Source organism: Tympanuchus pallidicinctus, unplaced genomic scaffold (assembly GCF_026119805.1).
Source record: "Tympanuchus pallidicinctus isolate F22 unplaced genomic scaffold, pur_lepc_1.0 scaffold11, whole genome shotgun sequence".
NCBI lineage: Eukaryota > Metazoa > Chordata > Aves > Galliformes > Phasianidae > Tympanuchus > Tympanuchus pallidicinctus.
The window spans coordinates 23111055-23183143 of record NW_026294627.1 but is presented as its reverse complement, the minus strand read 5'-3'; positions in this window follow the sequence as shown (position 1 = coordinate 23183143).

The window sequence follows — 72089 nt, the reverse complement described above, 5'->3', positions numbered from 1 at the left end:
TCACGAGAGCAAACAGCATACGAGCGAGGGCCATAATGCTTGGACTGGCCATCATCCAGGTGTCCACCCTCTTATCACACCATGCACTATTGTCACACATGGCCCCGGCATTTGTGACCAAAGCACTAAGCAAGTGTTTGTACAGTGAGCAGAGCGGGAGGCTGCTGTTGAGAGGGGAGAGGAGTGGAAAGCCGGCTTATGAGCACGTGGCACATTGCCTGGCCAGCACAGCGTGCAGCAGGGGAGGAAAGGCATGAAACAAAAGCTTTCCTGCAGGAGCAAAGAGAAAAGACCCGCTGCTGACAGAAATGAAACAACACAGTTCGCTGCGCAGGCCAGAGCTCCTGGGGCAGGCAAGGCCAATAGTTGTAAAAACAAAGTTTTGAAGTAGGAAATGTAACATGACTACAAATCACTTTGCTTCCCCCCTTCTGCCCCCCTCTGCATGTAATGGGGCGCTGGACCGTGACATGGCATGGTGGTGGCAATGGGATGGCATGCTCTGCCCTGTGTCCTACCCACCCAGTGTGGGCACTCACCAGGGGCTTGCTACCCTGGCCGAGGGCTGTCCTCTCACCCCTCCTCCCAAAACAGTGGGCTGCCCCAAATAGAAATATGCCCAGCATCAGCCTTTGAGGCCCAGCAGAACGCAGTGGGGAAGCCAGCTTTCTTTGGAGGCCCACTGCCAACAATAACAATCATACGGTGCCATTAATTCCCACTGGGCCTGACTCACAATAGCAGAACTGGGCAGATAATTTGCAACTGATATATCTGTTGTGGAGACAGGACACAGGCATTTTTACCAACAGGTCATCTACACCCCAGAGCACAGTCAAAACACATGGTGAAAAATACACTTTCCTCCTGCTTCCATCCTGGCCTCACCACAGCTTTGGGCTCAACATCAGGACAAAGGAGGGCTAAGAGCTGCCTGGGATTTTTGCAGGCACAGCTCTGCTGTTGCTTCATCTTCTTCTGTTTCAGCGCGTCTTTTTTACCAAAATATTTGCTATGAATGGGAATAAAAAAAACGACAACTGGAAAGGATTTGGGAGCACTGTTTATACCCTTTGCACTTTCTTCAGAGCCACAAGCTAGAGATGGAAAAGTCATATTAAGTCGCAGAGGGTGAACTTTTCCAGGGCTTTTAAATCACTTACCACTCTGACAAATGACCTCCAGAGAAACTCTGTGTGGCAATTTCAGTTACTGCAGCCCACCAATGTCTTTTCCATTCCTTGGCTGGAAGTTGCCAACCCCATAGCACTGTCAGCAAAGGAGGATGTGTAACTGCCTCAACAGCTCAAGTTAAGAAGTTATGCAATGTACTGTGACTGCTGAAGTGAAGTCACGGGCTCCTGCCATTGATTGCTCTGGGGAGAAATAAGTGCTGAGCGAGAAGCATGGAGGGAAACTGGGAGCAACCAAGATGGACCTTCTCCTTCCACTGCAGCTCTTTGTACCCTTATGCCTGCCAGAGTTTGCTGGGGTTTCAATTCTCAGTTAAAAAGTGACTCACAATGAGGCAGGATCCTCAGAGGTTGGTCCTAGAGTGAAATCATTCAAGACGAGATCTCAAAAGGAAATAGGTGGAATAGGAATAGGAAATAAGTGGGTAGGAATCAAGGAAGACTTATACAAATGCCTAGCAGGCTAGATACTGAGCTGTCCTTGAAATGCAGAGGAGGCAGACACCAAAAGAGCAAAAGTAATGCAGCTTGTATTTTCTATAGTAGAAGAATTTAGAAGCTGGTAAGTAGCTTTTTCTAATTTTCTCCTACTTCTTAAATATGTCCTTTTTCTTCATTTCATTATTTCCTTGAATTTCTCCTCCCCCAAAAACCATTGATGCTTTTTTTTCCACAGCATATTTTGTGATTCAGCATGGAAGTTCACTGCTCATTAAAATAAAACAAAGACACTGCAGGGATATTATTGACCTAATCCCATCATTTCAGAAAGAAAACTGGTGCCACATGACTGACTAGATTACTCCTTATTTGATGAACCTCTGAGCTGTTTAGATGCCATCTCTTACTAGGAAATTCTCTGTCCCATACTTATCTTGGGGAAGGATGCCCTGATAAGAGACTTTCAGCTGAAGTGTGGGTTGTTTGAATGGCATGGAATCTGCTTCACATACTTGGCCCTCAGTGAGACATCGAAATTGGGTTGGTTGCTCTGTTTCAGTAGAGTTACTTGCAGGGAGCAATTGGTATCACATATATTACACTTTGAAAATTATAAACCTGCTTCAGAGGAAACATCCCTTACAGTTCTTCTTCCATTCAACAGTTCTTAAATCTCAAAAGGCATGTGAAGAACAAATATATCTAAAGAAGCTGAAATACTTGGTTATTACGGCAGAAAGGCTGTAAAATTAATTCCAAACTATGCCAGTATGAAAAATGATCTTTTCTACCTAGTGACTATACTGGTAAATCATCTGTGGCACAGAGATATCTTGTAGTGTTCTGTCCCAGTAAGAGCTTGGAAGGAGCAAGTCAGAGAACTGAGGATGGCGTGCAACCACTGGAACAGGAGAACAGATCTATAGGATCCAGCGGTGCCTATGCAGAGACTTCAGAAGTAAGCAAGTGACAGTGTAACAACAATTCAGTTCCCCATTTCTCAAGAAGACAATATTAACCTTGAGGAAATACGGCATCCTCATTTCTCATCCCCCTTTTGTTCCATGGGGTGAAGGCCTGGCCTCACAGAGCTCAGTGGCACTGTTGTCACTGACCAGCAGACCCAATTTCCCTCTGCTCCCAGTTCAGTTGTGCTGCCCATTGCTTGAGCAATGTGAGAGGCAAAAAGCCATTAAGCTTGCTAAGCCTTGAACTCCTTTTGTGCAGTCAGCCTTTTGGCCTGAACCCCTACATAGAGGGTCCTGAGGGAAAGCACTTTTTCAGTCTCTTTGTTCATTCTTTTTGGTTTAGCATGCTGGAGAAATTACTTTGGTGGGATGGAGAGTGAAAAAGGAAGAGTGGAAGAAAAAAGGTGAGTGGGTGCAAATTATTTCATTATGAACTTTCCATGAAATAGCAATGCTAGAATTAGGGCTGAGAGAAAATTAATTTATGGCGGAACATTGTTGTCGCAACCATTCTTCAACCAGCCGTGCTATAGGAAGATAAATAAAGCTCAAGCCAGATCTTCCCCTGGGCTTCCCTGTTAGATGGAAGATTTATGTGCAACTGGTACATAGTCTGATAATTCCACTGTGTGACAGAACAAAGGTCTTCATTTGCAGTGTAGGATGTTGTTAAAGGCACCAATATTCGGAACTGGAGCACAGCAGGAAGCTGCCTGATGAGGCTGTTACTAGATTTCAGTGGCCAAAAGCAACTTGTTGATCTCTGTGAATGTGTTGCTCACAGCACAGGGTACAGGGCTATCTCATAGTACAGCAAACACCAGGCTTTTTTTCAGTGAGCATGCAGAAAAGCCAAGCTCTGTTTGTTCGTCTGAAAAATGCTTACACTAGCTTATTTTTTCCCTTGAAACTCAGCTTTCCTAATTCTGTGTGGGAAGACTTTTTTTTTTTTTCTTTTCTTTTTTTTTTTTTTTCCAGGCTTTTTAAAGTAATATCAGTATTATAGTTAATGAGGCAGTGGAAAGCAAGCTGGTCCATTCGGTGTAGCTAATGACTCCATTCCCGCGAGCCTAATCAAAGATTTGTACATTTAATTGCTGTCAAGTCAGCTCTAACCACCTGCCATTTCTGCCACACCTGAGCTCCCTTCTCAGTGGCCATCTCTTCTAAGGGAAGGAAAACAGAGCTGCCAAGCAACCCTGAAATGGTGCTTTACCCTTAGAGCAAAGATCAAACAGTCTGTGTTGTCACTGAGCAATATGTATCTTAACTGTCTGTGACACAGATTTTTTTAGAAATTTGTTAAGCTTGTATTGGAGACTGGGGAAGTGAAAAATACACTGTTGACTGGACATGTCCTGGACTTACAACAGGTTTCTGTCAGAGGCAAAAGTAATTTTATTTGGCTTACCAATGAACAAAGTTGAACTACATTTATTTTCAGTTTTCTCTGATGGAAAATACCACTGTAGCCATTATTCCACTCCCACAGTGGGCTGATGGTGTATTTTGACCAATCTTTGTCCTCAGCATCATGATTCCTAAACATCCTGCCTTGTCCATAGAGAATTGATGCAGGAAATGTTGTGGGGCCACGTTCATTTGAATGTAAGAGATAACTCCTGTTCATTGTTCTAGATTAAAAAAAAAAAAAAAAAAAAAAGGAAAAAAAAATGGAAAAAAAAAAACAGTTCCTGCTAAAATACTGTGAAAATAAATATTTTTTTGTGATCCCAGGTGGATTAGCTTACCTGTATCCACGCAAGTGGGACTCCTGCTTGTAAGAGTTACATAGATATGTAATGTCATGTAAATCTTCAACCTTACTTTTAGAAAAGCTTTTAAAGAGGTTAGGAAAGAAGCAGTCCATTAAGTCACACTAAACAGTACTGGCTTCAAGATAACTGATCAGTTTTTGTTGTTGTTGTTGTTTTTAATGGTTTCCTAATGATGTGAGAATTATGTGATTACGTACAGTTGGTCTGTCTGATCATGTCTCACCAGTTGCTTTCCTGTTCTTGGCCACATTGGGCCCCATATAACAAAGGAATACAAGTGTGAGAGATATTGCAATATACCCAAGTGGAGATTCAAAGCTCCACAAGCACCTCTGATGTATGGCCCAAGTAAAAGCCTGGCAAGCATTGTTATCAGAGGAACAGAAACCAAACGGGTGCCCCAAACATAATAATGGTCTTAGTTGGAGATTACCATAAACCACACATACAGATCTGAGGAATGAGAGATATCACAGATTTTCATTCTCACAGAACTACTTGATTTCCTTTTTAAACAGATCACAGAAAGCAAAGACACTATTAAGATATACAGGATCTTGGACAGAATATGATGATTTTGAAGTGACTTGGTCCAAATATAAACTGAAGTTCTTTTAGCAGTATTGGAAAATTTTCCAACAGCTTTTAATACAATTTACTTCAATTTTAGGATCTCTTCCTCTGCCAGAAGAGTTTAATTGGCCATGAAGTCCTTAGAGTTTTATATTATGAGTTGACAGATGCATAGCTTAATTTAGCAGGAAAACCAAAGAATAAATTTAAGGATCCGAAAACAACTGAAGTGCCTATAGTTATCTGTATCAGTCTGAGACCTTAGAGCTAAATTCTGCTGCTCAATTTAATATATGACTAACTAGAGTTGTACTGTACTGCAATACAAACATGAAAAGAACTTCCCTTTTTGTCCATTTTTGTGGTAATACTTAAAATTTCTGCTACAAATATACTATAATATCTTCAGAAAAATTAGTTACAGAGTGGGGAAGCAACTCTTTCCTCTGAGCTGCCAGATAACAGAGATTTGCATGCACACAATTGACCAAGATGCAAAAATCAAGTGGGGTGCTGCCATGATAAAGTCTGTAGTTCCTGTAGTATCAAGGAGTCAGGTCCCAAAGATTTAAACCCTGAGGTTTCTACAGTTTTCTTTACTACTGAAACTTGCCAGGCAATGAAGAGGACAGAAACTTCTTCCATTGATATCAGAACCATCCTACTAGACATGGGAAAGCTAAGTTCAAGTCCATGAACTACACAAAAAGATTTCAAATGATTTTTCATTTCCCAGGGAAAATATTAAGGACTGACTGAAGATTCTGCATCCCTGCCTCAATCATACATTCCTTCACATACAGCATGTTTAAAGCTATTCTTTATATTGATGGCTTAACACTTTCTTTGACAATGTGGAATAAAGGCTTCAAATTACTTTTGCTTGACCCCATTCTGGGTAAGATTTTTAGTTGGTTAATTAAAGCTTATATGAAAGGTACAAATGTTCAGTAATACTCCATAGTAAAGCAGCAGCTTCCATTGAATCTTGCACAGGCTATAAGTGTATAGGGAAAATGTCCAGGATGCCCCAGGTCATCTTCACAGGGGAAACAGCAGAAAAATTTCTTTCTCTGGGCTACCACTTGCATTTTGTCTGAGCAAGCTGTTGAGATATTCCATCAGAATCTCTTCTTTCACCTGTACCCATCTGATATTTGCCTCCAGGCATCTCCAAGAAGGAGGTAGGATCCCTACTGCTGGTTTGGTGGTTCCCAGCAATGCTACCAAAGATGAAGCTGAGCCATAAAATGGAAGACTGAAGATTTTCCTAGTGTGCATGAGGCCATAATGTTTGCAATGCTACTACAATGTAATAACGACAGTGTTTATGAGAAGATATATTTTCAAATGCTAAAGGGGTCTTTGACCTTCACTGAGCTACACTGTAAAATTTCTGACCACAATATATCCCAAAAGCCAGGATGTAGGATTAATAGAAGGATTAGACAAGCATTTTGTGTGTATTTTTGTGGATCTATTCCTGAGTTAGAGATGAGTGTGATAGTGTTCATAGGAGGAGCTTGGCAGAACTGAATAGAGACTCAACTCAAGCTATTAGTTCATGTACTGAAGTCAGAGCAGAGATACATCCCAGCCTATTCCAGGTAGCTGGTGAAGGAGTCAGTCACATTATCATCACTTGTGGCATAGGTAAGTATCTGTAACACTCTTCAGATTTTCCTCCAGCAGATCTGTCCTCAAGAGTCTCATTCTTGACTTCCCTTATCTTCATAGGTGGGAATATGGGATATATAAATACCCTAGGCAAGCAGTAGGGAAAGCCTTCAGGAAAACAATCATAGAACCATGGAATTGCTTGACTTGAAATGGACGTTCAAAGGTAATCTTGTTCATTTCCCTGCAATGAACAATTAAGGGACACCAACAACTAGATGAGGTTCCTCAGAGCCCCATCTAGCCTGGCTTTGAATGGTTCTGGGGATGGGGCATCCACCACATCTCTAATTCATTGCTTCACAACCCTTATTGTAAACCATTTTTTTCTTACATTCAATCTAAATCTTCTTAGTTTGTTTTAGTTACAAACAATTTCTCCTTGTCTTATTACAACTTAACCAGCTAAAGAGTCTGACCTTTTCTTTCTTATAGCCTCCCTTTAGATACAGAAGGTTCACTTTTTGGTCTCCTTGGAACCTTTTCTTCTCCAGGCTGAACAGCTCCAGCTCTCTCAGCCTATTGTTGTAGGGAGGTGTTCCATCTCTTAGACCATTTTTGTGGCCCTCCTCTGGACAGATTCCAACAGGTATACATCTCTCTCGTGCTGCGGACTCCACATCTGGATGCAGCACTCCAGGTGAAGTCTCACCAGACAGGATAGAGGGGCAGGATCATCTCCATCAACCTGCTTGTCACACTTCTTTTGATGTAGCCTACACTTCTCTTGATGAGAGGGCCTAAACTAACCTGTCTTGCTGATTTTGGGAAATAGTTGTCTCTGCAAGCAGATTCTTCCAAAGAGAGGTAGATTCTCAGATCAGAGAAGCACAGTCTGGATTGAGAGTAGCCATAAATGTACTCCCAGGCATACTCAGCCTGATACTCATGAAGAGGGAGACTTTTCAGAAGCTGGTTAGAATGCTTAGGAGAAATGCCAGTCGCCTTACTCAGTTGGATGTTTTCTCCCTGCTCATCCAAAGCAATGAAAGATCAGCTGCTGATGGAAGTTACACAGTTCCAGAGGGGCCTCTCAGCCAGAGGCATCTCAGCAGTGAGTTGGGTAGATCAGGAAAAAGAGGAGCTCATCCCACCTATGATGGGATGAACTATGCCTCGTCCCCTCTTGAGCTGCGATATGCATGCGATTTGCTGAGTTGAAAGTCTTCATGCTGAACAATTAACAGCCCTTTTAAAAACTATGTATACTGGCTCAGTTCTTTATAAGTGGTTTTGTTATTTCTTTTCCTACTTTAGCTGTGTTTATCTTGACACCACTTGACACCACTGCTAGTGTTGAAGACAAATACACGTTTGTTTCAATTTCCTTCTTAGTGTACACAGAATGGGAAAGCCTGGAAAGTCTGCAGGATAACCTCCATAGATAGCAAAATCCATTCTAAATAGCAATGAAAACACAGAATCCTAATCAGGAGGGAGAGAGTATTTTCAAATGCAGTCCAAAAATGCTTTCTTGGACGGTAATGGAGTATCATGGTTTTTGTTCAGCTCTTCGCCAAGGGTTCACATTTCTCCCTGGGGTCCAGAAGCTGGAAATCACAAGCTGCTTGGCATAACTCCACCAAGACCTCAAAGCCCAACTGCATCCTCAGCACTGCATCCTCACAGTCAGCTGTTTCTACAGCACCACCTGAGGCACCACAGGAAATTGATGAGGGATCAGCAGGGCAACCTGTTCTTGCACTGTGAAAACAAGAATCTTCAGGGTAGAGATCATTGGAGTCACAGCTTTCTCTAATTGGAGTTGAAAAGATTGCAGATTATCAAGGGAGAGAGGATCCTTGGAGCATAAAAGCAATATTATTAGCTCTCCTACAATGGCATTCAAATGGTAATTTAACCTTTGTCTGAGAGAATAGATTAAAGCAACAACTGGAGCAGTCTTTATTTTCTTCAGTGTCCCGGTTCATGTACCTGTTTTTCTGCCTGCCTGCCTGCATAAGAAGAGCTATGGAAAGTGAAGCCTCCAGGAGGCTAATACTTCTCCTTCTCCCCTGTAATTTAGTCACCTTCCTGCTGTCCTGTGAGAAGAGTTACAACCTGTGGGTCTGGGCAGGCAAATGCTGCCACAGGTGAGAACGTAACATGGAAGTATTGATACTGAGTGACATGGTTAGTGGGCAATATTAGAGTATTCGCAGGGAGTGGACGGTTGAACTAGGTGATCTTAAAGGTCTTTTCCAACCTTAATGATTCTATGAATCTATGATTTTAGGAAGGCTAAGCAATGGTAGCTGGAAGGAGCAGGACATGAGACAGTCCAGGATTCTTCACTCAGCCTTTCAGCCTACCACCAGCATTGCAAACCACTGCATTGGTTTTACTTTTTCTTACTGGGAAAATTTCTGCCAAAATTGCAGTTTCTATAAAATCTAAACTTTCCATGGTTCTTTTCTTTTTCAGTACATTTTCTTCAGGAAAATCAACCTGTTCTTCTCTTTTAAAACCATTTTTCCACTAAACCACTTGTGCATCCTGAGAACAGTAACTGGTGTGTAGGGAGCCCTTGCAGACACATTATCAGAGGTATTATTGGTCTAGGAAGTTCAGCCCACAGGGGAAAAAGATCAACAAAAGGCACTGGAGTGCCAATACCTTGCTGAAGTATTAAGTGCAGCTTAAATTGAATTTACCACCAGTGAAATGCATTGACATACAGATTGAACAGTTCACATTTGAAAATAGCTGAACATTTTCTTTTAGTTGATAATGCTGAAACATGTTTATATTGCATTTATGTAACAGTTTGGAGGAGACTTGAGATTCCTCACATAACATTAACCCGTTGACTTTCATCCAACTAGAGAAAGGAAAAAAAAAAAAAGTGGATTTCCATGTGGAAAATATTCTGAATTTCACTTCATTCTGTGAGTCATTTATTTTTCACTTGCATAAGAACACTTAACACCCACAAAAAAATTGTCACAAACCCATGGTCTCCAAGCATCCACAGCTGTCAGGAAGCTGCACGCAGAGAATGCCTTACTGGCTGCAAGGGAGACTCCCCACATTCAGCCCATGTTTCCATTACTGCCACTAAAAGACAATCTACCAGTGGTGGGTAGTAGAGTAGAATTTATGACGTGCGCTATCTTTTCCACAGCAATCAATGGAGTACATTCACTCAGAGCAATTTCATTCTAAATCTAACAGGAGAAAAATAGAGTATTTCCTTCTAGTTTTTTGTTTGGTTGGTTTTTGTAGCCTGGAGGCAGGTAACCCCAATGGACTCCATAACTAACTTAGAGTGGATTAGTTTGTCTAAGTGTACCAAATGAGCTGATGCCCAGTGAATCCCTTGTGATAAGTATCCATTGCTCAAATATTGCTAGAGGTGCTCCATTTGGGGGCAATCTACCAAGGAAGTTAAGAGCTGGACATCCATACGTATATGCCAAAAGGGCTTCTGAGGAAACAGCATTGAACAGCCTCTCTCTTTCCTTTCCTGGCTCCGATACGAATCACAAGCTGATTCACTCTCTAAATGAGGGTTCAGTCAGTTTGAGGCAGAATCTTGGTGTTCAGAAGTCCAGTTCTAAAGCTGAAATGAATTTATGAACAAACAGTCTTAATGAGATACAGTGGGCAACTTTACTAATTATTGTTTTTCCTCTGGGCTTTCCAGCACCTTTTACACATGCAAGAATGCAAATACATTGTAAAGTTGGTGTTGCCAGGATAGTACAAAGATGTAAATGAGAGATTTACAGAATCTTTTAATAATTAAAAAACAAACAAACAGCGGAATGTGAGAAATGGGCAACCTTTATGTATGCATTCCCTTCTTAACCTCATTGATAACCTTCATGATGAAATGGAAATGTTGCATATCTGAATTGATTTCAAAACTGCTTGACTGTAAGTTTTATTCTGGAAACAAATTACTGCTATGTCATAGTTAATACATTTATTTTCCTTCCCAGAAGAATGTTGTTAATGTTATTATTAGCATTACTATTGTTACCTTGAGATGAGTGTAAAGTGTGTACCAACACCTCATAATATGATTTTGTACAGTCAGATTCAGTCAGCTGAGTCCCAGTTTTACTCTGCAAAGCAACATAGGTAAAGCTAGCAGTATCCTTCTAGCAGTAGGAGGTTTGTTGCAGCAAACCCAGGAAAGCTCCACAAACACTTGCTGAGCCATGTCCTACTCAGAAGAGCACACCATATTCCTTCTCCCCTCCACCATGCCTGGTACCTCAGTTACTTCTGCAGTAGTGACAAGCATGGATTAGATAAAGCCATTGAGATGTGGACACTGCAGTTGCAATTTCATGGAATCAAGTTTCCTATTTACATCCCGTAGCTCAGAAATCTTGAAAACCTGATACAATCACGAGCACACAAATAAAGCTGTCAGTGGGATTCAGGGCTGAAAGTAATGAATATTGTAAACAATTGTTTAACTCCAGACTTACCACTGAAAGTCAACCTGTCAATGTTCCTCCTATTTATCTTGCTTAGCCTTGCTTAGTTACTCCCACATCTGACATAGCTAATACTGGTAAGTACCTGTGCATTTTTGTGTCAAAAGGAAAAGAAATCTCATTTGAAAATGAATTATAGCAGTTCTCTACTAAGCACAAAGCCTGTTCAGTCCTTGAATAATCACCATTCAAGTAACTTTTTGATTCAATGATTCCTTGGGATTAAACGCTAATCTAAGTGTGGAAAGGGTATGTAAAAGCATTGGTGAACTGATAGGATAAAAAAATCATAGAAATGCCAGGAGAATTTAGAGGAGCAATTAACAGATACAAACTTGGTGTGACAGAGTGATGTAGAATTACAAGGCAAGTTGGTTGCCCTGTAATTATAGTATTATACACTGACCTGTTTTGAATGAGCTCTGCTGTTAAGAAGTGAAGCCTTTGTTATGCAAAGGTGTAGAGCAAAAAAGAACTGACCTAGCTTTGCAACCAAACTGATATCCTCTTTTTAAATGAGTAGTACTGTCCCATTTACATACCATGAATATGCCTATTAATCTGTTTCAGGGTGGTAGTGCCTGGTTATACAAATGTTATAGTCAGATTTTGTTTCACTAGTTCAGTAATAGTACCTTGTCCTTGTTTCAGGCACAGTGATTGTCCCTGCATCTCAGAGAACCAGCAAAGAACAGAATTTACCTAGAAACACATAGGGAACACAGCCAGTCAATATCCCTCCAAAAGAGGTTTCTGCTATCAGGGGGGATATGCTTTAAGGTTTGTGGCTGGAGCCACAAGAATATTTAGGTGCTGCACACAAAACAATGACTCTCAAATGACCAGCTCTGCTGCCACTGAACCCTGCCATCCCGGGGGGCCTGCGTGCTCAACAGCAGATTTCCTCAGGTACCTTCAGATCTGCTTCAGTACACAGGAGAACTTCAGTCTTTCAGGATCACCTTGTTCAGAGAGAGCAGAAGAGGTTTTAGGGAAGGTACAGGAGGGAAAGGACATGAAGTGGAGCTGCAGAACATGGTGCAGATCCATTGATGCCTGAATCTGGGATGGTGCAGAACAGAAGCTAAAATGAAGATTAGAGATACAGTCAATGGGAAAAGAGCAACAGGCAGAAGGAGGACACTGAAGAAGATTGAAACAGGCAGTTTGGGTTTTATCTCTTCTGGTTTCAAATGTTATTTAACCAAATGGAATCAAACAATCTCCAGCACAGCTCTTTTTCTGTGCATGCTGAAACTCTTGACTGCAGACGTTGCCTCAGGATCTACCTTGCTTGTCCTCTTCCTCCAGTCATGAGTTCTCTGACATCCAGAAATGTTTGGAAGTGAATTTGAAGGGTTTACTGAAATGCTGTAGGCTTGGCACGAGGAGTGATCATAGCAGGGTGTTGAGTTCCAGCTCTTCTCTCCTGGTCAGTCTCACAGCAGGTAATTCTGGCTTGCAGGGATAAGGGGCTTGGTATCCCCCACTGTCTGGGGAAAGAAGAAAACTATGCTCTAAATATTGAGCTATTGGTCAGGAGGATGATGCAGTTTTCTTTATCATATGTTATTTGGAAGAAGTCTTAAAGGACCAACTCCAAGAGAAGATTTAGAGCTGTGGGTTTTAAATGGAAGGAATGATTCCTTTTCAGACAGAAATTAAGCACTTGAGGTCTTGACAGAGACAGGATGTAAGACCCAACTTTCTTTGAGGCCATTTGTGAGATAAGATGGTTTTTCATGCAACTTTCAAGCAAGTGTTCTTTTCCCCCATTCACTTCAAAGGAATCCTCAGCATCTATCTGATATCCAGGAACTGAGCTACACTGACCCAAAAACCATTTCAAGGCAATCCTTTCCACTACTTTCTGTACCAATGATCAGGCTCTTGAAGACCTGTTATTTCTGGTATGTGGACTTTTCTTTGTGATATACACATTAAAAACCAAGTAAAGTAAAGCACCTCCTAAATTCTTATCTTGGTTATTGGAACAGGGGGCCTTGCATCTGGCCAGGCTCAACACAAATCAAAGAGCACAGGGGAAGGTGCAGAGTTAGATACACAGCTCTTCATAATGCAGTGCCAAGGCTTAATGGAGTGAGATGCTCCACTAACAAGCACAAGTACATCACTTTCACATACCAGAGAGGGGCAGATATGTTTCACTCTGCTCCCTCATTTACCACAGGTGTGCATGGCCTATATGTTACTTCTGTGACCGTGTTGCTTCCATGTTATTTGCTTGCTTTTCTCCAAAATAACAAAACCTTTGTGCTTATCCTTCTGCCTATGGCTTTGCATCTTCTGGTCTTCTGCAATTATCCTAACAAGTGGCATGCGTTTTTCAGGAAGCCTGCACATCCTTGGAGTTCTAAATCCTCCTCCTGCTAGAGCTCTGTATTTATTAATTATGAGTAATCACTGTTAATTACAAGGAAATGCATACAATGGCTCCCAACTCTGCATGTCTGTGCAAAATACTTCACTAAGTGTATAACCTTTGGCACCAAAGACTTGCTCTTGGGAGAATTAGGTATCAGAATGTATTTGTTTAAGCCTTGACTCACCAGGATGTCCACTGAGATAAAAGTCACTTTTCAAGGTCATCTCAGACCTTGTGACCTTTAGGCTCACTCTAGAATTTCGAAGACTTCCTGGTTAAATAAAGTTTATCAATGTTTGAAAGAATTTGGCCTCTGGCAAGTAAAGGTGAAAAGTCATCTATATCTGAATGTTTTCAGTGCACAAGCTTGACTGCAACCCTGAGTTTAAGTTTGCCCACCATATTTATAGCCTGAACAAAGCTGTGGAAGGCGTAGTGGGACTCAGCAGCACAATTAGAAGGGCATCAAGAGTGCTGTTAATTAAAAACCAGAGGACTGAATCCGAGTTTTCTGCAAGGGCCAGCTGGATGTCTCTTTGCTGAAGGCAGTGAAGATGCTCTGTTTCAGCTTTGTGAAGATGAAGGTTGGAGATCCCAGTGAGGGAAGCATGCTGTGATGCAGTCTCACCCCTGCTGGCACAGCTATGTAAGTGAAGTTGCTATTGGAGGCAAATCCTGCTCACTTCTATCACCTTGTGTTGTCAAAAGCACACTCTGTCCGTGGGTAAACCCAGTGAGGACTGCAGTGGCAAGAGGTCAGATGCTGCTGCTCATAGTCACTGGCACAACACCTGGAGGTGAGTGGGGCACATTTTGATCACGGTTGCACAACTGTCCCACTAAAATAGCATTACAGCCTTCGGAGGTGTGACCCCAGCTTTACAGTGGTGTGACTGAAGTCACCATCTGACATGAGAGTTTCACTGACTCATCCAAGGCTGTGCTGATTCTTCAGATTCACGTTAGTACCATTTCAAATCAAAATTCACTGGAGCAGGCTTAAATTAACTCAACCCTACCCATGAGATGACTACACCTACTTAAGGTAAGGGACAACTCAGCTCAATAGCTGACTTTTCTCTTTTATTTCCCTGTTTAGATCAGCAGTGTCAGTGACCCCAATGTTACCTCCTACACAGTTAGCAGGTGAGTAGAAAGATATTCAGACATTTCCAAATCTCTCTGTGATACAAACACAGGTGTGATGAGCATAAAGTAGATCTGTGTCACTGAGAAAGAGGTGGCACAGGTCGCCCCTCCTTGTAAGAGCTGAAGGGCTCATCAACATGAACTGAGTCTCCTGGGAGTGAACTGCTTTGAAACCAGTAATCCACTATTCATACCCTTTCAAGACAGCATTTTTTACCAACACCACGTTCGGTGTGCTTCCAAAGGGCACCGAAGCCATGGGAACACTGGAATGGGATAGTGCCTTTCCACCCTACCTCCTGCTGCTCCTCAGCCCATAAAAGAGTCCTTCTAGCTGTGACGTGGCTGGCAGCATGCAAGAGACTTTGCCAAGTGCAAAGCAGCACCAGGGAGATGGCGGCACGCCATGTGGTGCATCTGAGGATGGCCGAGTTCAGCTGTGGGGACAGTCTGCAGCCAGTAGATCTGTGCTGGGAGAACAAATACTGAAAATGTATATTCTCTGGATTTCAAATTCATTTGAAGAAAGAAAAAAGATTTTACCATGGGATTGCTGTATGCCTTGCATAGCGTTCTGATTTTTCTTTTTTCTTTTTCTTTTTCTTTTTTTTTTTTTTTTTTTTTTTTTTTTTTTTTTGAGGGAGCCCTTTGTTGAAATCTTGGCAGCCCATCTCTGCCAGGAAGACAGAACTGCTCTGTGCTGAGCTTGGCACATCTTCTTTGCGGCATGTGGGGTGTGCAAGGTAGTGGGGAAGGCTGCCATCTCATGGTGAGCCTTGCATGCTCAGCTAGCCTACCTTGCAGCTGTCTTCCAGGCCAGGTTGCCCCTCAGCAAATGTTTTCTCAATAAATTATGTGTACAGTCCCAGAAGAAGCCAGGATATTTTACCCTGAGCTTTGTGCTTTAGCATTTAGACTAACCCTGCCAAAGCACAGTGTTCTCTGGTTTCTTGCCTTTTCCATGTTTTGCATGAGAGCAAAATGGTAGTTATGAAAAGCCATGGGGGCAAGGCCCATCCGAGGAGAGGTCAATCATCACAGATGGTTTTAGCGGCTACTTGAGACCAAAATGCTGTTGTCTTTGACTAGCTTTGCTGAGTCACAGCCCCAAATGGAAACTCCCCTGGAACCGCTTGTGGGTTGCAACTTTCAATTTTGGGATGCTTTGGTATTCATCACTAACCTTCAGCTGTGGCTCACACATCCTACACTCATGCTTGCTGTCTGTCCTCCACTTCCTGAAGACATACTGGCGCTCGCCCAAGATGGGCTGGAGGCTATCAGCTGTGGGCTCCCTCTGCACACCATGGGACATGGCAGCTCTGTAGCTGGCATTGTGGTGTCTTCAAAAGTCTCCAGAGAAAGAAATCTGCCACCAAAATGTGCTTTGGCCAGTAAGACCCTCTGCACAGAATGGAAACACTGTCCAAGTTATCAGCATTAACAGCTCCCCAAATTATCTCCTGAACATGCACTCTATGAACATGTACATGTGTATGCAGTCTCAAAAGTGAATGCACTCCTGAGTCCTGCATCTGAGAACTTCTGAAATATATTGTGGTTGATGGAAGAAGATGTAATTTTTCAAACTTAAGCTCTGTCTCTAGAAGACTTCTGTAGTAAATCTTACATTTCCCCCCCCCCCGAAATATAGTTTAATATATAAAAATAATGAAATAAGGAAATGAAATAATACAGGTACTATTTTTACAAGCTGTTTCTTGGAGCAGTGGAAGCCCAGGGTAGTGCTTAGTGTAAGTGTGGGATCAATTTCAGCTAAAGGGGTGTAGGCTGCTCTATCTCATATGTTTTGCCTATGGGTATTTTGGATGGATTGGGAAAAATAGAGGGTAGAAACTAATTTGCACTTTTTGAAATATAGTAACATTTTACAGGGAATATATACTCAATTCATAGTCTTCACAGCTTTTATTTGAGTCAGCAAAGGGTATAAAGATGTCAAAAGAAGCTTCAGTAATGGAAAAAAAACAAACTGTTGTGCTTTACATCAGGATTTTCCTCATTTCCTTGGTGTTTCTGCACAAATATAGAAGGCAAGGCCTCTCCAGGTGTCCCTCCTTGTTATTAGCTCGGCAGCAGTGCTAGTTTCTCTACCTTAATCAATGTGTTTCAGTCCTGCCTTGCAGTCCTGTCTCCCTGATCCTTTCCCCTCAGCACCAATTTTGGTGCTTCTCAGCTCTGTGTATTTGGTTGTAATGACCCAAATCCTTTTCTTTCCTTCCAGAAAGGAGAGCAAACAAATAAAGAAACAAAAAACCCAACCAACCCATCCAACACAAAAAAGCACCCGTCTGTTTTTAGATGGCAGCCGTCTGTTTTTAGATGGCAGATACGTAGCTAAATCTCCACACTGGGAGGCAGCAGCATTAGTCAGGGGTGAGAAGGCTCAGGAAGCTCTCAGTCAAGTTTGTTGTGAAAAGTCAAAATGTGTAACTCTGTGGTGAGGAACAGGATGGTAAATGCTCCCAGGAGAAGGGGTAATGGTGTTGTTACTTGGTATATCAGCCTCTGAGGTTAATCCAGCTTGAAATGTTCTTGCGTTCTTGTGTCCCACCAGCCTCACCACTCTCATAGCACCTCCTTGGCTGTGCCAGGACAGCCACAGGCAGCAAACTATCTCAGGAGAAGGTTGAGGCTGAAAAATTAATCTGCTTACAAAGACACAAGTAGATGGATGAATAAATGGGATAATAGATTCTTCTTAGAATTTATAAGATTCTGTAAGATATAGAATTCTTCTTAGATATAGATAGAAGATATAGAATTATATCTTATAATATAGAATAGAATATACATAGAAGATATAGATAGAAGATATAGAATTCTTCTTAGAATTTATAAGATTCATAAGGAAAGGACCAAACATGCCTGGCCTTTGCCACATGAAATTTGACAAGATTTCCTCCAGTGCTCCCACGTGGACAGGACACAAGGAGAGGTTCCTTCCGGTATTCATTGCATATGATGGCTCTCTCTCACCATTTGCTGTGTATTGGCTCAAGCTGAGCTTGCAGGATGCTGGAGGGGATGCAGGCGGCCCTGCCAGCCCCACTGCACTGTGCAGATTCCTCGGAGCAGTGCAAGTATTGCAACACAGTTCTGCTGCAGGTGGGAGAACAAGACCTGCAGCACTACAAGCTTTTAAATTGGCACCAAAGGGCAAAAAGTTGATGTTTTTCCTGTAGGATTGCTATTCACACACCACAGTTTAACTTCTTCAGCATGAAGATGAATTCTCCCTGCACATACACTATACAAATCTAGTACACTATGAGCATATTATGCACTAGTTTTCTATTAAAATCTTGTTTATGAGAGAGGGATAGGGAAAAGCAAGAGTGATTAGCTAAAAAGAACCTTTTCCTGTGGAAAATCTACTTTCCTTCATACTGGTAAGAGAAGTAATTATTCCACATACGCACCCACACATCCTGCTCTCAGTTTGGGATGTATGTCATAGAATCACAGAATCAGTAAGGTTGGAAAAGACCTCTAAGATTATCTGGTCCAACTATCCACCTACCACCAATATTTCACACTAAACCACCTCCCTTGCAGTGTCCTTCACACGTCTCTCTGGCCACCCCTCAGCCTAGAACAAGGCATGTATTGGTGCTGACCCACAGCCTGCAGGTATGTGGGCAGGAACCATCTCCCTCCACAGCAATGGTCTTGGCTTGACAGGCCCTGGAGCCACCTCCCTGTCATTCCATGGACTGCTGAGAAGCTGATGGGGCTGTTTATTTTTCGGATATTTGAGGGATCAGGTGGATGCCAGAGCTGGTGGCAGGAGTGGGATGGGAGCACTGTTCTGGGTGAGGGTGAGATGAGAGTGAGGGAAGGGAAAAGAACTGTGCAGCTGGGAGCGAGGACCTGTAGCACTCACTTGGTAATCTCTCAAACTCTTGCCTCATGCACAAATGCCTGGTTTGGGTGGGCTGTGGGTAGTTCATGCCACTTTCTGCACCCCCTCATCGACTGTTTTAAAATAATCTGCACGGTACAAGTGAACAAGGGGTTTTTTGATACTGCTGGAGAACAGGTAGGAAGACAGCATTCTGAAAATGGAAAAAGTTGGAGGAATTTGTCTTGGGCTGGCATGGAACAAGAAGGGGCAAAGAAAAAGGGATGCATGCTGAAGTGTGTGCATAGAGGAATTAGGTGCTTTTTTCCCCCTTCTTTCGGCAAAGTCAAGGGTGTGGAAATGAAACTGCAAATGAGGAACAGGCTCTCATGTCTGAGCTAGCAGGGCATTTCCAGTATGCTTTGATGGCTCTTGCAGGAACTGATTAAGAGCTGAAGCAGGTTAAGAAAAACCCCAAGTTACCACTATAAAAATTTTCTGTCCTTGCAGGTAAAATGGGAGCTATGCAAAGGCAGTACCTTGAAGTTAGCACCAGCTGGGTACCCTTATGTGTATGTATTTTAACACTGTGGAACATGAGACAGACTTGCTGAGCTCCTGGGGTGCCAGTCACACACAGACATGCTTGAACTGGCCTTTGGCACGGGGCGTGTGGGGGAGCACGAGGTTTTGGAGATCCTCTTGGACCTACCAGCCCTGGAGCTGTTTCTCAGCAGCTGGAGGGCTGCCCGTTTGAAGGTCTCTTAACGAGCAATGTAGTGTCTGGCAAGTAACTTGTCTTCAAGTGAGTGTGACTAATCATTAATCTTTTCAATAATGCTGACAATCCAGTCTCTCCTTTCTCACTCTGCCTGAGCCCACTGAAATAGGAGTAAATTGGCCTTATTCTGGCAAAGGCAGGAAATGATAAAGAGCCCCTAAAAGGTTTCCAGTGCACCATGCCTAGGTTTTGCAGCGAGTGCAATTATCAGAGTTGTTGTGTGTGTGTTTTGAGAGAGCTAAATAGCTTCGAAGCTATGAAAGATTGCACTCTGCCACCATCCCCTGAACCATTTGCCTGAACCCCTAATTTCCCTGCTTCACTGCTACACCGTGCCCCTGCAAAGGCAATAAGCCAAAGCCTATTAGAGTTCTCAGCTCTGTGTTAATGGTTTGTCTGATTGGGTATATCCTACTGCCCGAATAGTAGAGCTGGAATGCAGCACTTAGTTACTGGACTTTGGTAAAGTTGACCTACTTTATTTGATTGAAATCTTTGACTGAGATCTTTGTTTCATTCTTTGGTGAGTTCCCTTGGATGGCTAAGGAAATGGAAATGCAATTGAGTCTTGTGTCTAATGCAGAAGCTAGTCATATTATTTGTTCCCTGAACAGAATGGAGCAAGCACTGTTTCTCCAAATTAAACCTGCCTGTAAGTGAGTAATGAAGAAAAAGCAGAGGGCCTGGGAAACTAAACCCAAGGAGAAGAGGCTGGGGAAGAATAAGTGAGCAAAGGAAATTGTGTTGTGAAGGAATAGTTCTCAAAATTGTTTCTAATATTACTGAATGGGACTTGGAGACTGAATGATGTTCCAGGTCTAAGTCATGCTGCTTGATGTGGCTGGGCTGATGATGTGCTGAGTCCTGGAGATCTCATCCAACTCTTTCTAATTACAAAGGCTGCTCTGAAAGTAATGCCTCCCATTTTATAAAATAACAATATCAGAGGTGGATGTTGATGGTATGGCAATAGAGGCTGAACTTTCCGCCAACTTTCTGTCACATGTTGTTGCCATGTGGTGGATGGCAGCAGAGGAGCAATCCAAGAAAATGGTTTTTGACATGGAAGTGTGCATGAAGCAAAAGTGTGTTGTTGACTTCCTCCAAGTGGAACAGATGGCACCCACTGACATTCATCAGTGCTTCCTGAACATTTATGAAGACCAACGTGGATATGAGCATAGTGAGGCAGTGAGTGGTGTGTTTCAGTATTGGTGACAGTAACAATAGGCAACCTCCTCTCATGCAGATTTTTACAAGCATGGCATGCAGGTTCTTGACTATCGCTGGTGAAAATGCATAGCTAATGTTGGTGACAATGTAAAAAATAAAATAAAAAAAAGTCTTGTAGCTGAGAATTTGCTTTGTCAAACAGTGTTATTGTGCTCTTTTTAGTTGTTTTAGTTTCTACGTAAATAAATAAAAGGCATTACTTTCAGAGCAACTTAGATACATCCGTATGTATTACCTTCCCAGAAAAAAAATGTATAATTCTCAGCAGAGGAAAATTTGTAGCCCTTACTGACATATTAGGACCATTGTCTGCCACTGTGTTTCTGCCTTGTTTTCCTTTTTTGTACCCTCTATTGCTTACCTCTGCTTGAAATTTCAGCCTCTCCATTCCCATGATACTTGCAGTAGTTAAAGTAATTCCCAATGGAGTATAAGGTTGCTCTTCCTTTCTCTTCCTCCTCCTTCTTTCTGGACCACAGATTTTCAGCGGTTCATCATGAATCCATCTAAGAGGATAGATAGGAAGTGATTTTATAATATACAAATCCTACCAAAGAGAACAAGTTTAGTGGATTTCTGCTGGATTGGAACATTGCCACCTTTGACAAACCTTTGCAGAAAGCATCAGTGGGATTTAAGTTACTTTATTCAGGTTTAGTTATTCACAATACTTACATCATACTGATGATCAGATAGGGTTTACTTTCTTATCACTGCTTTGAAAGAAGGTTAGAGAACAGAGGTTTGAATATACTGTTGGTCTAGTAAAGGAATGGATGCTGCTCTCTTTGAAGCTCACAGCCAACCCCATTGCTGGAGGAACGTTTAATGTATGTGTGTTTCTTGGAAGGAAGAAATGTCAAATGTTGAAAACTCAAGAAAAACAAATGACTCTGATGTACCCAATACATAGTTGGCTTAATGGAAATGAGACTGCAGAAAGGACTGAGCTTACCACAGGCCACAGAAGGAAGGTTTACTCTAGTAAAGAAGAAAAGGAATAACAACTTTATGTGAATAAAAATTCTAACTCTGCATCTCAGGGAAATTCCTATCTCTTCTCATTGTTTGCTTGATCTGTTCTTTGAAGTTTGATTACTTCCACTTCAAGACAGAAGAGGTTTAGCTGTTGTAGACTGTAAATCTCTGTTCAAGAAACAAATACGGTATATTTTTCCCTAACATCAGGGGGTATTTGAATTCAGGATATATTTGAAACCTTATAGTATTTTTGAGAGATTATTTTTAGTCTTGTAAGTAATCATCTGTTCAACTACAACAACAAAAAAATAATGATTTTCCTAATTTATATTTTAACTATGTTAAAATTTCATGCAGTGTCAGGACCTCAAGCTCCGTTTGATGCCTTTGCTTATTTGCCTCCTTTTGTTTTACACACACAGCATCCAGATTTCTGCACTAGTTGGTCTTTCTGTTATGGCAGTTTGGTGTAGTTAAATGCATGTGAGATAAGTAATTTCTGTTTCTTCTGGAATAACGCAGACACATCCACCAACCAGTGAGTCATAGGATCATAGAATCACCAAGACTGGAAACCATCTGCAAGATCATCCAGTCCAACAGTCCACTTAACACCAATATTTCCTCACTAAACCATGTCCAACATCTACAACATCTACATATTTCCTGAACACTCTGAGGATGGTGACTCCGCCACCTCCCCAGGCAACCCATTCCAGCACTTGTCCCCTTTCCACATCTGCAAGCTCTGCTTCTTATGAAATTTGGGAACCCACAGGTCTCAGATCCCATGAGACTTAGGATTTCATATCCCTCTGGCACTGGGATAGAAAAGAGGAAGAGGGAGAATGGTGATGGTATCAGAATATAATCTTTTAGCAGAGGGTCCTAACATTCAGAATCATCACTGATAAAGGCATTAATGCTGTCCCTCCATTCTCCTAATCAAATTGTATGACAGGGAAATCATTATTCCAGGACTATTAAATGTGAATTTATTTAGGTCAATGCAAGAGCTCAGACAGAGCTGTGATGGAGTGCTCAGTGAAGGTCTCCATGTGGTCAGACAAGCTCATGCTGATGGTAGCTGCGCTTGTGCTTAAGATTGTGGTGAATCACCCTCCCCCAAAATTTATGGTGCTGGAATATTAACCCTCCCCATTGCCTGTCGTTGGCTTGTACATCAGTTTGTGTCTTTCCACATTGTGCTTACTTGTAACTGTTGTCTTCATTCTTGCATCTGAATTTCCTGAATGTTAATCCCTACTTCTACTCTACCTTCATGCTTTATGTCTTCCTTGTTCACCTTCAAGAATGTGTTTTTCTTAGTAAAATTCTCTTTCTATTGAGGATACAATAGAAACAATGTCTGTACAGTGACTAGTCCTTTGAATGTTGTGGTCTTGGAAGCATAGTCAGTGAGGCTAATTCTTATTCTCTTGAAGCCAATATGTTTACAGTGATGTGAGCACCTGGAAAAACAGAAACATTGAGGAGTATTTTATTTTCTATTTTTCTCCATGAGGTTTAATACAGAAAAACTGTGGAGAAAGCTGAACAGGAATTTTTGCCTTATTTTTTTCTATTAAATTGGGTAGTGAAGAATTTTTTACAGAGAGAGATTATGGGGCGGATTGTCAGTGGGTGAATACTGATGGTCAGAGCTGAAATTCAGAGATATTAACATCTAGAAGTCCTCAGATGAAATCCATTTAGCCTGCTGTACTTTGTGTCCTTCTCTACTTTGCTCACCTCTCATAAAAGCATCTTCTCTAGGGGCTAGATGGCATATCAATGAATATTGACCTTGTAGTGTAAAACACAGTTCCCAAATGGCATAGCACACATATCATTAGCAATATGAGAGCTACATCAAAGTTGTAGATAAATGTTGCTGAAAGAGCCTAACTTTTTTTCCCCTTAATATTTTTGTATGCAGCTCTGCACAGAGCTGCTGCTGCTGCTATGTGTGGTATTGGAGCAGACTACCCCAGGAATCCCTCATGTCTTTACTTTGAAGTTTGCCCTAAAGTATGGCTGCAAGCAGATTTATGCTGTTCTTTTTTTTTTTTTTCTTTTTTTTTTTCTGCCTTCCAGTTATATTAGGCTTAACTTTTGGTATGCAATGTCTTATCCAGTGTGTATTTGCTTTTGGAGCAACAGGGTGAAAAACACTGAGAAACGAGCGGGCCTGGGGAAAAAACCCTCAACATTAAGGAAATGAAAGAGCTCTCAGACCTGAATGGATATAGATATTTTACACCCTGACATTTCAGTGGAGTTTAGTGTTCAAATAGCTGATTTAGTGCTAAATGCAATATCTGATGAGCCCCAAATAGTTTGAGAAGAAGAGACTGCGTGTACAAAGGGGATCCAGACTTAAGCCCATGTTGCTTAGTGTTCACCCTCAAGGTTTGAAATATCACAGGGAATCTTACTAAAATGACAGCTTCATTTCCATGTCATGCACAGTATATATTACACCTTGTGTAAACTGCTGTAAGGGCACAAAACACTTTTCTTGGATCCGCAAGGCACAGAGGAGCTTTGATATCTGCTCTTTGATGCTGTCAACTGTGAGAGACCTTCACATGTAGGAAAAGGAAAATATTAATGTTGAGTGCTGGCATACACTGATCTGGGAGGAGAGTCTCGCTCTTAAGAGCATTTTAAAATGCATAATTTTAACTGTTTCATTGAATTTGTCAAGAATTTTGGTGTTCTGGCAATGCAGGAACACTGAGGAGGAGATCCATGCTGAATAAAATCATGGAATCATAGAATCATGGAATCATTTGAGTTGGAAGGGACCCTTAAAGACCATCTGGTCCAACTATTCTGCAATGAACAGAAACACCTACAGCTCAATCAGGTGCTCAGAGCCCCATCCAGCCTGACCTTGAGTATCTCCAGGGTCAGAGCATCCAACATTTCTGTGGGTGTGGGTAGTAGAGTAGTAGGGTTGCAGCCATGCTGTCTTGGAGGGAATGAGCAGTGAGTGCTGATCTTGCAGGGATAGCCCTCTGAAAAGGATACACTCAGTGTAGGTAGAGCTGGCTTGATTCACCTGGTTTGAATGACTCCCAGTTTACACCCTGAAATAAGAAGCAGGTCAGTTTCAGTTACATGTCTCAGAACAGACAGGCAGCTGCTGAACGACTCTGGAAAGTCCAACTAAACTTTGCAAAGCTGCAAAGAGGAACAGGATTTCCACTGAATACAAACTATGTCAGAGCTGGGACCTTGCTTTCTGCAGGATGCATGCAAAGGCAGCTACTGCAAAGGAGAGTATGTTACAAAAGCTCGTGAAGCTTGTGAAATACAACTGGCCCTGATTGTCTTTCATGCTAGTCTAAGTTACACACAGTCCAGAACACTCTGTTTCTCAGAAATTAGGACAGCGGTCCAGGAATGGGAGCCAGCCCTGAGTCTCCTGCCAGTAGAAAATGTAGAAAAATGTGAGCACAGCAGTGTATCAGTGACCACAACTTAATTTCTCTACATAAAAAAAGAATTAGCATTTTTGTGGGAGGAAAAAAAAAAAAAGACCCCAAATACCATCACTTTCACTGTTAGGGTGACTCCATTATTATTTTAAATGATGTAACCCAAGGAGTGTTTTGTAAATAACCAAGCCTGATTATTCAGAAGGCAAAGAAATCAGTAACCCACTTTGTTAATTCTGCCCTGTGGTTGTCTTTGCTGTATGTTCATCATGAACTCTGTTCTGACTGTGTATCAGGTATAGCATACTGAACAATTGTGGGAAAGTACTGCGTTCTGTATTTAATTCCTTCATCTGATATTTTAAAACTTTCTTTAATTTTTCTCCGTGACAAGAACTGTTGTTTATGCTGTGGTTTGAAACTGTGATGGAGCCCCATTCCCCAAAGCCTTAGACACAGCCAGAAGGCTGCAAGAAATCTCTTGGATTTCATCTACTCCTGTTTTCAAAACATCACGAGCAAGAGGAGCTTTGCAAGCGGTAGGCTGGCTGTGCATCTTTTGATCATTCAGAGTGAGCTTTAATTTAAACTGGCACTTGTAGTTGGTAGCATCACGTCGACAAAAAAATAAATCGCTTCAGGTATTTTTGTGGTTTCTCATTTTCTGAAGCCTGGCTTATTTAGCAGGAGGCTTAGCGTGAGCAGGGTAATCTCATTTAGTATAGTTACAGCTAGACACCGTTGCCTCTGTGCCATGGTGTAGACTGTGTCGTACAGGGTTGCTGTTGGGGGAAACTCTGAGTGGTTTGTGGTGTTGATAAAGCAGCAGGTGAACTCACTGCAGCATATCTTTCAGTATGGGGAGGAGGCCCTGGCACAGCTGCCTAGGGAAGCTGTGGGTGCCCCATCCCTGGAGGGACTCAAAACCAGGTCAGATGGGGCCCTGGGCAGCCTGAGCTGTTGGGTGGGAGCCTGAACGGAGCTGGATGGGCTTTAAGATCCCCTATTAACTAAGCCATTCTGTGCTCTGTGATTCTATGACTGTGTTTCCCAAGGTCTTCTGGTTGGTATAGCTGTGGGACACCCCGGGATGAACCAACACCTGGCGACCTCTGAGTGTTCTTAGGGACTTAAGCCTATCAAAACTACAAGCAGCTGAAAGATAATGTGTTAGGAATCTCAATTACAGCAAGCACAGCCAGACTCTGGGATAATCATATCAGTGCATTATTAATGACAGCAGAGCTTGTATGTCCTGCACGCATATGAACTCTTATATCTCACCAATAGATCTGTCCATGTGTGGTCCAGCCACTGTGAGCCGACATCATCCGTGTCACTGGTGGTTTGTCTTTGTTTATAAGGCAAGTAGTAAATTATACAGGATAGTAGTATTTATTAAGCTGACATTTCATGCATAAAGACAATGTGTTACTGGCTGCATTGCGCCTTCAGTTCTGAACAGCTTTTCTTACCTCAGTGTTTGAACTGGCAACGTGCACACAAATAGAAGGTCAGACAAAGTTTAAGCTGAAATACTTTGTACCATCTTTTCAAGTGAATACTAGAAACTTAAAGAAATACACTCTGTTCAGTTTCCTTTCTGGTCTTCTAGTGTTTTAAATTATGTCTGAGAAATGCCAACTAAAATACGTTAGAAGAAACTTTCCATTTCTTACCCCTGGATGTGGAATGGTGCCGTTTTATTTCATGGGTACTCTCAGGAAAGCTCTTCCCCCTGTTTTTCTTGGTTGCTCTCAAAGCAAAAAGGGAAAGATGAATAAAGGTACATAAGTGATGAGATAAATACAGAAATGCTTGGGAATGTAGAGCCGCAGTGTGCTCCAACCATTGTTTTTAATCACCACCTGCATGTTTTATTTTGCACTCTATTTTTGAAGAATGGCTTTGTCTATTTGAGACCACTTGGCTCCTTCTGAAATAATAGCGAAACAATGGTCAATTCCAGGAGAAAAATACTATTTCCACCAGGAACAAATTCTTCTTACTTGAGACTAAATCTACACTTCCTCCAGCTCTGCTCTCCTCAGACCCAATGATGGACTAACAGAGTGTGACTTTTGAAGTCATTTAAAATGCAATTGCAGAACACACCAGAGAAAGTCATTTAGCAGCATATCAACGAAGGGCAGCTTGTAAATCTAATAAGCTTCTTCCATTTCTGATTTCTAGGATCCCACTATTAACAGCATTATATTGCCTCTGGCAATATCTGACACTCGCATATGGCAGTGTACCAAATAGTCTATTAGTATGACAGGTGCATTTGAGAAAAGAGTAACTCTCTCATCCCCCTCAGATGCATAGATGAATTGAAGAATGTCTGGAACAAAGCTCACTATTTACTCTTTTCCTGTTCTCATGCTGCTTGTTAAACCAGTATGATGTAAAACCGAGGTATAAAACAGCCTGCTGCACCAAATGTAATTCAATAGCCTCACTTCAAAGGTAAGTATGTTGTTAACTTTCTGTTGGAATTAACCTATTTCAGACAGCTCTTTGTAATTACAGAACCATAATGGGGAACCTTCTGACCCATGGCATGTAGTTGGTGAAAGCCAGTGATTTTCACTTTGTAATGCAATCATCTCAGAGAGTGGAAAGGCAGTACTGGTGAAATGCAGGTCTAATCAAGAAACAAAGCATGTCTGATACCAGTCTTGAAGCAAGGAAATCTGGCATTTTAAGTGTGCCTTGGAGAGGAGTCTTTGGGGAATTCATATCCTCTGATTTGGATCTTTTCTAAGCCCTAATGACACTATCTTGAAATAAATCTTCCCTGAAGCAGATGCTTCTTCCAGTATACCTATATAAACCTTTTGTTCCAGCACACACAAAGAACACTTCAAGTTAAATACTCTTATAGATGGCTCTTACAGGCTGTCAGCATTAAATTTCATAACAAACAGATGTTCATATTTTATAAACCTCCTCCATGAAAGACTTCCAGTATTCTCTATTTCAACAGAGGCACAATGGAAAATTATAAGGATCTAGAAACAGTACTCCTGTGGGATCTTGAAATGACTAAACTCGATTCCACTGAAACACATCTACAGCTGTGGGGATAACTGTGGGAAGAGGTGGATGGGGAAGATTCGATAAAGGCCAAAAGTTTAACATCCTGGTGCTGGAGAAGTTTCTACTGGTAGTGGAAAGAAGCAGCTGCTTTAGTGTTAGGAGCTGGAATGGGCTGCCAAGGGAGGTGATTGTCTCACCATCCCTGCAGGTGTTCAAGAAATATTTAGATGTTGCATGAGGGACATGTTTTAGTGGCGAAACAGTGGTGACAGGTGAACAGTTGAGCTGGATGATGTTGGAAGTCTTTTCAAAAGGTAGTGATTCTATGATTCTGTGATAGAGGCACTGACTTTGAGACCGACGGTTGGGAGAGGAGGCTAATGGCTATGTAGTAATTCCAGGGTATGTAACAGAGCTGTGAGCCCAATAGCACACACCTGAGGTCAGCAGCAATGTGCCATTTTCTCTCAGCCATGATCCCAGCCATATTTTAAGCACAGAGCCCTCTAGGATGCTGACTCTGAAGTAATGGGTCTGCTGGGGCTGGTCCCACCTGAGGCTACACATCTGCTGCAACCACAGCCTCCAGGTTGGTAATTGACTGGAGACTGGTATGCTGTGCTGCAGGGCAGAGATGGAGGACAGAGTTCTGAGAAGGGGCTGATAAACCTCACCATCTGAAGACATGTATGTTTGTGTGCTGCTGTGCAGACAGCCACCCTAACACCCTTCACCTAATATCGAAAACAATATCACTGCCACCAGTTTTCTCTCTGAGACAAGATATTCGAGTCATAGGAGCAGCTAAAGGAACCCCTTTCCACACTTCTTGTTCATTGCTGCTAGGGGATGAGGATGCAGCTGGCTTAAAAGGGGTAGTCCCATGCTATGCCACCTTTCCAAACACTGTGTTTCTGCCATCTTCCCTCTGTGGGTGCCTCTGTTTGTAGAGTCATACTTCCAGTCAGATCAGGGCTAACTGAGATGAAACCAGTCTTTCTCAAAACAAACTGAATCCCCCTTTTTTCCTACTGGGTCAGCTCATTGATTTAGCTAAACAAAACAAATAGGATGCCAGGTGCAAAGGGAGGAATCTGAGGACCTCGTTGGGGTGGGAGAAACATTTCTTTGTCAGTGATGCAATCCTAAACTGGTATTAAACAAATCTGGAACAGTGGAAATGAAAGGTTTTCCTACTCTGTGCTTTTTAAAAGTCCCTAAAATATAAAGGAATTTCCTTGAATGCATTTTATCAGTATTAACTAACAGTCAAATAAAGGAAAAAAGAAAAAAGGAAGTAGTTACCTTAGAAGAGATGATAAAATCTTATCATGCTGAAATCTATGGACATTCTTTTATTGAATTCACAGGAACTAGGATTTTACCCTTGAAATGAGCCCTGCCTTGATCAGTTTGGACTTGTCATTTCAGTCACACTGGGCTCTTACTGCTCCTTGACAAGACGAGTAGCCCTAACCCTTCCAAGCTTTTGGTTTTTCTGAAACCTTGCAGAAAGCTGATTTCAAATTTCCTTTGCATGTACATTTAGGTGCTTTTAGTGAGTATTTACTTTGTGCTAACAAAATGAATTGCGTGAATATTTGTGGAAAGCAAAACCAGGTAGATGCAAACAGAAGTGGATTCATTAAAATATTAAGTATTTGTGGATAACTGCTTTATAACATTCATCCAGTCTAGCTGGTAAAATGAAGCATTAGATATTTTTGAGAGGGAAAAAGTACTTTCTTGCAGTAGATATCTTCGTAAACAAATAAGCTTGAATGACCCATTCTTCATCTGCAACTTCTTATTGACTAGTTACAGATGCAGTGAGTCAATGAAGAGAGGAAGATTCTTACCATCATATTTTCTCATAATCATGGAAACAAGAATTAAAGTAAAAATCAAACGATCTCCTTCTGTCTCTTTTTCTGCTAGTTCATTATGACCTTCAAGTGCATATTTTCCATTGGCTTTGTTCAGATTGGTGCGACCAGATTGTGATGAAACAGTGGAAACAGAGCAATCTTTTGAAAATGTTTTGAACTTCCCAAAAGACGTTGAACCTGGTGGCTCCCACAACTCTTACAATATCACAGAGTTGCTTTGGGTAGAGTGATGTTATAAGCTGGATCAAGATGGGAAAATAAAGGACAATGGCTGAAATATATAAAAAAAATCTGAACTTTTGACTCTGAAATTTTAATTTAACCTTCTTGTTCTAGATGAGCTTGGGGTACTTGCTGGGACTGGCTCTGAGAGTCCTTCCCTAGTCAAGCCTCTGTTTCATAAATGAAGAAGCCTTCTTTTCATTAATTCATTCTATTTTGCTTTCTGTTTATGAGAGGAATACTATAAAGCAATACTAATGCTGTGGGCCAACCTCAACTATGTCCCAGTTGAACCCAAATCTCACAGCAGATTTGTGTTCCAAAGATCTCAAAGGGAGTCAAAATACATAAAGTCTCGTCTGTGAGCCAGGAAGTGAAACCAGCATTTATTTTGGGTCAGTTCAGGTTCAAGTTCAGCTTTGAATGGGGTTATTCCAGTTTGATTCTTGTTAAACCCAGCAAAATTTTCAGAAAGTGGGTTAGGTTCAATGTAAGAAAAAAATCTTGAATAATTTAGACCAAATTCCATTCAAGTTTCCATGCTAAAGGAATTTGGAAGAATGCTGATCTCCAGCTGGGACTATAAACACATACTGAAGAAAAGAGGTTTACTTCTTTCATTTATCTTTTTTTTTTTTTTCATTCAGAAAAGAATAGGAGCTACACTTATCCTTGCTTGATTTTACCAGCACATGTACTTTGTATAATGTGTGCCTGCCATCCTGCCACCAATCTATTCCAGAAAGTAATCCATGACCGTTATGGATGTGAATTACATTCCTTTTAAATAACAAGAAGAGACTGGAGAAAATCTGAACTACTTTAAGAGATGACCAGGAGAGACTTTCCAATGGAATGGATTTTATTCTCCTAATAAGGAAAAGTCATGTTGTACAACTCTATCATCTCACCCTCTCAGTAAATTATATAAAGAATGGACTGAGACAGTTTTTCTTACTGCTTACATATTATGCTGATGCACGTCAGTAGGTATTTATTTAGTAAGTTGCTACTTTTGTGCAAAAATGGATTGGTATGAGTAGAACAAAACCCATCTTGGAGTGATGTTTTTAGGACTGATTTGACCTCACTCAGGCTTTGCTGTAGTGATCAGATGTGGTTCAGATTAAAAGAGGAAAGGAGAGCCAGAACAAAGTTTCCAGCTGTTATTAATAAAACACTTCTGCTCAATCGCTGTGGAAGGCACAGAATTAACACTGCCATGGTTCTTCCTTGAAAATCATTGGTCCCGCAAACTCCAGGGTATGTTTGTGGATGTTCAAGTGAAGGAGAAGTTACGTGGGAGGGAAACATGGGGAGCATGCTGCCCAGACACAGTGTTCTTGCAAGGTCTGTTGCTGTGTGCTTTGCTCACAGAAAACCAAGTGCAGATTCACAGTTCTTCTTTTGCCTACCTCAACTCCTTCTGGGAAATGGGATCTGTCATCATTCCCAGCAGGCCACCCTTTTCCACTCACACAGAAGCAGAGAAATGCACTTTCCTTAAGGAGTGCTGCAGTCAATGAAAAAAAGAAAGTTTGGGCAAGTGAAAATAAATAGATCTTGCTGAAAGCAGCCAAATTGGGAATATACTGAGGAAAGGACTTCCTATTTAAATAGTTTATGTTTTCCTAATAAGGGAAAGTCAACTGTATGCCAAAAATAACATGTACCTGTGATGTGAATGAGCCACTGTTCTTGTCTCACTGAAAATTCACTGGACTCTGCTTGCCTCACAGGGCTTTATAATGCCATGTGGCACTATAGCCTAACATTTTGCATACCCGGTCTTTACAGGAAAAGGGACTCTGGGTTTCTGCTAGTGCATCATCAAAGGAAAAATATGTCTCCTATGTTACACTGGTAAACCTTTAATAACTTCAGCAAGTTTAATCCAAGTGAATAAAGCCCAAAATCCTGTACATGAGCTTTTCAAATCTGCACCAGCAAAATTAATTTCACCAGTCCCCTAGATTTAACCTTATCAATTTAACATATTAGAAGCTATGTGTTATCTAAGCTGGTAGTAAGCTGAAGTTATGAAACACAGCTTCAAGCACCAAGCAAAGAAAGAATTGTAATGTGAACTCTGAAATACAGCTTTGGAAGCTGTCATCTAAATTCTGTCAAGCACATAACTGTGAATAAATTAGGCTATGAAGCAATACTATGGGACTGTGTCCCCCCATCTTCTCAAAGAAGAAACGACTTCTTCCACCTTACCTGACCTCGTCGTTGGTACATGACAATGGACTTGAAACCCTGTAAGATATCCGTGCACATGCCCACAGGCTGTATTCCCTTGGTGAATTTATTGACAGGAAAGTAATTAATTGAGGGCTTTATTTCTACAGACAATAATACATGGTCTCTCTAAACATCTCAGAATAATGGATCTAAAAATGAGTGCCAACTGGAATTAAAATCTTTTGATGGGAATGATAGTCCTGTGAAGACTTTGTCTTTAACAATGGGGGGTTTATCTATGGGTTTCTACAGGATGTAGTATAAATTCTGATTCACTGCTCAATTTAATGGTATTTGAATGATCTTGGATATGGAGATACATGTTCTTGTTAGCTCTTTTTGACCTTTTCAATACTGTCAGTACACTTAAATTCATTGCTTTCTGTAATCATGTAGTCCCCACTAACTAGTGGTATCAGTAACTTGCTCATTTTTAAAGAACAGCTGGAAAGTGAAGCTCTGACAGGTCCACCAGCTTCTCCACTTTGGGATTCACCACATTATCTGGACAAAAGAGCTCTGAATGAAATGATTTTGAAAAGATTTTAATCCACACAATTAAATGTTATGAGTGGTTTTATTCTTCAGTAACCCTGCACATGGCAGGGAGGTTGAAACTAGGTGATCATTATGCTTCTTTTCAACCCAGGCCTTTCTACGATATTCTGTGATATGATAAATTACCCTAACTTGAGGTGAAGTCCTGACCAATAAAGTAGGGGCATGATTTTTGTACCTCCTTCCAGTTCTCATCACACAAAGGACAGTCATGAACCAGAATTTGTCTTGTGGTGGTGAAGCACATGAGATGTTGGGCTGAGACCCATCTGCATCACTGTAAGATGAAAAATATCTGAACACTAACAGTATAACTGTGCTCTCATTGTTGTCTGTGAACCTTAAGATTAAAACTCAGACTACAGCATGTCAGTCTTTTACACCAAGACACTTCACTTGTGGCCAAATATCTCTGGAAAGCGGTACTGAAATAGGATCTCCTTTGCTCAGAAAAATGGATGACATTCACACAGCTCCTCAAGACATCCAGTGCTTAAAAAAACAATAGGAAGCAGTAAGATCCAGACCTCTAGACAGTCAATAACATTGTTTCCAAAGTAGATAAAAATGTTATTTTTTAATTATTAAGTATTTGAAAAAAAACAGTGGAAATAGTGAACTTTTCCGTGTGCTGTTACTAATAGAATCTGGCAGAAATGGGCAATTCACACAGACTATGCCTCTGTAAATGGTGGATGGCAATGATTTGTTGTGAGGCCTAAGGAAGAACTAAAGGAAGGCTCTATATGTGAACACCTGAGCAAAACATATTAGGCTTGTACTTGGGGAATTTGTAGAACAAGAAAATTCTACAGAGAGATCTGAGGAAAGATATTACAGGAAAGAAGTTTTTAACCTAGAGGGTAGAGGGTAAAAATATGTGTAAGTAAAGATTAAAAGACATTAAAAAAAAAAGAAAAAGAAACAAAAGAAAAAAAAAGAAAAAAAGAAGAAAAAAAGAAGAGAATGGAGTGATGAACTCATGAACAGATCGGGCAAGTAGCTATAAAAATGATTCAGGTGAACTTGCAAAGAGAGGGACAAGAGATATTGTACATAGTGTTCAATGAGGATATCGACACTTCCTACTGGAGAAGACAGCCAAAATTTCCACATTTGACAAGCACAGAACACCTGTGGCACATCTCAGAGTTTAGAAGCATGGATACCATGGAGATGTTCGCAGGAGGAAATGGCAGTAGATCTTCTGGACATGGCATTGTCTGTAGAATCATAGAATCTCCAGTTTGGAAAAGATCTACAAGATCATCTAGTCCAACCGTCCTCTCACTACCATTGCTAGTTGTAGGCCCAGGGCTTTACTGCTTCCTTCTACAGCTGGGGATTAGGAATGACCAAAGGCACAAACACGGAGCTCACCATGGCCTTTCACTTTGGCCTTGTGTAATTCGCTCATAAATGGCTTTTGGTCTGAAAGTCACACCATTGAGTGTGTGCTCATGAATTATACAACCATAATCAAAAGAACATCCTCTGCTCATCTGTTCTACTCACAATCTACCTGTTACTTCCCTGGAGACAGTGGTGATGTCTCAAATGTACCTTGCTAATACAAAGAAGGGAAAAAAGGCCAAATGTCTGGAATTATTTGAGACATAAAATGTATGCATACATATATACATTGTGGGTTAGTTTCCTGAGATCCAACCCTGGTCCTCTGCTTAGGAGAACAGAACCTTTTGAATCTGTTGTGTAAGTGGCTTAAAGATAACTACTACAGTTATAGTGTGTCTTGGCACTTTGTGCTACTGCATCATTAAATAATTATCAGCCCAGATAAATAATTCTGAGAAAATGCTTTGTGCTACTGGGACTAAAGAACAGTGACAGTAGAGAAGAGGCTGGGAAAGAAAAAGCATTGCAAACAGTGTTTGGTTTTTTTTGTTTTTGTTTTTGAGTAATAATTCAGAGATTGCTGTCTTCCTGAAAAGTTGGGATGCACAGTCAAGCTTTCCTTTTTGATAGACTCTATTCTTTTCCCTTTGTGCTAAAAGGTTCCAAAAGTGTAAAAGTAGGGAAAGTTGGAAGGGAACATCACTAAATGAGAGACCAGAAACTGTAGAGCAAGTTTCAGCACTGTTTTCATTTCAGGAGTGTGATACACACTTAACTTTGTCTTTCAGTCTTTTGAACGGAATTGGGTCAAGAAGGGAATGTGATTCTCAAGGATCTGCTTCATAAAGTACTTTACTCAGCAACAACAAAAGACACTATAGTTATTTTAATAGACAGTGCATGTTGCAGTGCTGAACTTCTCTACAACTTCACAGTAAGGATGCCAAAAGACAAAACACTTAAGAGGCAGAGGAGCTCATGTTAATCACTGTTCGCATGATCTTTAACCATCAAGCAACTACGCATTCTATCTCTTCTTCTGAGATTACTGTTGCCCCTCAAGTAGGAGCACTCTGTTCCATAACTGTTACTTGTCCCTTGCGGTTCATAATGAGAACATGATTTAAAGTAGATGTGCTCTAAACCACGTGATTTTGCTGTTATTTGCTCTGAGGTGCAGTTTAGTATACCATCAGTGCTAGATTTTTTTGCTATCCATGCAAGTATAGTTTCTGGGTTCTAGAGAAAAATAGCTGATAGTAGACTAAGGGAGAAAACAAAGGTAATACATGAAGACACAGGGAAACCAGGGTCACAGTGTAGTAGCTGCCCCTATATTGACAAAAGACAGAGTATGACAGAGGACTATGGTATCCAGTTTTCCCCTTGACCTCTTTTCCCTTCATGATTTAAATCACAGAACCATAGAATCATAGAATGGTTTGGGTTGGAAGGGACCTTAAAGATCATCAAGCTCCAAACTTCTTGCCATGGGCAGTGCCATCCGGCAGCTCAGGCTGCCCAGGGCCCAATCCAGCCTGTCCTTGAATGCCTCTATGGATGGATTATCCATGGCTTCTCTTGACAGCCTGTGCCAGTACTTCACTACCCTTTGAGTAAAGAATTTCTTCCTAATACCTAACCTAAATCTCCTCTCTTCTAGTTTAAAGCTGTTCCCCCTTGTCCTATGACTATCAGAACATGTAAAATGCCACTCCCCCTACTGCTTATAAGCTCTCTTTCAAATACTGGAAGGTGACAAAGAAATTTCCCCAGAGCTTTCACTTCTCAAAGCTAAACAAGACAAAATTCTTCAACCTTCTCATAAGAGTGATGCTCCAGGCCTCTGAGCATCTGTGTCCCTCTTTTGGACCCATTCCAATGAGTCCACATCCCTTCTGTACTGAGAGTCCCAGGCCTGGATGCAGGACTCCAGATGGGGCCTCATGAGCATAGAGGAGAGGGGGACAAGCACCTCCTTGCCCAGCTGATCATCTCCCTTTTGCTGCAGCCCAGGATAGAGTTGGCCTTTCAGGTTGCAACCCTGAACTGTCAAGAACTACACCAAGAAATGCTGCAGAAAATTCTGGATTATGTCTATTACACTGTGAATAGTCTCTACTTCCTTTTATTTCAAGCTTGGGTCATTTTTAATCTGAGTTCATTCGTCTAAAGAAGGGGGAAGAGCTGTTTACAGTTTACAAGAGTGAATAATGATAGGACAAGGGGGAATGGTTTTAAACTGAGACAGGGGAGGTTTAGGTTGGATATTTGCAGGAAGTTTTTCGCACAGAGGGCAGTGACGCACTGGAACAGGTTGCCCAAGGAGGTTGTGGATGCCCCATCCCTGGAGGCATTCAAGGCCAGGCTGGATGTGGCTCTGGGCAGCCTGGTCTGGTGGTTGGTGACCCTGCACATAGCAGGGGGTTGAAACTGGATGAGCACTGTGGTCCTTTTCAACCCAGGCAATTCTGTGATTCTATGATTCTATGATCTTTCATAGGATAAGTGCTTGTCATTTTAGTGGATTCTATGCTACCACTTTCAAAAGATAACTAAGATAACTTTCACCAGTGCAAATCACTGTTTCTACTGCTTAAAATAACTGCAGCTATTTGGAAAGCAAGAGCTAATTTTTAGCATTGCGCAAATGCAGAAAAATGTTTGAAATCTGTAGGCATCTCAAGAAATTAGCACAGACCACTGAAAATGACCTTACTGGGCATTTAGTGAGAAGCTTTGGAATGGCACTCAGTGCAGGACTCAGAATCACAGCATCACAGAATCACAGACTCAGGCTCATGCTGTAAGAGGCTGAGAAACAGCTGGGGTTGAGCTGATGGACATCCCAGCACTGTGCTAGGATGCGACACCTGGCCTCCATGTCCCATGCTGGAAGGCAGCCAGCCTCACCTTTGCCTCTTCCAACCCATCCAAAGGCAATGTGGGACACATCCAAGAAATGAAGAAGAAAGATCCTAATTCTACTCCAATTTTAACTGTAGTGTTTTTCTTTTCTTCCATCTAAATAATTTCAAAGGCAAGCAAATGAAAAAAAAAAAAAAAAAAAAGGACATCACAGATCTGCTCCCATTTCATCATCAGGCTGCTTCTAGACCAATTCTGTCCCTATTGCTATGGAGCTGGGCTGGAGTTCCCCTTTGTGTGTTGTTAAGTCCTGAGCTGGCTGGATGGGCTCTAATCTCAGCCATCAATATCAATTACTGTAAGGACAGCTGCCTTGTTCTCCTTGTCAGAACTTCAGCATGGAGGGTAATAGAAGGCTTTGAGCTGGTCTCCTGCCAAGAGGGCTCCATTGTGTTGGTCTGAGATACACAAAGAAGAAAATAATGGGGTTAAATGAATTTAATTAGACCAAACTCAGCCAAGCATAGCATTTAGGTTCTAATTTTGCTCTTCTACAGTATGATTTCACATCCCTGAAATCAGCACAAGTTAGCCATTGATTTAAGTTTCATTTAGAAGGTCAGTGACTCTTTTTAGGCTTTATAATCACCACCTAGACTCTTTGAGAGCTGGACATGTAGAGTTTTTTTAAATTCTATAAGGTTATTATTATTTTTTTAGCTAACATTTGTGAAATACATTTTGACAGAAAAAATGGAGATCCATGATTTCTAGCTTAGCAAAAGAGTGAGTATTTAAAACAGAAATTCTTTCTTCTGATACACATCATTTTACTTATTTGTTTTCATTTACAGCATAGTATCTTCTTCCAATTCTGCACTTGTACCAGACATGGAAGACCCACATGGTAGTGCAGAAAAAGCCTACAAAAGGTCCAAGTGGCAAATATCTTACATAGCTCTTGAACACATACAGAAGAGCCACAGAGTGTGTCAAATAAAAGAGTTTTGCTGGAAAAGAGTTAAAATGTGACAATATATGTATGGCTGAAGTTAATGGGAATAATCTAAATGGCTTTCCTAAGTGTGGTGTAAAGCTCTAGTCCTTCATTATAGAGATTTTAGGTTCTAAATACTGTGTTCTCACTTTGTGCCAATTGACATAACTCCATCTTGAGCACCGCCAGTCTACACTTTTGAATGTATAGCCATAGGAGGTGCTAGCTTTATTTCAACGCTGAACAGCCTGTTTAAAGAAGAAAGCCATTATATAAAATGTTCAAAGAAATTTTGGGGTTAAATCTCTCTCTGCTGCAGAAATAGAAACTCCATATCATCACTGTAAAAGAAGCTATTCAAGTTTAAATGGACTGGCTTATTAAAAAAAAGGAGTTGTGACATAGGAAATAAAAATTATTTTGAGTATTTACACAACTCAGATGAAGACAATCAGGAGAAGTTCACAATTCCAACTGAAAGATAGCTTTTTATTTTTTATTTATTTATTTATTTTTTTTTTCCAGCACAGATAATTACTTTAACAAAAAGAATAATTTCTTAATGATAGACGTGACTTCTTTGACATAATCTTAATGCTACTACCGTTATTCTATCAATGAATCATAGACTCATAGAATGGCTTGGGTTGGAAGGGACCTTAAAGCCCACCCAGTCCCTACCCCCTGCCATGGGCAGTGCCACCCAGCAGCCCAGGCTGCCCAGGGCCCCATCCAACCTGGCCTTGAGTGCCTCCAGAGATGGGCACCCACAGTTTCTCCGGGACTCACTGCTCTCTGAATGAAGAATTTATTCCTAACATCTAATATAAATCTTCCCTCTTTTAGCTTAAAACAATTCCACCTCGTCCTATTTCTTTCTGTATCTGTATCTATAAGAATTCAGTCTCTGAATTCTAGAAATCTGTAGGAGTGAAGTTTTATATAACAAGGAATTTTTATACTACTAGATTTGAAGAAGATTCTATGGCCTACCTCACCGTAAAGACAAACAGTGAAGATGCTGGGATGCAACAGCAATGAGGTCAGGTCAACACACCACTAAATTAAATAATGAATCTGGTTATTTGACCATCATCTCCATTGACAAGACCTGCACCATGGAGAATGATTCCATAAACACCCACTTAGGAGGATAGCTATGTTAAGCCTGGCTGGTCTACTTGAAGGCTTGAAGATGAATCTTCTAATTAGGTTACTTTGTATTTATCTTCTTTTTTAAGTAAGACTGGGCAAGGAAAAATTCAGCAATACTTCAAGACCTGCTTATTCCACTATCTCAAATAAGGCTCTACTCATGGTAGCAAGCATTTATACATGTATTTTTAAGTTTCAGCTCTCAACTATGAAGCTTTTGTGTCAAGAACATATTTTTATTATGTGAGTCAACCTGCCTCAATGTGTTTCATCGAGTCCTTATCAGAAGTTTTAGGGCAAGCATAAATGAATGAATAGCCATTGCTTTCCTACCTGCTAGGACATGTGAGACTGTATTCATAATAATACTGAACTAGTTCAGCTGCTGAGCAGATTTTACATTCAGTAGAGAGGAAACAAAAGGAGGGAGTTTTTTCCTACCACTAAGAAATAATCAGAAATGAGGAGGTCTGACACGAATCTAAAATTTCCTGTCATCTTCCTTCCTGCTACCCAGACTGCCAGTGGAATAACAAATACATTAGAATGTTAAACTACAGTAGTAAGTTTTTTATAACTTCCAGGAGGTTCTGAGGATGGATTTGTAACCATGTCAACTGGCTGAAGGACATTTAAGAGCAGATGTTTAAGCATAAATTTCTCTGTAATGTAAGACCTCACCCAGCTGTAAAACCTATTCATGCCGAAAAACCACTGTGAGGTATCTGAGGATCTTTTGGAATTATAGTTGCTATAAATTGATTCATTGGCTATGTTTAAGTAAGGGGAACAGCACTTGGCCCTCTTATACATGGTGGAATTTGTAATAAGAGAAGCTCTGCCATCTTCATGTTATCCTGTAAATGTGGAGACACATATGTCAAGAGAATTGATGCTTTAAAAATAGTGGAACTGAAGGACAAAAGACAGAGAGATTATTTGTGGCTGCCCCTAAGCTTCCTGTTCAAATCACGTGGAGGAAGATAAAATGTCAAAACAGAACCAAGAGAAGAAAAATCATGAGGAGGCCTTCCTTTCTGCCTTAGGAACTGATCTACCCACTCCAAAACAGGGACCAGCCCCAGGATCTCTGTGTTTTTTGTGGAAAAGCTTGAGGTAAAAAAAAAACCAAAAACAAAACAAAACAAAAAAACAAAAAAAAAACCCAAACCATGGAGCTGCAAACATGGAAAGCCACCTGGAAAGTAAACAGTGCACAGATAAAAACAGGTCTATTGGGTAATTTCAGGGGAAGAAAAGATCAGTTATCTAAAAGAAAGCAAGCGCTGACTCAGTTTATTTCTGTTTCTGGAAACAAAATGAAGGTTTCCTACTAAGAAACTCGTCAAGTTGGAAGAACTCAGTGGCATCAAACAAATGGGGGAGTGCTACTGGTCTGCAGCAGAAAAAAAGGGAGCTGACTTTATATTCTGTATCAGTCAGTTTAATCAAGTAACATCCGAACATCCATTGAGGTGGAAAGCATGGGCCCCAGGGGGGCATGCTGGGAGGGAATAGAGGGATTTTGCCCAGCAAGCAGTGTATACTCATTTTTACTGCCTTGTCCCCCATGCTTCAGTAAGCTGGTGCTCGAGAGCTGCAAGGAGGCACCGGCACATGCAGGCACCTTACCTGTCTGATGCAGCTGATGCTGCTGTGCCATGAAATGTTTTTAGGAGAAACAACCTGCAGTCCTGCCTTAGGTTTTTGGAAGCTATTCAACATTATTTTTCACATTGCCAGAAAAACACATGGCCCAAACTTATGAGCTTAATAATCACTTTAGCCCTCAACAGCAACAGGTAGTGGCTTATCTCCTCAAGTTTGTCTACACTGCCTACCAAATGATAATTCTAATCACAGCCCTAATTATGTTTTCTGCCCAGAATATTTGTAGATAACCTTAACTCTTGATCTGTTTTCTTGGTGGCAACAAATTTAAAAACAGGTTTTTAAACACGATATGGTTATTACATTTCTAATAATAGAAGAATATGATCTCAACATTGCCTGTTATTTACTGACATGTGGTACAGTGAGTTGACTGTCATTGCTGTTGTGAACACAGGGTCATAAATACAAGTTCATTTTTTAGATACAGTGTTCCTGGTTACTCTTTTAGACCTTTCCACAGTGAACTGGAAATATACCTGTATTGCAGATGCTTTCAACTCTCCCTAATGCATATTTGGAGAGAGCATCTTGAACTCATCTCTTAAGGAACCTCTCACCATTCCTGGAAAACAGATCCCTTTGCCATTCCATTGTTATTGTCACTTTCTGGAGTAACTGAGGCAGAACTATGCTGTAATAGGTTCAGCCCATGCACTTTCAGAGGTTCCCTAGAGTGCAGTGTTTGTGTCCAAGGTCACAAAGAGCCATAAAAATGATTTGAGGTCTGGAGAAAATGCCTTACAGGAGAAGTCTTAAAGAGTTAGATCTACCAAGGCTTGAATGTGTGACTCAGATAGAGGAGAAGTTCCATAATAGGTATCACAGCCTCTTGAGAAAAAAAGTGTGTGTGAAAAAGATTTCAGCCTAGTTGAGAATTCAGACCAGTGTCCAGATGCAGAAATCGGAGACCTTCAAGTAAGAAATTAAATCAAGATTTCAAGCTAGAAGTGCGGTTGTTTGGTTGAATTAACTACAGAAAGAAAAATGTGTTTGCCATGGAAAAAAATAGTGAGTTTATCATCTCTGGATATCATTTCGTAAAATAAGCTTTTAGCCAGGCTCAATTTATTGAACCCAAGTAAAAGTGAGGGGGTGTAACAGCGTGGGTTATTTCAGAAGAGGACTCAAGTTTCCCTTCATTCTAAACTCTCTAAATCTGTTGACTAGGTCCATCATGATCGTACAGTGCTGTCTAGAACTGAATAAATCTCCATGCCATCAGTACTGGATGCAGTCTGTCCTCAAAGTTGGTATACTATTTCTCTGTACAATCAAGGATAGCATAATAGTAATTATTATTGTTATTTTTCCGTTTTTAAAAAGCATAGCATAAATTACTGTACCACTATTTTTTTTTCCCATTTCCTACCACAATGTTGTGTGAGACTGATGAGCTCAGACTGGCTTCCTGAATGGGCAATAATGAATTTAGTGTGCTACTTCCTGGGCCTAATCGCTTCTCCCTGTGCAGCATTAATAAACTGCTTCAAGATCTGCTCTAGAAACAGCATATTACTGGGATCAGGCTGACCATCTTTCAAGGATGGCATGAGCAGAGCTGCACTAGGGACTAGGGCACTATGGTCATCAATCTAAATGCTGGAGGAATGCTTTAGCTAGCTTCTCTGGGCCTGTGCCTCAGAGGGACCTGAAGCCTCTTGAACTTGTACAAACACCAGTGACTCAATCAGATTAATGAAGACTCTTATCTGTATGTGTTTGATCCTTCCAATCTACTGATTTACTATGGGTTTTGTAGAGTTAAGGAAGTAGGATTTGTCAAGTCATTTGAAATTTTCCTGACAAGCACAGAGGACTCAGTCATCATTTGTCATTATTGCCTGTATCCCATTGCTACTACATGCTAGTGCTCTAAGCCATGGAAAACTCTGTGGCTGTGGTAGAAGTTTTTTCCATACCCAGAAAATGATTAGTAGACCAAGTAAAATAAAACATGTGCACCACCTCAGTCCAGAAGTTGGTCAGGTAACATCACCTCAACAATAGTAACTTGTCTTAAATCCCTCAAAAACCTGTTGCCTTCCTCTGAAGGAAGTCTTTATCATTGCCAATCCTATTGCACTAATCCAGCCAACATTAAATGGATGTGTGTTCAGATGGATTTCCCAAGGAGCCTAATCAAGTGAATTTCTGCTGTCTGCCCCTCTCCTGAGCTTAGAGAAAAAGTGCTCTAGATGCAGTCTTATAAATATCAAGCTGAGGGAGAGAGTCTCTTTCCTGAACCTACATGACCTTGCTGATGTAGCCCATTGCATTAACAAGGTTGACTTTTGCTGCAGGGACATGTTGCCCTTGTTTTCCACCAGATCCTCTTACGCAAAGCTGTTTCACAGGCAAGCAGCCCACAGACTATTTCCATCCCAGATGAAGGCTTTGTCTTATTGAACCTTACAAGGTTCCTATCAGACTGCTTCTACAGCCTGTCCATGTTCCTCTGAATGGTGACCCTGCTGTTGAGTGTATTTCTTTGACCAACATGATTATGATCAAGTGACTTGCTAAGTGGATGAGGCAAAGGCTATGGACGTACTCTGCCTAGACTTCAGCAAAGCCTTCAACACTGTCTCCCATGGTATTCTCCTGGAGAAGCTAGCAGTCTGTGGCTTGGACAGGTACATTCTTGGCTGGGTGAAGAACTGGCTGGATGACCAGACTCAGAGAGTGGTAGTAAACAGGGTCACATCCAGCCAGCAACTGGTCTTGAGTGATGTTCCTCAGGGATCAGTACTGGGGCTTGTCCTGCTCTTCTTCTCCGAGAGAGAGGTTGTGCATGAAAACAAGCTGCCCATGGAGGAGGTGAAGTCCTGTCCCTGGAGGTGTTCAAAGAAACATTCAGATGTTGCACCAAGGAACATGGTTTAGTGGGGAATATTGATGATAGGTAGGCAGTTGGACTGGATGATCATAGAGGCCTTTTCCAACCTTGGTGATTCTATGATTCTATGGTAGAATGCCCGCCATACCCTGGTTTGGTATTATTCACATATTTGTTGAGAGAACACTCTGTCCCATCACTCAAGTTGTTAATAAAGAGGTGGAGAAACAGAATGGTCCCCTGTACTGGTTTTTTAGGAACCCCAGTAGTTACTGGATGTGATCTTGCCTTCGCACCATTGATCAAAGCGTCTCAAAATAGCAACTCTTGCAGAAGTTAAAAGTTTTGTCTTTGGAAATTTTTATTGCCCGTAACCGAGTCAGCTGTAGTACCTTAAGGCTTGCAGCTAGGCAAACCTCCTCTCAAATCTCATGCTATACTATTTTTAGTGAAGCTGGAAGGGACAAGTTCTTAGCTTGTGTGAACCAGGATAGCTTGCTGAGGAAATCCTGAGGAGATACAAATATCCTTCATTCTTTCACTCCACTCAACAGAAGGTTTATACAATCAAACTCATCTCTTTAAGCTCATCTGGACAGGATAATCTGCAGTGAAATTCATTTTAAACACATCTACTGTCTTCTAAGGGCAGAAAAAAGTACTTATGTTTTAAAGATGACTTTCACTGCCTTTGGTTTTATTTCCAACGTTTGGTGTCTCCATTAACATGTTAGGTGCGGGTCTAACAGACAGCTGCTATTCTTGGTCCTGTCAACACATTTCACTGAACTAGAATGACAGTCACAGCTGTGACTCATTACAAGAAAATGGCCTAAATATAAAATTAAGGCTGGGTCAAAAAAGCCACAAGAGTTAAAAAGAGGCTGAGATTAACAGCATGACTGGGAACAGGTTTAGGCTTGGTGAAACATATGAGATGCTGCTGTTGCTTTCCCCATCTTCCAAATAAGTACAGCACAAGGCTTTCCGAGAAAAGACTTCCCTTCAAGAAGCCAGGCTGTCAGCCCTCAGTACGCGCCTTCGAGCACCTGCAGACTGAGTTCCTGGATGTGCCATGCACAGCACAGAAACAGATTACATTATGGCAGAAAGGTAACGAAGTGACTGTGTGCACCCACAAATTTGATCTCTATTTATGGGAAGTTAGTCATGCTTTACAGTAGAATGCATTCATTAATAGGTTAAGAAATGATTCTTACACCTTTTAATAAATGACTAATTTTGTAGAGTCCAACAGTTTCTGAATCATTTATCAGAAGAATGTGCGAGTAGCTTTAATAGTTTCTCTTTGTTTCGGTAAAACTGCTTTAAAAAATTGTACTGTTCAAGTCTGCAACAGTGTCTATAAACCATGTTATAGTCATGCCTAAAATAGAGGCCAATTTTTTTTTGTTTTGTTTTACACAGCAGCAACAAGAGGTTTAATGTGCAGATCTCAGCATCACGGGTTCTTTGCTAATGACTTACTGAAAGGTACTGTCCAAGAAGAAGTCATTTCATTCCCTCTATCCCCATGCCTGTCTGACTATCCACTTAAAGATGTGAGCACACTGCCTTGATTGAACAAAGCCTCAAATTTGGGGCAGTGAGCAAAGTTTATAGTATTGTAGAATCATAGAATGGCCTGGGTTGAACAGGACCATAATGATCACCTAGTTTCAACCTCCCTGATGTGTGCAGGGCCAAACACTAGAACCGTGTTGCTTGTGAGAACAACGTGGAGATAAATATTTCATACTGGAGAACTACTGTCTTGTACTCCTCAGCTGCAACTCAAAACTAAATAGAAACTCAGATCTCCTATCCTCCACATGCCACAGTAATTTTGTATACTGTGAATGCACTGCTATGACTATGTCAGCGGAGGAACCTGGTTGTGCATTTGCAGATGAGCTGCCCTTCATCTCTGCTTTTTCTTCCTACAGACTGAACCTTTGGAAAATCTGTAGATTTTTGACAGCGCCATTTCTGACAGCATTGAAACTGAACATACCATGGAAGATGAGGGTAAGAAGCTTCAGAGGAAGACAGAAGAGACATGCTGTCAGAAAAAGAACTTGGAGAAGTCATCTGGGCCTTCCAACCTACTCTCTGCCAATACCACCAATGCCACACCATAGCAGCAATTCCTGCCTTCCCCAGCAAACACTGACCTAAGCCATTCTCTATAATCTTCCAACTAAATGTGTAACAGTTCAAGTGTGGAAACAGGCTGTGTCATATGACTTCCTAATGAAAAAGGGGAGCCAGATGAAGATGCACACAAGGGAGCGGCTGGGTCTGGTCCCTGCCAAATAACGGTGTCATACCACCAGGGCATGCTTGGCCTCTTTCTCCAGGGATGAGCTGAAGGCAGAGTGCTCTAAATAAGCAGCCAAAACTTCTGCTCATCAGGGTGGAATCTGAGGCTGCACTGACTTCAACATCCTGTTGGTAGTGACATGCCCTCAAAGTGGACAAGGTAGAACTTTATCCCACAGTTCAATTCAGGCCAAGCTTATGATAATGGGAGATGCAAAGCAATGTGGCTTCATGGCAACCTGAGCACTGAGGCTCCCATTTAGAGCCAGTCTCGACAACAGAATTGTCTGCAAATGTACAGCAGTGCATGATATGATATTTGCAGGAGCAGAGCCTCCTTGCCTGCGTAGCCTCTTCCAACACAGTTCTCTGATGACTGGGAGCGAGGGGGAAGTAAATGCAGAAGGATCAGACTTATGATTCAGGAGTATGTTCTTTATCTTAAATAGAATATCACTGTGGAGTCAGAATCAAGTAGCAAAAAGTTAAAGTCTTATACTTTGTAAAAAAATATGAATAGTCTGCTTTATATAACCTTTTTCAGCAGTGTAGGAACCACTCCATCTTCTCTACTATCTTCTGTTATCTTCTCTTTGCAGCAAAAGAATATTAAGTAGCAGAATTGTTAAGACTTTTTCTATTGTTCTGTAATAGAAAACATCTTTTAGGGAAGGATTGTCATATCATTAACTAGTGTAATAACCTATATCCTGGTCCCTGCAGCAGAAGAAGTGAGTTTCACTTTCTGCTCAACATTTCTGCAGTCACTCAGGCTTGGTAGAAATAAACTAACTGTGCAAACACACATGAAGAAAGTCAGAAAGATCGTCCTCAACTAGGATGTGTGAAAAGTAAGGTCACAGATGGAAATGTTTCTGCAGATTAAGCTGCTCTTGGACCTGCTTTGAGCAGAGGGATTAGACTAGGTGGTCTCTGGAAGTCCATTCCAGATTCAGCTATTCTGTGAGTTGGGTTAGTCTGCCAACCACAGGGAAACCAGGTAGAAATGGAAAATTTCCTCCATGCTGGTTTTGTGACATTATCCTTCATTTTTTCTTTTATTTTTATTAAAAACAAACCAAAGTGAAACATTTGATTTCTGGTTGAGTTCAACGTTCTTTTCAATGAGAAAGTGAAATGTTTTGGTTTTTCATTTTGGCAAGAAAATCCCCCAAATATTGGTTTTGGCTTTAGCTGTGTGCTGCTTCTGAACAGAAAAATCAATTATTTGCATAGCCCTAAGTGTAAGGTAAATCTCATCAATCTCCATAAAGTAAAGAAACCTGATGACCAAATCTTTTCAATGAAAGGATACATTTACTGGCATTGATGTGATATATTAAGACTATTTTCAAGCAGTTAAAAGTCCTTAAATTCTGCAAAGCCCAGGAAAAGCAGTTCTGGAGGGCTAAGGAACTCATGTGCTTTAATCTCATAATAGGAACTACAAATATAACCTCTGGAACTAAATATCACTCTGTGAATGTTGTTACTTCAAACCTGCATCTGCTGCTAAGAGAGAAAGAAATAGAAATGTTCAGTAGCAAATAGTATCTGCGCCACAATCTTTCAATGTTTCTTAATTATGTGTATTGAAAGGGCTTACACTGTAACTTAATGAGCCTATTATCTCTTAGCCATATCAGAAATAGATGTCTTGAAAAGCTAAAGTGGTTTTTAAAACAGGCTGAGGAAAAATATGATTGTTCTTACAGGCATTTTAGTGATAGAACAAGGAGGAATGGCTTAAACTAAAGGAAGAGAGATTTAGATTAGATGTCAGAAGGAAGATTTTTACTGAGAGGGTGGTGAGGTACTGGAACAGGCTGCTCAGAGAGGTTGTGGATGCCCTGTCCCTGGAGGTACTCAAAGCCAGGTTGTACGAGGCCTGGAGCAGGCTGGTCTAGAGGCTGGCAACTTTGACTGTGGCAGGAGGATTGGAACTTGGTGATCCTTGAGGTCCCCTCCAACGCAAGGTATTTTATGATTCTGTGATTTTGAAGAAGAAAGTTCCTCCCGTACTTTGACATCTTTGCATTTCTGCAAGTAGTTTCATAGCTCGATTTTTTTTTTTTGCTTTCCATTTTGTGATTTTAAATGGCAAAATACAAAGCATAGAAAGATGAAGGGAGAACTGAAGGTCCGTGGTTAGTCACAGGATTTTAATGCAATAGGAGAACTTACCTGACTGTTGGTGCCATAAACACGTATAGGCTTTGTAAGGACAAAGAGAGAAGGTGAGGAGGTTGCACAAAGGAGTGCCTTGAGAGCGCAGCTCTTTGCTATGAGATGAGTAACCAACCAATCAATTAATTATTGGCCTGAATCACTCCAGCCTCCATTATGAGGATAATTAGAAAGAAATAGAATGGGATGGGATGGAATGGAATGGAATGGAATGGAATGGTATGGAATGGAGTGGAGTAGTGTAGAGTCGAGTATAGTCGAGTAGAATAGAATAGAATAGAATAGAATAGAATAGAATAGAATAGAATAGAATAGAATAGGACAGAATAGTTCAGCTAGAATGGACCTTCAAAGATCACAGAATCACAGAACTGCATAAGTTGGAAGAGACCTCTAGAGATCGTTGAGTCCAACCTCCTGCTAAAGCAGACTCCCTACGGCAGGTCACACAGGTGGGCATCCAGACAGGTCTTGAATATCTCCTGAGAAGGAGACTACACAACCCTTGTGGGCAGCCTGTTCCAGCCTCTGTCACTGACAGTAAAGGAGGTCTTCATCGTGTTTGTATGGAACTTCCTGTGTTTCACTTTGTGGCCGTTGCCCCTTGTTCTATTGCTGCAGCAATCATTTGGACCAATTACTTGAATTGAGGATGAGGGAGAAGAATATGAAGAGGAAGTGCTTACAGGCCCAGAGAGTAAGGAATGAATGCAGCTCTCTTATTTAAGAGTGCTCTTGCTCAGAAAATCCCTGAATTGCAAAGCACCTCCTTACATTTCTTTACAGGGTAAGCAGAGTATGTAACTACTTTCTATTTCAGGTTGCAGAAGATCCTGGACTGGCTTGGGGATGTTCAAATCATCACTTTCCACTGTCTGGGAAAGAGCTCTATTCACCAGGTTATCTGCTGCTCTTGGTGTAGGCACTGAGAGTGAAGCCAAGAGGTCTCCAGGAAACTGAAGCATTTCCAGCCCACATGATTTACTGGATCAATCTTTGAATTCTTTCTGAGCAACACATATCTTAAGCTTTCAAATGAGTAGCAAATGAAGCATATTTTAGCACAGTACTGCAAAAATGTCAGTGACACTTGATAAGCTCATCTGTCAAGCAAAAAGAAAAATCAGCAATAGCTGCTGAGAACAAAATGCTATTTTACATTTACAAAAACCAAGTGCCACTGCTGTATCTCATCAAAGTTAATTTTCCTTGGTTTTAAAGTGTTAAAAAATTTTAAGAGTTTAGCTCACAAAGAAATGATTAATTTTCTTTTTAATAAGCAGTTATGGCATTAGTCATCTCTTCTGATTCACAATGAAAGCTATGGGGCACAGTGGGATGTATTTACCAGGAGAGGTGTTGAATTCAGTCTGACATGTAGACTTTCTGAAGTATTATTACTTTAAGTTTTATGTATGAAAGAAAGGCACAAAGTCTTCGAAACTGGGAATGGCTGAGTCTAGAGAAACAAATGTTGAATAGGAAAAAAAAAAAACCCTACAGTCCTGTCTTTTCTTATGTCAAAAGCCTTCTATGTTTTTGGCATTTTTTGGGCGTACGCTTGTACCACCCTTGGAATTTTCAGGAATGCCAGCTCCTGTTTTTGTCCTCTTGGCAGAGGCCTCCTGCAGGCATGTCTCTCAACCATGGACTCACCATGATATGGTCCTAGTTCTCCTGTGTTTTCTCTGCCAGCTGCTGTAGTTTGCAGTGTTTGTCTTCCTGGCTGTGAAGGGGTCCAGTTTTGGCAGTGTACATGAAATTACTTTATTCGTCTATCTCCCAGCCATGTGGATAGCTCCTGGGAACTGGGTTTAATGACTATATAAGGACCTACATCTCCTTTTTAGCTATACTGCAATGATCTAGTGGAGGGTTCTTAAATTAGGGTAGTTTGGTTAGGTTGTGGTTGGACTTGATGATTTTTCCAACCTGAGCAATTCTATGATTCTATGATCAATACTTCCATTAGCCCTGCAGAGAAAGACCTGGGGGTCCTGATGGATGAAAAACTTAATATGAACCAGCATTGTGCTCTTGCAGCTCAGAAAACAAATGGTATCCTGGGCTCCATCAGAAGAAGGGTGGCCAGCAGGGACAGGGAGGTGATTGTCCCTCTCTATTCCACTCTTGTGGAGCCCCATCTGGAGTACTGTGTCCAGGCCTAGAGTCCCCAGTACAAGAAAGACAGGGAGCTGTTGGAGAGGGTCCAGAGGAGGGCCATGAAGATGATCATGAAGATGAGCACCTCCCCTATGAAGACAGGCTGAGGGAGCTGGGCTTGTTCAGCCTGGAGAAAAGAAGGCCGCGGGGTGACCTCATTACAGCCTTTCAATGCCTAAAGAGAGCCTATGAACAGGAGGGGAATCAACTCTTTGAAAGGGTTGATAACTGCAGGACGAGGGGAAATGGTTTTAAGTTGAGGGAGGGAAGATTTAGGTTGGATGTCAAGGGGAAATTCTTTACAGAGAGAGTGATGAGGTGCTGGAACAGGCTGCCGGAGAAGCTGTGGATGCCCCGTCCCTGGAGGTGTTCAAGGCCAGGTTGGATGGGGCCCTGAGCAGCCTGGTCTGGTATTAAATGTGGAGGTTGGTGGCCCTGCATTTGGCAGGGGGTTGGAGCTTGATGATCCTTGAGGTCCTGTCCAACCCTGGACATTCTGATTCTGTGATCAGGATATTTGAAGAGGGCGATGGTGTTGCCGCTCCCACAGGATGAATGGATCATGGGACCTGAGATGGACCGGTGCCTCTGCATGCTCTGATTTCTTACTGAAGGGTTGGGAACATTTTCTAAATCTCAAATTCACCTTGAACATCACCAAAGTGATGGGTACCATTATCTTCCCTTTCATGTCAGCTATAGCTCTGAAGTTAAGCTCTAGCCATATCCGTGTCTGTGCACATTCTAGAAAAAAAAAGATGAAGAGGTATTAAAAATATCTTCTTACACCATACAATAAAGGAAAAGAGATAAATAAGAATTACTCTTCATAGTTGCTGGATGGAAAAGAAATCTGATGTAAAAAAAAAACAAAGTTCAGAATATGTAGACTACATTGCAGTGGGCTGTGAAATAAGATACAAAAACTTGAAAACTTGAAATCTTGAAAACTTGACTTCCGTTTCTTCACAGCTTCCTCACAAGTCAGAGGAGTCAGAACATAATGATCTTAGCCATGGTGAGAAGGTGGCTCAAACAAAAGCTTCTGTTCTCACCTTTCTGTCTCCTTCAAGCAGTCACTTCTGTCTTGAGTCCCATCTCCTCCCCAAGTTACCATGCTTTGATCAACATTTTAAGGGTTGCTTTTATGATTGTTTGCTTTAAAGGAGTGCTGTACCCTCTGAATTTATATGTTCTGAACCCTTCTGTTCAGAGTTCAAACTAAGAGGCTTGACTGCCTTACAACTATGAGAATGAGAAAAGTTGACAAACCATCTTTATAACATTCTGCATCTGTAGAATGCCCCATGTTTTTACAGTTTAGATCCTTTGGTTTTATCCACTTTTTTCCCCCATTTGTGTACCTGTTTTGTTTTTAAGATTGTTTTGCTGTATTTATCTGCCATTTCAGCTGGGTAATCTGTTAAAAAAAAAAAAGTGCCTGAAATTTCGGAGTAGCTCAAAATCTTGCAGAGAAGTTTAATGATTACAGAAGTGAAAGAGCAACAGTGCTGGCCTGACTCATACCCTGTAGGAGTAGGTGCTAGCATAAACCTCCACACATATATCTGCTGGTTCATCTCAGCCGTTTTAACAAGCAGTAGTCTGTTTTAACCCATCACAACACAGATCTAGCAATCTTAGATATGATGCATTTCTCTCTGGGATGAAATAACTTCTTCAGCACCCACTGAAGATGATTCTACTACCAGCAGTTTACATTGCTATGTAACATTAAACTACCTGATCAAAAATATGGCAGTCTTTCTGTTAAGGAATATTGTATGTGTCCACAGGTGTATATCTTACCAACCTGTTGCCAGATTTGGGGTGAATTTTATATTTTTGTGTGCTATCTTACCTGCTTCCAGAGTCTCTGTTGTGCCCTACAGATGCAGCCTGGCCTGTGATAGAAGCCCTCCTTCCAAATCTGATCAAAAGGATCGTTTCTGCTTGAATACAACCAAAGTATGGAAATATAACTGTTTGATATATTGTTATATTGATATATATATATATTTGATATATATGTTCTGTTATGCCTTTACAGTGCTGCAGAAGTGTAAGCGTAGATGGTATGTGGTTGCCATCCCTCCTGGTGCAGAGCATGCCAGACCAGAACAGCAGAGTCAGCCTTGGGCCTCCATCATTGCCTCTTGCTGGCAGCCACCCACAAGGAGTATTTATTGTGAGTACCACTGTGCTCCTCTGATCCGTGACTAAGGGAGAGAAACAGGAGGAGAAACAGAAATCTGGTGGTTTCACAGAATCACAGAATCACAGAATGGCATGGCTTGGAAGGGACCTCAAGGATCATGAAGCTCCAACCCCCTGCCACACGCAGGGCCACCAACCTCCCCATTTAATACCAGACCAGGCTGCCCAGGGCCCCATCCAACCTGGCCTTGAACACCTCCAGGGATGGGGCATCCACAGCCTCTCTGGGAAGCTGTTCCAGCACCTCATCACTCTCTCTGTAAAGAATTTCCCCTTGACATCCAACCTAAATCTTCCCTCCCTCAACTTAAAACCATTTCCTTCTTCCTGCAGTTATCAACCCTTTCAAAGAGTTGATTCATCTCCTGTTTGTAGGCTCCCTTTAGGTATTGAAAGGCTGCAATGAGGTCACCCCGCAGCCTTCTTTTCTCCAGGCTGAACAAGCCCAGCTTCCTCAGCCTGTCTTCATAGGGGAGGTGCTCCAGACCCCTGATCATCTTTGTGGCCCTCCTCTGGACCCTCTCCAACAACTCCCTGTCTTTCTTGTACTGGGGACTCTAGACCTGGACACAGTACTCCAGATGGGGCTCCACAACAGTGGAATAGAGAGGGACAATCACCTCCCTGTCCCTGCTGGCCACCCCTCTTTTGGTGGAGCCCAGGATACCATTTGCCTTTCAAGCTGCAAAGGCACATTGCTGGTTCATATTAAGTTTTTCATATATCAAGACCCCCAGGTCCTTCTCTATAGGGCTGCTCTCAAGGACCGCTCCTTGCAGCCTGTATGGATGCCTGGGATTCCTCTACCCCAAGTGCAAAACTACAGACTTTGCTGTGTTGAACCTCATCAGGTTCACCCGGGCCCAGCTTTCCAGCCTGTCGAGGTCGCTCTGCATGGCATCCCTTTCTTCTACTGCGTCGACCGCACCGCTCAGCTTGGTGTTGTCAGCAAACTTGCTGAGTGTGCACTCGATTCTGTCATCGATGTCATTGATAAAGATGTTAAAGAGCACCGGTCCCAAGACAGATCCTCAGGGGACACCACTTGTTACCAGCCTCCATCTGGACACAGAGCCATTGATAACCACCCTCTGTCTGCAGCCTTTCAACCAGTTTCTTATCCATCGAGTGGTCCACCCATCAAACGCACATCTGTCCAATTTGGAGATAAGGATGTGGTGGGGGACCATGTCAAAGGCCTTGCTCAAGTCCAGGTAAATGACATCAGTCATTTTCCCCTTATCCGCCAATGCCATCACTCCATCATAGAAAGCCACCAGATTGATCAAGCATGACTTTCCCCTGGTGAAGCCATGCTAGCTGTCTCGGATCACATGCTCATTTTTCATGTAATCAAGCATGTCATCCAGGTTGATCTGTTCCATGATCTTCCCAGGCACAGAGATGAGACTCACCAGCCTGTAGTTCCCCAGATCCTCCTTGCTCCCTTTCTTGTAAATGGGAGTGATGTGACCCTTCCTCCAGTCATTTGGAACCTCACCTGACAGCCACAACTTTTCAAATGTGATGGAGAGCGGCTCAGCAACCACCTCAGCCAACTCCTTCAGAACCCTGGGATGCACGTCATCTGGCCTCATAGACTTGTACACATTCGGTCTCATGAGGCAATCTCGGACCTGCTCTGTCCTCACAGTGGGGGGGGGGGGGGGTTGACCACACCGGTCCCCACCTAGAGGTTTAGGGATGCAGGGCTCAGGGACGTGAGAAGTACTGGAATCTTGGCTGCCAGTGAAGACTGAGGCACAGAACTCATTCAGTACCTCAGCCTTCTCTTTGTCCACTGAAGGTGCCTATATCCCGATATCTGGCGCCCAGAACGCGACATTTGGTGCCCATATCACAATGTTGGTGACAGTATCATGACATTCAGTGCTGTTCTGCCCTCACTCTCACGATAGTATCCCAGCTTTGCAAGATCCTCTACAGCTGTGTTTCCCTCTCTGGTAGACCCCTAAAGTAGATGATATGAGCATAAGTTTACATTTTGCAGTTATTCTCTAATTGTCTTTAGCATAGAGTTCATTCCAGCATCAAGTGTGGAAATGCACAGAGAAAACAGAACACAGGATGTTCTTTGTGGTTCAAGAAGAAGAAGAGCTCAGATCACCCAGAGGAGTGTGGTACCTAAATGATTTTGGCAATCTTGGCTAGCCAGGAGGTGGTATGCAATGTGAAGTATTACGATATATAACGGAAGACAAAATGACAGAATGAGTAACACTTTGGGATACTGCTGAATTTGTAAATTATTCGTGCATTTACGCACACACAAAAAGGAAAGGGGCAGAAGTGTATTCAGCTGAACCGTAAACAGCCTCCTCCAGCGATACCTTGATTTTCTCATGCTGATACCATCTGCAAGAAGACGGTGTTGGAAATGAGAGCAAGTTTTGCAAAAAGGAAAAAAAAAAAAATCACATCCACCAACTTGCAAGCAATACAAGATCTTCTGGTATTTTCCCTTCAAATTAAAAACACTTGTCAGGCAGATTTCCAGCATAGCATGCGGTGAGTTTGTAGCAAAATTATTATGAACATAAAGAAAACACTGTCACGTTCAGTTCAGCTCTGTATCTGGAGTTTGGGAAAGAGTAAAAAAAAACAGTACCAAAACCAATGGAAAGATTTATGACTGGCATGATTTTTTAACACTAACGAAAATGGTTAAGGAAAACAAGAATGCAAGCATTTGGGTAGGGTAACCGAGAGCCATGCTGCGGCTCTGTGCTGGTGCTGAGGTTCCCCCACAGCACTTCGGGGCTCCTCCTGCAGCTCAGACTGCTTCAAATCTACACATCCCAGCACAGATTTGGAACATATGGCTTCCTCTGATGTTACCTTCACCCTCCAGAAAAGGTCTATAGGCACCTGTTTAAAAACAGCTTAAAAAATCATCTTGGCTGGAAGTCGTGTTCCAATTCAAGCTAAGGCAGGGAGGAGGGAGGGGGAGATTTCACAGGCAGCTCCTTAATAACAGTCTAATATTTTTATCCTGGCTGTCGTCCTCAGGCTGTGAGCCTGCTGTGCAGGTGGCACTACCCAACTGTAACTGTATGGCAAGCCCCCAGAAAGCAGTACTACCCTGTGAGGAGACCCATGGGTGGGAAGTGGACAGGGTTTGAAGAGGCAGTGTTGTTTTTCTTTTTTTATCTGAAACCACCAATGACGTGAGAGGCTGAAGAGAGGCTGGTAGGAGAAGAGCCCATCTTCTTTCCTCAGTGCAGCCAGAGACCTCACTCAGTCTCTTTGAGCATTTTCCAGGCTTCCTTTGTAGAAATAGTGTCATCATTTGGGTTGCATGGGTGGGTCAAAGTATATTATTCCAGACCATTTTTAATGAGCAGGGCCCTTGTAGTCAATAAATCCATGGCTATCCTACAACCAAGCACAGCTATTTTGAAAGCCCTGATGGGGACAGAGCCAGGCATCAGTTCAGCCACTGTACCTTCCCCATCCCTACTGAGCATCCCGAGGCAGGCCAGGGATGCGCTAATGAAAAGAAAACACAGCAGCCTCCAAAAACAGGGTGCTACAAAACAAGCATTAAAGATTCCTCTGCACAACCATAAGTGACTAATTTAAAAGACAAACTCAGAGTCCTGGAGTGGTGAGAGCCAAATGTTCCTTTTCCTGTCATCAAATGCTATTTATTCTAATATGCAAACAATGAACAGAAGCTTTCTCTTCCCCTCCCAAACTGTGTGAATTACTGTTTAAGAGAGTTTTCCAGCACTGCTGATCAAATCCACACACAGAGTTAAGTGCAGCCCACCACACTCTTCCATTTATTCCTCTTCATACCTGAAGAGGTATGAAGTCCATGTATGAAGTATGAAGTATGAAGTAAGTTCCTTACTTCCTCACTGAAGTCCACAGATTTAGTTTCTTCTCTTTACTTATTGAAGAGATGCTTTTGTCTCCTTGGCAAGCACTATCAATCTGATCATTTAAAGATTACATGCACTGGTTAACTCGCCCCCTGAAACTGAAAGCATACTCAGAAGAGCTTAGTAATAGCAATAAATACAGAATTTCACTCTAGCTGTTAATTATATCCGGGACTGGCTGGGAAATTCTTCACAATAATCATGAATATTAAGTGCTTGGAAAATAGCTGCTTGGGATATTCTCCTGCAATTAACACCAGTGCATGTGAATGAGAATCATGTATGCCAACAGCCACCCTAATACTCAACAAATCAAGACATTAAAATCAGCTCAGTGGGATGCAGTTTTGCTTATCTGGCTCATACTGGAGATGTTATGGAGAGCAGCCTGGAAATAATAATAAAAAAGAGTATGATCTGTTGTGTTACTGCTCTGAAGGTCACTTGAAGGCGGTCATTTCATGCAGCATCGCCAATAGAGCATGTTTATATTCTGTAGCAGACTCAACAATATCAAGGCTATCATGTTTTGGATGGAGTTTTACTGGCAGCAAAAAGGTTTTATTTTGTAGCAGAAGCTCCATAAAGCTGTGACAAAAACTAGGTGGCTTCTGTTTTTACTCTTGAAAATGCACCTTTTAAGGTTACACGCTGATTTCCTTTAAGTCAACAGCAAAAACCCCCTGACTTTCACAGGAGACCTCTCCCACTGTTCTAGGATACTTTGGGACGAATATTTGTACTACATGATATTTCTCTCAAATACGAACTACTTTGTTACACATCCATCTGATTCTGCACATTAAACTTGTGAATAAATCACTGCCTGCCTGAGGATGAAGCAGTTGTGATGATAATGAAATAAGAGACACAATGGTTGATATCACATATCTGCGAAACTAGGACGATGCCTGTGATTTATTTTTTTATACATACAGCAGTTCTGGAGAATTTATCTGGCTGCATTTCAAAGCAGTCAGAAACCCGTCTCCCAAATGTCCTGCCTGGATGAATTTACAGCACATCATTTAATCTTACATGAGCTCCTACAACCTGGCTCTCAGCTCATTGCTCACTGTAACTTTTATGTATGTTTGCTCAAATTATACAGTGCTCAAAACTTTTACTGCAGCAGCACCAGATTCCTGTGGCAGCTTTCTTGCTCTGGCTGAAAGCACACTGTCAGAGAGGCAAAAAGGGTAAGGAGTGAGAAGGTAGAAACTGTGTCCAGCATGAACAGACAACTGTGGTGAGAATGAATGGGAAGGTTGGGATGTACCAGGGTAACTGAGACTGCTGTACAGCCCCTTGTGTGGCAGATCAGTTGTATGATCCCAGAAAGAGAAGAAAATAATCTCTTACGGCTGGATTGAGAGTCTTCTATGGGGAAATTCAAGTTGGAATTTAATCTGCTGCCAAAGATTCTAAAAGAGACACTTTTGCCCACGTTCATCTCTTCAGCTAGAGGGATAAAAATGGAGATTTTGGGTGCATCCATCTTCTGTAGGCTCCCTTTTCACATTAAGGTGTCTGTAGCTCGTTGCCTGATGGTCTCATTGCCAATGCTCTCAGCAGGGTCTAGGGGACTCCACCTGCCAGAAGATGGCTTTCCCTCTGAGCTGTGCATTTTCCTGAGAAGTTACTTAGAATTTCAGAGTTAGTTCTTTTCTGTAATAATAAAAGTTGATTTGAAAGGTCTCAGAGAAGGAAAAGTAAGCTTGTAAAAAAAGTCTGGTGTTTTTTGATTTTGCTGAGGTGGATACTACCATAAAAGGATGACATGTATGGACCAATGGACCTAGCCTTCAGAAGGAGATAAATATATTGTTTCAGTGCTGGAAACCGTGCTTGGTATTTGCTGCTAAGAAACAACAAGTTGTGCATAAAATATACTAATGGAGACATAGAAGACAGGGAGCATTAATCCTTTGGGCACGTGCTAATCTGGGTGATTATTTTTTGCTTTACTAGATCACTTTTAGTGTTTGGAGTGAAAGTAGTGCCAAGTAAAACCTCTCATTTTATTTGCTAGTTGTGAGTGACTTTTGCCATTCAGGAAAATCCATTACATCAGAACTGATAGATTAAAGAAGAGCTCTGCTCTATCCCTGTTTCCCCATGAAAGAAAGAGCCATTTACTAATGTTGTGCTGGCTCATATGGAGACAGAGTCTCGAAGATTTATACCAAAGACATTGGCCTTAAACCAACATTTCCTTCATCCTGAAGCCTCTGTGAAGCCAAGGACGTATGCCAGCACTCTGAGGGCAGATCTTATGTCTCCACTCACATATGCACTGGGAAACTAGAAACTCTGCCTAATCTCATGATGCCAGCCATGATTAGTGCAAGTTCAGAAGCTACATAAATCATATTATCACAGTCCTTGCTCCTAGCCAGCCTGCTCTCATGGTACAGCAAATCTCATTCCTCTGCCCAAAGCAAAGAGAAAGCAGAAGGCTCAGCGTGGTGGAAGAGTTGATCTATGGAGATAATGAATAAGAAAGTAGAGAGAGAAGCAAATGTAAAGGACGTGTTCGGCCCAAACTCTTGATTCATAGAGCAAGAGAGCTGCTCTTTTCAGAGAACTACTGAAAAGTTTTGATTCCTGCAGCTTCAGAGAGTTTATAGCCCAAGGGCTGGACTGCCAGAAGAGGAGACCTGGAACCTTGTTTGGACTTCCTCACGTTTCCTTCAGTATTGGACAGAGGGGTTCTTGCAACAGGCTGAGACATAAAAAAAAAGCATAGGTGAGTTCTACTGCTGGTTCTGGAGGTACTGCAGACTCCTGTCTCAGTCCCAGAGGTATCCAGTGAGCATGTGCTGTCTTTGGAGGCAAGAAGCTTTCCTGCTCTTTGTACTCAGCTCAAGAATTTAGTAGCTTGTCCCTTTTGGCCAAGGACACAACACCTAAAACAGAGTCGTTTGTCTGACTTAGCCTGAATCACAACCCTGTGTGGTATAGATGCAGAGGGCTCAAGCCAGGTGGCTCAGGCTGAAACAGGTTTGTTTGTGTAAAAACAGCTTCATGGCTAGTCTGGTCGTCTGTGTCATGTTTTGTATTTAGTAGCAAAACAGTCTGTATAGGTGACAGGAAGAGGAATCCTGTAGGGTAGAGATAGCAGATGTAAGAAATTCCAAAAAAGAAAGGGAAAGGGGAAGGGAAAGGGAAAAAAGGGGGAAGGGAAAGGGGAAAAGGGGAAAGGGGAAAGGGGAAAAGGGGAAAAGGGGAAAAGGGGAAAGGGGAAAAGGGGAAGGGCAGGGAGAAAGGGAAGGGAGGGGAAGGGAAGGGAAGGGAAGGGAAGGGAAGGGAAGGGAAGGGAAGGGAAGGGAAGGGAAGGGAAGGGAAGGGAAGGGAAGGGAAGGGAAGGGAAGGGAAGGGAAGGGAAGGGAAGGGAAGGGAAGGGAAGGGAAGGGAAGGGAAGGGAAGGGAAGGGAAGGGAAGGGAAGGGAAGGGAAGGGAGTAGTTTCTGCGTATCCTTGTTCTGGAAAGGACAAAAAAGCTAAGGGAAGGGAAATTCCTACTTGATGAACTGGAGTTTTAACCACAGTGGAGATATGGAGCGCCTTTGGCTTATGGATCTTGCTTAATGAGAGGCAGAAGGATGGTCTCTATGAAGTGTGGTATCTGGGTAAAAGCGGAGCTGGGAAAGGCTCTGAGGGATGAGAGGGCAGCTCTGGCATGACAGCATTTTCTATTGGTGTTCCTTTTGCAGTGAGAGGTAAAGAGCAAGCTAATCATGCCCTTGCCATGCCAGAGGTGCACTATAGAGTTTCTCAAGTTGCTCTTGTTACTCTTTTGGAATAGTTCAGATGCGTCTCTCCAAAAGTGAGAGACTTTCATCCACAAGTGAATTCAAATATCCATAGCTAAATCTCTGTGGGCAGAGGAAAAGATAGATCCTCACTCCTGTAAATCCATCAGGACTTTTTTCTTCATGGGACTCAAGCAAACCTGGGTATGCCCTCCATTGCAACCCACTCTTGAGTTAGGCAAGGCACTTGATGTGGACTGCAAGCCACCTATTGTTTTACAGGACTTACCTTGCAATGCTTTATCGCTTCCACACAGAAATTTTGAGATCATTCAGATATGCACTTCTTATAGACATAATACTGCTATATCTCACAATGACATCTGTGTTGTATGAATTCACATTGCAGAACACACTGAGAGTTACCAGAGTAAGAAAGTAGGCAGTGAAAAAGAATAGCAAGGTGTTCCCTGCACCTCCACATCTTTATGCAAAGCTGAAATGACTACTACTCCATATTACTGCAGCTTTCTGTAGACACTCCACTCAAGACTTGCTCCAGGCGAGTTAACAGCACTTCTGTGAAGGCTAGATGCCTGCTCCAGAGGCAGCAGCACACACTGCCATGGGAAATTGCTGCACTTCAGCAGCACTGCTTTATTGGGACCCAGCTCCTTTCTTGGTGTGGCCTAGAATGAAGCCCATGCACCCTAAGTCCTTTAATTGAGACACTTGCTATTAGTCAGATTATAATTGTGAGGTAGATTTATGAAGAGGAAATAATTATGAACTGTAAAAAAAGATTTCCCCACAGACTTAATTTCAGCTTGTATCCTCTGTTACCTAACTTTTGTTTGGTGATTTCTCTTATTTGGATAAAGCTATTCTATACAGCTCTCAAGCTAATTCACTATCTGTGAGATTTGCTGAATAATGTGCCAGTAGTGATAACTTTTTAAGATTTAAAAAACAGAATATCTTATTAATTAACATCTTATTAAATTTCCTTTGGCGGGAGGGTTCATGCACATGTGATGAATTCACATTTCTTTAATCCACTCCTGAAGCAAGACAGTACTTGAAAAACTCTAGGAAAATAAGATTTTGGGCTTATCTGCAGGGAGGAAATGACCATCCAGTTGCACAATTTCATTATAGTTCCCTAGGTATACATTCTCTCTTGAAATAGAAGTGATTATATCCTGGAAGAATTTCTCTATACTGATTCTAAAATTCAGTAGAGAAGGTCAAATATTCAGGGCTAGATGCTCTTTTATATTCTTATTCTCCTTATGCCCTCTAAGGATGTGGATGGGGGTATTTGTCCTATTGTAATTATAAAGTTAGCTTGCAGAAATAACAATTTGTTGGTTAGGGCATTGCAAGTCATAGAAATGTTAAGCTCTCTTTCATAAAACTCTTAGCAAAATGCACTAGGAATGAATGTACATCCCTTGGTGATTGCCTGCAGTTGGCTGCTTCATAAATGAAGTCACTTGGGTGCCTGCAAGATCCCTCCAGAACATTTAGAAATATTTTGATCAGGGGAATGGAAGGACAGAATAGCTTTCAGTGACTCCCACAGGAAGTAGTGGAGTGGGCTGTGCATGGCTACAAACTATTCAGCTCCATTACAAGTTGGCCCAATGTGCACAAAACATTCTTATCTGATGAAGAACTGGAAACATGACTGTTTGTTTTAATGTTGGAAAGACCATTGTGTTTCAGCTTACTCTTCCCTGGGTATTCCAAGAAGAGTTTTCTCCTGAAGTCATGTTGGTTTCACCAGATTAAAGACTGACTGCCCTATTTTAATCCCTCACTTGAAGCTAAGGGTCAGTTTCTAGAGGGACCTTATGACTTCATCATGTGAAACAATTTGGCCTTACCCTGACATCAGGACCACTTCACAAGACAGCAGATGCAAACAACAGAGACAGTATTTGATCTGTTGAATTTTCCCGTTTCCTACAGCATGAGAGCAACTGGCAGAGTGATGATGTTTTGCTATCGTGCTGTCTCGTGCTCTTCTTCACTATGTCCATCTCTTTGAGTAATATTTATTGTAAAATACAGCTGTAATAACAGACAGGGCAAAGTCTGTACGTAGAGATGCTATCTCATATTAGACAAACAAGTATAGCTCGAAGAAACAGGCAAGCTTTCAAAGAAGCAGGCCCTTTTTGAACGTAGAAATGGAAGCAGCAGATTTCAAATCCAAATGCAGACTGTGAATTGTTTCTCTGAGTGAAATCACATGAGTTTCAGAGGATCTTAGCGGAGGCATTTGGGATCTGTGATTAAGATCTGATTTTGGTACAGAAAGGACAGCAATGTACCTGCCTGGAGGAGAAAGGAAGAAAAGAAAGGGAAAAAGTAAGAAGAAAGGGAGGAAGAAAGGGAAGGGAAGGGAAGGGAAGGGAAGGGAAGGGAAGGGAAGGGAAGGGAAGGGAAGGGAAGGGAAGGGAAGGAAGGGAAGGGAAGGGAAGGGAAGGGAAGGGAAGGGAAGGGAAGGGAAGGGAAGGGAAGGGAAGGGAAGGGAAGGGAAGGGAAGGGAAGGGAAGGGAAGGGAAGGGAAGGGAAGGGAAGGGAAGGGAAGGAAGAGAGGGGAAGGGGGAAGAGAGGGGGAAGGGGAAAGGAGGCAAAGGGGAAGATGAAAATAAATTTGCTCTGAGAAATGGTGTTAATTTATTGCTTAGCAATACCAGAATCAGCTCCTGCTTGTGAATTCCAAGAGTTTGAAAGACCGTTATTTCAGGGAAATTATATTTATACGTAATGTGTAACTGTTATTCTCCAGCTTCTGAATGGCAGCCCTCTAAAGAAGGGATAGGAGAAATACCATGAGTTTAGTGACTGATTGCACTTCATTAAGAGTAACTATCATGTATGTAAAACAACCAGGGCAGGAACAGCCTACACAAAAAAAAGCATTCCTGTAATCCTTACAGATAATCAGCCAATTCCTAGAAATTAGGGAGTGATTGGAGGACTATATTAACCGAGTGACTTAGCGAGAACAGATGATTCGGTAACTTTAATTAGCAAATTTCTGTGGGGAGAAGCTTGAAAACCACTTAGCTGCTGAATTACTAAGCCCGGTAGTTGTTGTCACTTGTTTTCATTGGCCATTAATTAACAGATATGTTAAGAAAGGCTAAGTATAAAAAAGTTCCTTACAAAAATATAGAAAGAAAAAATGATGGCAATAAATGAAGTTCTTCGTTTCACCATGATAGCTGGAGTAAAGCACATGGAGCTGTTACCACTGCCACCATAACTCACTCATCTGGAGTCTGTTGCATTTTCACTTGTACCTACTATGGGCACAAGCACATTTGTCCCAAGGCTGCACAGCAAGTGCTGGGAGAAACTTGGTGCCACAGCTACAATGCATTGAACCTGTATGCTGCATGCCAATCTTCTCTTCAGGAATCATACAATCTTAGAATGGCCTGGGCTGAAAAAGACCACCATGATTATCCAGTTTCAACCCCCTGCTATGTGCAGGGTCACCAACCACCAGACCAGGCTGCCCAGAGCCACATCCAGCCTGGCCTTGAATGCCTCCAGGGATGGGGCATCCACAGCCTCCTTGGGCAACCTGTTCCAGTGCGTCACCACCCTGTGAGTGAAAAACTTCCTGCTAATATCTAACCTAAACCTCCTCTGTCTCAGTTTAAAACCATTCCCCCTTGTCCTATCACTGTCCATTCTCGTAAACAGACATAAAATTTAATCTGAGCACCGAGCTTCGGTCACACCTGTCTGCTCTCTGCACCAGATGTAGACAGGCTGAGGGAGGGCTGCAGGTATTTCCATGCTCATTTGTAACACTGAGGTGTTCCAAAACCGGGGGTTGCTGACAGCAGCATCCAATGTGAGCATGCCCAGCATCCTGGTGTTTTGCCCTCCTACTGGGCACTGTCAATCAGGATACCATGGTTTGAAATTTGTGAGTTAATCTGGTTCTGCAACAGAGCGTACCTCTGCTGGAAAATGCTGACTCCATGAAGACAAATATTTTTTTTGGAAATTTTATTTTCTACAAAGGAAGATGTTTCCTGAAAGCTGAGCAAAAAACAGGAGTCCAAAACATTGCTCTTCAGACTTTTTGACACAAAATTTCATTTTCCATTTCAAAGCAACTTTGCTATTTTGTAGTAGGAACTTTTCAGATGTTCCAGGTCCCCAGAAAATATTGTATTTTTGTTTTTATTAAAAAAAGTATCTGGCCAGAGGCGTTATTTTTCTCATTTCAATTTTGTCCCCTAAACAATTTATTCTTTTTTGTCTTTATGCTGTTGTTCCATTCCTATAAGGAAAAATTTAATCACCAACTTTCCTTTGAAATGCAAAAAATTGTTTCCCACACAACCCTTTTTAGTAGATAGAATATGTTTCAGCAAAAGTCCCTGCCTTCAGGGGCTTCCAAACTAAACTGATTTAAATCTCATCTAATTTGGCTTTCCTTTCCTGTTCAGACTTCTGCTAGTGCTCCCTACTGTTTCTAGACCTCTGTTCCTGGTTCACAGCAGTGTCATACCAACCTCAAAGCCCACTTCCACTAAGCCTGGGGTAAAAGATTCATAACTCCACTGGATACCAGACAATATGAATAGTCACTCCCTTCCCTTCCCTTCCCTTCCCTTCCCTTCCCTTCCCTTCCCTTCCCTTCCCTTCCCTTCCCTTCCCTTCCCTTCCCTTCCCTTCCCTTCCCTTCCCTTCCCTTCCCTTCCCTTCCCTTCCCTTCCCTTCCCTTCCCTTCCCTTCCCTTCCCTTCCCTTCCCTTCCCTTCCCTTCCCCCACCCCTTCCCTTTTTTCCTTCTTCTAGCACTTTCTCTAGCATTTGATGCCATGACCCTCAGCTCCACATTCACTGTCTTAAACTTTCCAGTTTGTGTTTGAATTTGAGATAGGAGAGGGAAAGGAGCAGAGAATCAATACACCCATTTTCACGTATTCATTGAAGAGGAGTTCCTGGAAGGCTAATAAATTCAACTTCCATTCCCTGAGCCACGGATAGCTGGAATTTGGGAGTTTGCATATCAAGAAGTGCCTGTAGACTTTTCCCCTGCATGTTGCACTAGGAGAAAAGAGGTGCTGAGATTATAGAGTGCTTTGCTCATATGGGTGCTGTTATAGGCCATATGCCTTACAAATACTCAGTGATATACTGAACAAAACTAGTATGGAACCTTTCTGCTGTTGGTTAAATTGATTTAGTGAATTTCTCACTATCACCCCCTAATTACAGTTACTTAATAGCTGGGTTTCAATAACAGAAGTTCTTGCCTGTTTTTGCTCTTTCTGTGGCACGCATTTTGGGAGTGAGTTGGTGAAATAAAAAAGCAGTGAATGGTGTTGATATTAATGTCCAAAGTCAGAAGACTCCCAGCCCACGTCCATTACATCCCTGTCAGTCCTGAGCTGCCTTAATGGTCATTCAATTGTGCTGCAGCCAGGACAGCATTCTTACACATGCTCATTACATTGGTATTTTACATAGCTGAAATAAAATATTTACACTCTTAAGGCTTTTTGAGGAGGTAATATTCGGTCTCCTCTCTGGTCAGAATGAATCTTTAATAAATCATGTCAGGCAGTGGCTTGTAAAATTATGGCTTCATATCCTATTTCCTTGAAATTCAAGTAGTGGATTTAACCTTTTTAGCTCTTTGTTTTGTGGTATCATTATGATAGAGTGACAGGGTAACACTCTGCATTCTGATGATAAAAGAAAAAAAACAGACATACTTGGATAATAAAACTGATTATCAGAGTTTTTGCAGATCTCATGAAAGCTTTCAAACTATTTTTCTAAAACACACACACAAAAAAAACCAGTTTCATGGTATTTTAAAAGCACATATTGAAAGCATCAGCCATGACACGTAGCTAACGCAATACTGCTTTCCTGCTGCATAGCTCACAGGGTTAGCCTCAGCCTTGCTCTTTGTATCGTGCTATCCTTCTAACGTAATATCTGATCCTGTGTGGTCCTGAACTCTGTTAACACCAGAGATGCAGGCCCAAAAAGATTGGAGTGATAAGACACAGCTGAGCTGACATGCCTTCAGAGAGCAAGGCAGAAAGAAATGCAAGCTCCCTTCCAAGCAAGTTTGTCCTCCTGTGCTGAGGGCGAAAGGCAAGAGTCAGGATTCGATCACTCGCTTGGACAGAGTTCAAGTATTTCTTCTGGGAAGTCAACCCACAGCATTTCTGTAAGGTGCAAAACTGCCCTGTTACCTTCAGAGCCGGACCATGCCAGTTAAACTGGAAATCTTGCAGTGCGGTGTAGGTAATAATCTGTCAAGCTAAATGAAATTTCACTGGTGATCTTCTTGACCTCAAATGCATTACCTTTCTTAACTCCAGTTTAAAACACATCTTGCTACCCAGACTTGGCAATGTGTTGAGCAACTACAGGCCAGTTTGTGGACTGTTCATCTACAAAAGAGCCAAGACACATGGGAATCTCCCTCGGCTGTGGCTGCTAAAGCACAGGACAAATTAAGTTTACTTCTTGCAGGAAAACTGCTGGTACAGTTTAGGAGAAAGTTCTTCTTTCCAAACCCTTGAGATACACCTCTGTTGCCATCATGTTGCCTTTGGATGCTGGAGCTAGGAAAGGACCTAAGATGTGTATCACAGAATCACAGAACTGTAGGGATTGGAAGGGAAGAGATCATGGAGTCCAACTCCCCTGCTAAAGCAGGCTCCCTAAAATAGGTTGCACAGGTAAGCATCCAGATGGGTCTTGAATATTATTGAGTGCCAGTGCTCCGTCACTTTGACGGTAAAGAAGATGGCCCTTCCTTCTTTCTGGATATGAGGCAGTAGGGTCTCTAAGCATCTGAGCCTTTGCTACTGAAGCCCTCAAGCGTGTTTTAGCCTCTTGCACTGACTTTTGTGGCTCCTGCTGCAAGGCAGGAGCAGACGTTCTGGTACTTGCTTCAGGCCCAATGGCTTACCACAGCAGCTGGCAGTTGTAGCAACTGGCTGCAGCTCCCTCCTGTCCCTCTGCTTTTTAATGAGGTTTCAAAGTGGAAAGAGTGAATGGTGAAGTCATTTTTAGAAAACAGACGTTTGCAAAAAGCCAGCCAGGCACTTGTTGGGCAAGGGCTGTGGGGAGCAAAGGTCTCTGGGGAGGCCCTGGGGCCTGGTTTTCAGTGCCTCCCTGGTCTGGTGCAGAAGTTCTTCTTCAGGGCTGAACCCCACTGCAGAAGCTGAAGGATTTAGGGGGAATGAGATGCAAAGCGAGGGTCCATTGAAGCTCAGATCCTTGTGGCTTCATGGAAGCAGATGAAGATAACTTGCCTTCAGCTTGCTGCCATCCTGCCAGAACTCGTAATCTCTGCTTCACCCTGCATCACACCTTCTGGCTACTTGTGTGGTGCAAAGCCTGATTATGCAGCCCTGGTGGATGTGAGGATGTGGATGTGATAAATCCACTCCACACAGCCATCACTAGACTCAGGTGGGAAGATCTGGTTTGTCACAGGAAGCTGCCATTTTGCTTCTTTATCTGCTTGTTCTCTTCAAAGAACTACACTCATAAAAGTGATTTTCTTCCATATCTGATGCAAGAAATTTTCCTTTATCTCTTCTATTTGCAAGGGTTCATATATAAGGAAAAAACAAAACAAAACAAAACAAGAGAGGACACACAAGCAAAATAAGAACTAGTTGTAAGTCTGACATAGACAGAACCAGAGGAGACAGATCCAAAAGATGGAGACAGGTGGATTTCCCAATCACAGAATACAAAAGAATAAGTTTATCACGTCAGAACACACAGTGTTTTCAATAGGAGATCATACCAACTCTTCCTATACCTACACTGTTACTAACTCAGTAGAAATCCAAGTATCTGATAAGAACATCCCCACACACATGGATCATCATGGAATTATTTTGGAGATATCCATCCTTACATTTCACAGAATCACAGAATCACCCGGGTTGGAAGGGACCTCAAGGATCATGTAGTTCCAACCCCCCTGCCTAGCAGGGCCACCAAACGTACACATTCAGATCAGGTTGCCCAGGACCCCGTCCAACCTGGCCTTGAACACGTCCAAGGACGGGGCATCCACAACCTCCCTGGGCAGCCTAACCACTCTCCTTGTAAAGAACTTCCCCCTAACATCCAACCTAAATCTTCCCTCCCTCAACTTGGATCCATTTCCCCTAGTCCTGCTGTTGTCAGCCCTTCTGAAGAGTTTACTCCCCTCCTGGGTGTAGGTTCCCTTCAGGTATTGATAGGCTGCAATGAGGTCACCCCGCAGCCTTCTCTTCTCCAGGCTGAACAAGCCCAGCTCCCTCAGCCTGTCCTCATAGGGGAGGTGCTCCAACCCCCTGATCATCTTAGTCGCCCTCCTCTGGACCCTTTCCAAAATCTCTATGTCTTTATTTGCTCATAGCTCTTGCTATGTCACATTTGCTCAAAAAAAAGAAAAATAAATAAAAGGGAACAGAAATAGTTATGCGTGCTGTAACAAACATATATGATTGGATGGATCAGCTGGAATGTTAGGTTTCCCCAGGACTGATCTCTTCAGGTTCTATGCACAGCATCACTCAATACCTCCCTCTGGTCTTCTCCCTTCCTCTAGGACAATTTCTGTAGAACATGTTCATCTTGGGATTTCTTGGGCAATTAATGGAAAATGAAGGTAATGTGGCCACTGAAGCTCATGCTCTGAGACCCCTGTGACTGCTCAACTGGGCTTCATGGAGCAGAGCCAGCCTGTTCTGGCTGGAATCCCATCAGAAATAGTGCAAAGGCAGGCAGTTTCTCAGTGCTAGTCGCTGAGAAAGTGGGGAAGGAAATGAAGATGTAGCAAGGACATGAAAAAGCAACAAATAAGTAATTAAGATCTTAAACAAACAAATGAAAACCTGTTCTATTTAATGTAAATTTAAGTTTGTCATGTTCTCAAAAAGGTTCTGTTGAACAATTCAGGGAAATCCAGATTTCCCCCAGTCTGCTACTGATTACTGAGTGCATTCATTTTGGACATTTCTGGAACACAAGCCTGCCTGCTGCTACGAGCTGAGCATGTTACAGATGCTTTAGGAGCTACTGCTGCTGTTGGGTCACAGGTAACTCTTACTTCCATAGGCACAGAGACATGCCCTGATCCTGTGAACCTCTGCAGCTCCTCCTGTGCTTTCTGTCACCTCACTGTGTTGTGGGGGACCCGGGAGTTGGATGAGTACATAGGTCTGCCTAGAACGAGAAGAATTCCCATCACGCTGTTAGGGTAAGACCTATCATTGATGGCATCTCTATTATGGGGAGGAGTGGTTTACAAAGCTGTGGGGCAGGGTTGCAAGGCACCCACTTTTTGGAAACTGAGCTGCAACCCAAGTCAGCATTTCAGAGCACTAGGCAGGATTTCCAGACCAGGATCTGCTGTGCAGGTTCACATGAGGCCAGAGAGGTCTGTATTAAAAAAAAAAAATACAAATTGTCTGATAGCAATTTGAGTCTAAATAGAGCTGGTAGGTGCATTGCTTGAGCTGGCATACACACACTTTCACTGATGTGTATTGCAGCAATGAGTATTAGTCCACAGAGAGCAATTTCAGTGAGGTTTGGTATGACAACATAAGAGGTTTTAGTGGGATAATACAAGTTTAGTGGTGAATCAGGGCATCTGAACTTCAAGAGTGAAGATGCTGTTGCCATGCAGTCACGAAGTGGAGGCAGGAAGGCAGAGTCTAACCTCAGAACACACTCTCTCCTCATCATCACTCACATGTTGGGTGTGTGGGTGTCCTCACCATCAGCTCCGCCATCCTCAAGCACATTGAGCCATGTTCACAAACAGGCTCAGATGGAGGAGCAAGGAGGAGAGAAGGGAGCGAGCCCAGGCTGTATCACTGGCACCATGACATGGCCCAAGTCATCCCCTCAAGGCCACGGCTGTTGGACTGCCTGCAGTGTGCACTGGAATGCAATAATTGCTGCTTGTTTTCTGTAAAATGTATTCACTGCTGGCACACTTGCGTTTGAACCAGAACCACGCCACAAGCAGATCACATAACACTTTTTTCCAGTCCAGAAGCTGATTCCCCTGTATTACATGAACTGCTGTAACCTCAGTGTTACCCTGGAGAGAATTCCTCTGCAGTTTGCCCTGCAAATAATTCACATGGGCTGACACAAAGTTCTAGTTTGTGAGTACAGTATGTAGCATTTGGTAAAGTATGTGTACAGTATGTAGCTCTCTGCAAAGCACTACTGCATATACATGCCTGGAATCAATTACATTCATTGAAACGAGAGAAGACACACGATGAGTAAACCATTAGCTATGACATTTTATTCCCACAGTTGGTGAATATATGCAACAAAATATACTGCAAAAGAACTCTTTAAAAACATACTTTAATGCCAAGCATATTGAAGTCATATTTCATCTCAGGAAAAGGAACTGGAACAGATATTAATGCCTTTTCCTTTGCTCATAAACTGTAAAGGCAAAAGAAGAGGTCTCTCAGAACAAACCCTATTCCCAGTGAATCATTTTGAGGGCACCAGTCCCATGCATCACCAAAAGTCTCAGCCACTCCTCACTCCTCTTTTTCAGACTGAGTTGTCTGGACTGTTTTTGAAGTGTTAAAATTGTAAGAGGCTTAGAGTGATAAAGTATTTGGATGGAGTTTAAGTACATCTAAGCTGCTGAATAGGATCAAGCTGTGTGCAAAGTACCAGCAGCAATTGCCAGGCTCATGATCTTATCTCTGCTGCAGTCATTATTATAACCTTCTTCATGCTGATCGTGTAATAGTAAGTGTAATATGAATAAACAGAAAGAAACATCACTGCACCAGGGAAGAAATCTTGTGCCTTATTGTATACGTGGCATCTATTAACACCTGTGTCATAGACACACATTGGAATACATGCATGTACACTAATGCACGTACTCCTGACTGGAAATGTAGACCTCGCAGATGGAAATGTCAATTTTTTTTCAAATAATCTCCAAAGCTGATAACTGTCCTATTTTGACAGCTGGGAAGCAGAGTAATAATTATGGGCCATCACTTAAAAAGGAAACGACTAGCCAGTCCACTCCCATGAACAAAGAGGCCAAACCCAACTCAGCAGCCCGCTCTCTGCAAGATAAAAGTATATCTCCAGCTGCAGTCCTCACACTGCCATAATCACCTTCACATAAAGAAGGTTGGTGTTGGACTCTTCTTGATTTAAATTACCCAATTTCCCAGATGCTTAGGGGATTGGAGGACTGGTGAAAGTGGCTCCAAACACGTGTCTAAGGCACACCTCAAGGAAAAGTCACACCTAGATTTCAGTCCTCACACTGTTGAGTGTTGAAGTACCATACAAAATGTCTCTAGGTGGGTCAACTATAAAGTACTGCTCACTTACAGTATATCCTTTTCGCTGTTGAAAAGGGTCCTTGTTCTACATGCCAGTCCTTACAAGCTCAGCTCTCCCTTTGGATCACAGAGCACCAAACAGCAGCCAGGACAAGTCCTTTGGTGGGCATGGTGGACATCTCACATAGAAAAGTTTTTGATAGAAGAGAGACTAGGGACTAAATGACTATATAAAGGAGGTGGATGAGCAACATCTACATGAATGTGCCTCCACCTATCTTGCAGCAGAGAGTGATCCTGACAGAGCTTTCCCAAAATGGCTCAAATATGGCAAAGATAACAGCAGTATCCACAACATTCCTGCAAAAATAAGATCAAGGATGACTCGATTGGCCCCTGTGTCCACATAGATGC